The sequence below is a fragment of the Phocoena phocoena genome, chromosome 8 (genome assembly GCF_963924675.1).
Source record: "Phocoena phocoena chromosome 8, mPhoPho1.1, whole genome shotgun sequence".
NCBI lineage: Eukaryota > Metazoa > Chordata > Mammalia > Artiodactyla > Phocoenidae > Phocoena > Phocoena phocoena.
Genome location: NC_089226.1, coordinates 84,181,902 through 84,253,023, shown reverse-complemented (window position 1 = coordinate 84,253,023; position 71,122 = coordinate 84,181,902). Strand labels below are relative to the sequence as shown.

General features: G+C 46.2%; 1 protein-coding gene across 11 annotated transcripts; it reads left to right on the top strand.

Moving 5' to 3' along the window:
* Positions 1-15,786: 15,786 nt before the first annotated feature.
* On the top strand, positions 15,787-63,983 carry WT1 (WT1 transcription factor). Of its 11 annotated transcripts, none has more exons than XM_065881349.1 (10): positions 15,787-16,484; positions 22,169-22,291; positions 22,736-22,838; positions 32,734-32,811; positions 33,861-33,911; positions 53,670-53,766; positions 56,171-56,321; positions 60,012-60,101; positions 60,715-60,807; positions 63,370-63,983. In XM_065881349.1, exons 1-10 carry the CDS (start codon positions 16,040-16,042, stop codon positions 63,489-63,491), a joined length of 1,353 nt encoding a protein of 450 aa, XP_065737421.1. In that variant the 5' UTR covers positions 15,787-16,039; the 3' UTR covers positions 63,492-63,983. The 11 variants fall into 11 exon arrangements, with proteins under 11 accessions (XP_065737421.1, XP_065737422.1, XP_065737428.1 ...); XM_065881350.1 differs by having other exon boundaries at positions 15,827-16,484; positions 60,715-60,798; positions 63,370-63,491; XM_065881352.1 differs by lacking the exon at positions 15,787-16,484 and adding an exon at positions 20,386-20,395 and having other exon boundaries at positions 60,715-60,798; positions 63,370-63,491.
* The last annotated feature ends 7,139 nt before the right edge of the window (positions 63,984-71,122 follow it).

The window sequence follows — 71,122 nt, the reverse complement described above, 5'->3', positions numbered from 1 at the left end:
CCTGAATCGATTGCAGCCATGGGCTCTCTTATCTTCCACTTCCCGTAGGATTTGGCCAATGGGAAATACTGGCAGAACTTGGAGGGAGAAAGAAGGTGAGGTCAGGCTGTTTGTCCCCTGGCTCCCTCCCTGCCAAGTCAGCTCAGGTTGACTTCCTTACCCTAGGTCAGCATTCCTGAAAGGTGGGCCTCTCCACTCTCTCCAACAACTTCAGTTCCTCTCTCTGGGCTCTGGGAACTACTTCCTTTGCTTGCCTCTCTCTCAGTCCCAGGGAAGGTAACAGGATTCCTGCAGTGACTAGGGTCAGGGGTCTTCACCACCCCTTGTTGGTTTCCCTTAACCCTGCCCATAACTTTTTTTTTTTTTTTTTAATATTTATTTACTGGCTGCATCAGGTCTTAGTTGCGGCACATGGGCTGTTCGTTGCAGTGCGTGGGCTTCTCTCTAGTCGTGGTGTGCGGGCTCCAGAGCACGCAGGGTCAGTAGTTGCCGTGCGTGGGCTTAGTTGCCCTGGCACACGGGACCTTAGTTCCCTGACCAGGGATCAAACTGGCGTCCCCTGTATTGCAAGATGGATTCTTAACCATTGGACCACCAGGGAAGTCCCACCCATATCTCTTAATATAGACCCTTGACTAAACATTCCTCAATTACCCCATGTGAGTGTGTCACTCACTTGTTTCCTGCAGGACCCTGACCTACGCAGATGCCTGGATGACCAGTAGATGGTTTCCCTCACTCCTTGAAGGCAGTACAGTTATGATGAAAGGTTTCAGTATCATATCAACCTGGACATGTATTCCAGCTCTGCCACTTTGTACCTGTGGGACTTTGGACACATGACAAGCTCTTTTGTCCTCTCTTTCCTCACAGATAAAATGGGGATGTTTATGTGACTTTCCTCCCAGAGTTTCTGTGAGGATCAAAAGGAAATAATCCAGGAGAAAATGTATCGCAGTCCCAGTCATTTAACGAGCACTCAATAAAAGGTAGTTATTATTATTAATTATTATCCTTGTGCCGTTCTTAGCCTGCCAAGAGCTGCCCATTCTTCGAAGGGGCCAAATGACTCAAAGGGCAGGGATGCCACCCTCATAAGCCTCAAAGCCTCATTTGTGAATCCTGAAGGGATGCCCAAGGAAAATGAACTAAGTGGGGAAGCCTCGTGCCCAGCCCTGAAGCGTGGTTTGGGTTGAGAGGGCTGTTCTTGCTTTTAGGGGCGGACCCTGAAGGGGCAGGGTGGGGCATCCTCTGGCAGCTGGCTCCAAGTTCGGCCCACCATCCTTCTGTTGGTGATCACAGTGTTCTTTGCAAGAGATAAAGGGGAAACTGAAACCACGATGCATTTCTCAGAGGAGTTGTGATCCCAAATACCTGGCTGAGGATCCCTGGTTATCTTCCTAAGGTGTTCAGCCAGGCCGAGCTATGTTAGCTTTTGAGGGCTTGACTTCCTGCCTGGGATATTTAACCCCGCTCTCCTACCGACATATGAGAACCTCCGTAAAGTCAACTTTGACGGAGTTCTGTCTTTTAGTGTAATTGGAAGTTCCCAACTTGCCCCTAAGAAACCATCTTCCTTTCTAAATTTGCAATACTCCTTTAGCTCAAGACTTGCGGATTGTTTGTGTGAAGGGGGGTGTGGAAGGGAGAGGAGGTATGAATGGAAGCTGCTTTTTCAGTAGAGGTAAAAATGAGAAAGCCCAGGCCTGTAAATGTTAGAAATGTGCATATGTGCATGTGCGAGCTTGTGAATGCACCCTCACGGAAACAGCTATATGTACATATGAGCTTCTAGGTGTATAGAGGTGCACTTCCTTCTTCCTGTGACCACCAGAAATAGCCTAGCTCTGAGATCTTTTGAGAGCCACCTTGTTAAAAACCTGAGTGGATTCTTCAGTACAGCTGCCTCCTGCTTTATTTAGACACAATATGGGTGTGCTCCTACATTCCACCTCTGTTCCCCATCCCATCCTGGCATGTAAAAAGTCTGGAGAGAGGGAGAGAGAGAAGAATTATTCAGGGGAGAAAAAAAATCACCTTGGGATTCCTTGAAATAGCACATTCTTTTTGTAACTCCCCCACAGTACATTGACATGATATTCACGTATTTAACAAAAAAAGTAATTTCAGGGACACAGCCATTGTATGACGTAGGGTATGCCAGAATTTGATATAAACAGGAAGTGGGTGGGTTAGACTTTAGTTGACACTTTGTGGTGGAAGCAGATCCTGTGGCAGAAGCAGTTTGATTTTACTTTGGCCCGTGGATCTTGTCATAACTGGGCAGGACAATAAGTCTGATTCTGAGGATAAGCTCTCTGTCAAGGGCTGGGGCCGAAGTGGATCCCTGAGGTTTAACCCCGTCACTTCCTTCCAGAATTCAGAAGCTACATTGTACAGAAATGATGACTGTTGCTCCGGCTTCACCACCTTCTAGATGGCCAACAGTGGACAACCCAAACCTACTGGCATCTATTTTCTCATCTTGCACATGGTGATAATAACTGCTAATTAAAATGAGAAATAGAATGCATGAGAGCGCCTAGGCACTTAATAAATAATGGCTGATAATAATAACTATTATGCAAAGAAGAGAAGGAGGAGGGAAAAAGGAGGGAAGGAGGGGGAGTGCTGAATCTAATTACATAAAGAAGTCACCCACAGGGCCATCTGGGGAGCATAAGAGTGATTTTATAGTACCCTTTAAAGAAATCATATTCAACATTCTCTTAAATAAGCTTGCTAACTTCCCTGATGGGATTATTTCTTTGTTTCTAAGCTTCAGCATTTTATTCCGTTTTAATTATACAATATTTCAGGTCTGACATCAAAAAGTGCATCATCTGTTTTTATCTTTCTTAGCCTCATCCACATCCTTAGTTACTGTTGCCAGGTATCCTAGGGTCACCCAAAGTACTTTTGTTCCAGAGACCTTTCAAAGTAAGCCAGTGCAGCAGTTTAGAAAACTTCTCTCATTTGTGGACAAAAATACATTAAAACAACCAAGGGAGTGATCACTCTTTGGGATTTTTGATGCCTTACTGGACACGTTTGCAATGCTTTTCAGGTCCTTTGGGATTCAAATTAGGAGAAAATCTTTTTTTGTTTTATTTTGTTTTACATCTTGGAACTTGATCTTTGGTAAATGTCTGTGATGTTTGCACATTGTGTAACACTCCATCCTCCCACCCCCACCCGCGGTCCCCGTCCCAAATGCTATCAGGATTTCATCAGCTTAAAAAGGCAACAACAAAATATACCGTGGAGAGAATTAATGGTTTCTTTGTGGCTTTCTGGTTATCTCCCTTTGACCGCACTACTAAATGCAGCTCTGAAAGAGGCTTGTGCTTTTGGGTTTGATCATCCAGTCACTTCAATTCAGTTCCAAACCAGAAGAGCTCCCCCTTGGGGTATCCTTGTTGCTAAACCTCTATGAGGCATCATTGACTAATTCAAGCGAAAAGATGCTGTCAGCATCTTAGGTATCTTGTTGAGTCCTCTGTAAAGTACACTGATGCTTTCCTAATATTAACAATACTGTGGTTAGCTAATTATTTTGCAGAGCCACAAGAGGCCCTCTCTCTAAAACCTGATGAAGTGGCCTTTAGTTTCCCTGATCACCATACAGAACATTCTTGGACTGGGTCTAAGTGAGGGCTTAAGAAGACAAGGATACTTCTTATAGCACAAATTCCACATGCTGCTTCCATTGTGACCAAGTCCTACAGCACAGCCAGACTGTGAGCAAGTTGAGAGCAAGGACTATGTATCTCTAATTCAGTTGCTGGGTCTGTAACAGGTACACAGTAAGTGTAGAAGAGTGAGTGCTATTATACAAAGATGGTTCTCACCCTCCACCAGCCTTGCTTTAGGGACAGCTCTGCCACTACCTAGTTGTGTAATCTTGGGTAAATAATGTAATGTCTTGTCTGAAAAACAAGGGGTAGGACTAGAAGCTTTTTAAAGTCCCTTACAGCTGTAACCTGCTGCAAAACTGCTGCTTCGCCTCGGAGAGAATTTATCTTATGTATCTTGTGTGAAATGAGTGGTACCTGGGAAGGCACCATATTGAGTTAGGAAAAGGACATGGTGAAGAACTTCTTACTTAGTAAGTGATATTTGGATTCCTCTTGCCCCAAATGATTACTTAAAGCACATGCAACGTGAAAAAGTCCAGCTGTCTCAAATATTCTCATCTGTTGAAAGTGGTTCTGTTGATAGAATCCACAAGGTAACTGAAGTCTCTATGGGATTCTCCATGCAAGTGACCCATCTGAGATGAGCAGGTGAATTGTTTTCTTTTTTAAACCTGGTCTCAAACACAGAGATGATCAAGGAGCAGTTATGGCATTACAGAACCATTTTAGATCTATCTGTGACAGACATAATTAGAACTGTGTTCAGTGAATTCAATTGCCTTAAGGAAATGGGGCTAAATTGACCTAACAGATGTTCATGCTTCTCCAATAATAATAATAATGATACACTGTGTTTATTTGGAACACGATTAAATTGTTCCTGCCGACTTCAAGGTCCCAGTGCAAAATCCTGGATTCAGATCCTGTGGATTTATCACACCCACTGGAGGACACTGGCTTTCCAAACCTCTGAATGGATTATCCTCTTCCATTAGAGTGGGCTCATCCTTTACAAAAGATAACATCTTGTTTCTCTGGCCTGAATTTCCCTTGACTTCTTTCAAAACACAATTTGTGAAAACAATGTGTGAGAACACATGACAATGGGAAGTACTCAGCGGGAATACTTCAATAAACATGTCAGGTATATAAACTAGCTGATGCTATTTATTTGGTCCTTAAGAAGAAAGTATTGGGATACGATAAAGTGCAATCATCTTTCAACATCTCAGATTTCTCCAGTAACGCATATATGTTGGCAGACCTTAGTGGATCATGCTAATTTATCTGTAGATCATCAAAGGAAAGAATAAAATATATGACTTCAGGCAAGTGAATGGACTGGAAAACGAAATTGGGCAACAGCAATATTTTCTTACGCCAGAAATAAACATGTCAACACAGTGAGGAGGGTTTTGTCCCGCTCCTGGCTGAACTTTGAGGGGTGAGATGGCTAATATCGAGGGACCCAGCTTCGTGGTCTTTTCTCACAAATCGTTCCACGATTCAAGAAAAGGACAATCTGCAGCGTGACATGGCAAACTAGGTCAGAATAATATTTCTTAATGGCGATTCCTACAATGTTCTATCAAGTACAGCAGCGGTTCAGAATTTTCTGTGCTTTGATAGGTTGTATTTTTAAGCAGGCACCCATTTTTAAAAATTTAATGTGATATATAAAACTGAGTTCCAAGGAATCTCTAATATGGAAGTGGTGAAAATGATGTGGGGGAGAGGAAGCAAAACATGTGCCTATCCTTATACACACCCCAAGCCAGTATTCCGAAGATGAGCTTTGTGAACATAAAAGTTTATGCTGCCTTGATTTGTGTGGTTTTTAAGAAACGCTAGCAATATTTAGGGATCTTGGAACATAACATCAGAACAGAAACTCTTTGCCCTAAATTTGCGTGTATTCTCTGGCTTTCTCTCTTACTTGCTCCACATGGATTCTCCCTCTTTTCTAGCTAAGTTAGTTGACCCACAATTCCCTTTGTGGATGGCATCCCTACAACACGCCTTACCTCTTCTTACCTGCTTGTTTCTGTTCCCACCATTTCCTGAGCCTGGGGAGAGGCATCCTCCAGCTCCTCAGGGGTGGGGTGGGGGAATCTAGTTCAAGGGCCCCTCTACCATGAAACGTTTTCCTTTTTACCCCAGCTAGAAATAATGGTCTCTTCTACTGATAATACTCTAGAGAAGGGTTTCTCAACCTCAGCACGATTGATATTTTAGGCTAGATAATTCTTTGTTGTCGGGGGGCGGACTGCCCTGTGCTTTAAAGACTGTTCAGAAGCATCCCTGGCCTCCACCCACTAGATGCCAGTAGCACCCGCCTCCTACTCCCACAGAGTTGTGACAATCACAGATGTCTGTAGACATTGCCAGATGTACCCCCCGCCCCCAGGGGGGAGTGGGCACAAATCACTTCAGTTAACCGCTGCACTACAGTTCTCCCCAAATCAGATCACAGATTCTGAAGAACAACGGTCAGGTCTTTAGTAGTGTTTTGGTTCGTGTTCAAAGTTATCTGATGATTAACAAATAAAAGATGTTTTTCAAAATTATCAGTTGGGAGTTTTTGAAAATTAACACAGAAGGTTAATTTGAATCAGGTTAGATCCTCAGAAAACTTTAATAGGAGTATGTTATTGCCTCTCCCCTCTTAGAAAAAGCTTTATAGAACTATAATTTTAATACTACACCACTGAGTTGAAATGAGAAACCACCAGAGTGTCTCTGCAGCTTTTGAAACATTATTGTTGAAGTTACTAACCATTGCTGATGACCCTTACAGAAAAGCCAGTGAGGTAAGTTTCTCTTAAAGTTTAGTGCTAGAAAAGTTTGTCTCTTCTGAAACACTGGGTTTCTTCCTTCTATTGCATAAAGAGAGATATGTAACTACTTTTATTTTCCCTTTTTGACTTGGCCATCAGGAAGCTTAGAACTAAGATTTATGTTCAGTTACAGGAGCTATCCTCATCCTTTCATTTCTAATATTAAGCCAACCTTTCCTTCTCACTAGTTCCACTTAACTCTTGTCTTTCACCTTTGTTGTAACAGCTTTCTTAAATCTTTTTTATAAAATAAAAATTTAAGCAAATGGAATCCTTATCATTTACCATCAAAACTAGGATGCTTTTGGGAATAAAGGGAAAATAATAATTAAGCTGGGACAACAGCTTAAACTGAGGCTTTCCTGGGCAAAATCAAAATGTGGTGTCACTCTAGAAATAGATAAATATAGCAGATAACAACAGTTAACTCTATTCCCAGTTTGGGGATAATTAAAGATAAATGCGTGCCCTAAATAGTCAAAGTTATGTGCTTCTTATTTATCGTGTGTCAATCTGTTGATTAGAGTTAGATATTTATTATCTCTTGGAAAATTTTGTAATTAGCCTCTGTATCGGCAGAGAAAAAACCTTAGGCGTTCTTAAATGTATTTAATTTCTACCAAAGGGGAGACAGGGACCCTTTAGATCTGGAACAGTGATCACAATAGAAGTTTCGTTTGTCTGTGATTTATGGAGACTTGGAATAAATGCACTGTTGACCAGTATCAGATTTCTAATGACTCTATCTTGTTTTTCCTAAGCAACTTCTCCATAAACTTTTGTAATATGTTGAGCAGCCAGCTCATACTATGTTCAAGCCTGTTTACAGAGCTATTAATAAATGCTATGTGGCCACTCCAGGAAGACAGTCAAACTGCTTTTTCTCTCCATTGGCTGAAAACAGTTTCCTGCTTATTTTGAAAGGGCATGGGATTGCCAAAATCCTTGATATATGCAAGATATTCTGCAAAGAAACCAGTGGAAATAAATAGGATTCTAACTTCTATCCTAACAGGCTCACAGTCATAAAGGAAACCTTGTCAATGTCTTGATTGCAAAGCTGTTCATATATGAAAGAGTGAGATTTCAATGTGGCACGGGGTAGTTTAATAGAAGATGGTAATTCGTTTCTCTGCGTGCCCAGAATCATGCTGTAATTCACGTTCTTGATAGCCGATCTGTTGTTTGAAGTCAGCTAATATTCTCTGATTATACAAATTAAATTTTTAATTACTACCATTTACTGATTTCCGACTACATGCCAGGCGCCATGCAGGTACTTTACACCTGTTGTCTTAATTTGTTATCAAAACAACTCTGTGAGGTGAAGGTATTATTAGCCTCATTTTACAGTTATGAAAATTAAGACTCAGAATAAGGAAGTCACCCAAAGTCATACAGAAAATAAGTAGCTGAGGAGGATTTAAGCCCCAGCCGTCTTATCCATAAGCCAAATTATTTATACTAGTCTGTGCTTCCAGAAAAAGAAGTTGTTGGTGTGAAAACTTAAGGCCCACCTCTGAGCCCAGAAAAATGACCAGAGAAGGGTAACAATAAAAGCAACAGCAACACCCACGTAGCACACGCTCTATGCCAAGTATTGTTCATGTATCTCATTTAATTCTCACAAGCCCAAGAGGAAAGCCCTATGCCCACTTTACAAATGAAGAAGCATGAGAGCAAGCCACGTACCCCAGTGCTCCCAAGAGTATCCCTTTCCACTGTTAGTTCCCATGTTACAGATCATCCTGATGGTTCCGTGCATTGCCCAGCACTTTACAGTTTTCAGATCACTCTGCACACTTTACTTCATTGCTATCATCCTCCTCCTTTTCCAGATAAGGGTAATGAAAAACCAAGAGCTTAAGTTATTTCCCCAAGGCCATGGTCATTGGCAGAGACAGGACTTGAGCCCAGGTATTTTTGTAGCTAGCCCAGGATTCTTTAATTCTTTATTCTGGACCTGGCTGCACACCTGAAATGTGACTATGAGGAAGAAGGCAATCCTAAACTTTTCAAGCTGACGTTAGCCTAGAGCCTTCTGTACTGAAAGGAAAGAAGTTGATTTTGAAGCAAAAGCCACGTATTTCCCATTTCGGGGCCCGGCCGTAGGACAAAATGATTTCAATTTACTTTGAGGTGGCAACATCCTTGCTTGAGGTCAGACTCTTGTGCAAAGGGCTTCCCTTCCTGCCCTTCTCCCTGACACAAAAAGAGCAAAGATTGTTACCTTTTCTTTTTTTTTTTTTACTTTTTTTTTTAACCTTTTCTTAACTCACACCAATATCAACTCTAAGTCTAGAACTCATCAGTTAATTAGAAGCAAAAACCAAACCAAACCAAAACCAAACCAAAACCAGACTGTATGTTAATATAGATAACAGCCACCATTTATTAAGTGCTTTCCATGGGGTAAAAAATGTACATGCCTTACCTTATCTAGTTCTTGCAACTTGAATAGGCGCCATTATTGTTACCTTGAAGAGGAGAAAATCAAGTTTTTCAGAGTTTAAGTCACTTTCAGTCACTCAGCTCGTGCTGGTAATTTTAATCCAGCTTTACCTGAACAGCTGCCCCACTGAAAAGTTCAGCTGCCTTGTAGGCAGAGACTTATCTAGACCAAGCATTCCAAATCCTTCAAACTTTCCCTGCATCTCGACTGTAGGGTGGGATACTTACTAAACACATTAAAATGTGGCAGTGAGGGTTGAGGGCGGAATGAAGTGAGGGTAGTATGTTGTTCCCATCCCCATCTCGCCTTAAGCCATTCTCAGACCAGCAGACCTCCTTGTTCCTTCAGCAGTTAACAACTATCTGAAAGCACCTGACTTGTTTCTTGTAGTTTGTCTGTCATTCCTACTGGAATGTAAGATCCATGGGAGCATGGCAGAGCCTGTCCCCATGCTGCTGTATTCTCTGTCCCTGCCACAATGCCTGGCACATAGGACGTGCCAATGAATAGTTGCTGCATGGCCAATGAATGAATGGAAATGAAAGGGTAAAGATGATCCTGCTGGAAAAAAAAAGGGGGACTATTCCCTTTCTCTGGTTGACTCCTTGATTTAAAAAAAAAAAAGCTTCTGAGTAATCATTTCTAAAAGGTAAAAAAAAAAAAAGCCCTGATTTGCCAAGATTTACGGAGAGCTGCAGTTATGAGCTACGTGAGCCATTGCTCCTGAAACATTTTATCTGATTTTTGTCTTAGTAAACCTCTGCTAGGAATTCTGGCAATTCCCCTTCCTCACTCCCCCAACCCCTCTTCTCCCAGTCCACCTCCAGTGAATACACATCCTTCTCCTGTCGACCAGCTGCATATCCGGGTTACCAGATGAAGGCCCAGGTGGCTCTTCACTAATGGCTCATCCGTTATCTGTATGAAGAGCCAGTGCTTTTCTGAGCAGATTTTTTTTTTTTTTTGAAGCTAAATTGACCTTCGGAGGAAAAAAAAATGCATTCTATAGAAAGCAATGACTTTTGTTCTTTATTTATCTCTTCCTTCCTCATTCCTGTGCTTCCAGTCAAATATATCCTTAAAAAAACTGTTTACTGAATATTCCAAATGCAAACTGTTCAGATTTTTCCTTTCTGCCACACTTTCTGAGCACTACAATGCTAATAGACTGCGCTAAAGAATATTCCCTTCCTGCCCTGCCACTGCCCCCATATTCCTAACTTAACATTTGGATATTTTTACAACATATATTCAGTTTGAAAGATAATACTGATACCTTGTTTTATATGAACATTTATACACCAGGACCCTGGCAAGGGACTGACTTCATTGGGATACTTTATGGCTTAATACATCTGAATGATTTATATCTCGTTTTGTCTAAGCATTTATGCTAATAAATTTAACAGATTCCCCAGTACTGCCTGGTCCTTCGTTTTCTTCAGGGGGTCAAAGTGAGAGGAAAATAAAGCAGCATGCAACTAAAGAAAGAAGAAACTGGCACAACCGATTTAGAACACGAATAAAATTACAACATGCGTAACATCTCTGATTACAGTTAAGGTGGAGCAACAGTCAAAAAGAAAAAAAAAGTTCCTAGATCCAGATAGATTTCAGTAATTAAGCTGGTTCTCAAAGGCAGAATCACAAAAGGAACAATATTTAGCAAGCTAATTTACTGAGGAATGTTTTGGTCCTACATAATTAAATCCAACACTGAGGAAAAACTGACAACTATTAAGCTGAGTGCACTCGGGAGAGGGAAAGGGGATAAGATAAAATCCAATCTATAAAATATATTCCATTATCTTTTATAGGTTTAAAAAACACAAAAGAAATACTTGGAAAGAATCTTCTAAGATGGGAAGATTTTAAGGTTGTGCGAGGATTTTTTTTTTTTAACAGGTGCAGAATAAGTTCGTGGGTTTTTTTTGTTTTTTTTCCTCTTGGTTCTTTCTTTTCCCCATTTTTTTCTCCTGTTGTTTGCAAAGTTGAATCTGGGGTCAGTAGTTCTAATTGTAACCTCAGACTGGAATTCCAGATGGTGCGCTCAGGACTGGAAGCAACTCTCAGCTCATCAATTTCATGGGCCTGCGTATCTGCTCTGGCCACAGCCCGGCCTCCATCCCCACTGTGGCATTAATGCAGAACAAATTGAGACATATCCTCTATATAATTAGTTCCAGAATTTAAAAAGATTTACGGTATAATAATAGAGGCAGCGCTGCGCAATCCTTTCTTTGGGGACTCTCTCGGAGCTCGGGGACCATCTCGCGGTGGCATCAGAACAGGCGGGTAACCCTGACCGCTCTAGGCACTGCGAGCTGGGGGAAAGGGGGAGTTTTGCTCTGCGCACCTGCTAGTGCGCACCGGTCCTGGCCCCCAAACCAACTGAGTTTGAACCGTAGATGGGGGATTGGCCAAAAAGTAGAGTTAATTTTCAAACGAACAGAGGAAGCCGGGGGTAGACTATACCAAAAGCCCTTCTCTTACTTTTTTTTTTTTAATTTAGGTAAATGAAACTGGGATTTCTACCACCTGCACGGGGATGGAAACCAGCCTAAGCGGCTGCCCAGCGGCCCGAGGTAGGCAGAATGCTAAGAGCTGGAGGCGGCGGGGAGGAGAGGAGCAGCGGTCGGGAGCGTGGAGCTCGGACACTGGCCTCTGCGCGAGGCGCTAATCGAGCGCAGGTTTCTCCCGGGCGGCCCAGCACTCCTTTTTGCTGTCTACGGCCCCGGGCGCGGGCAGGCGGCCCCAGCCCTTGACAGATCGCAGCGCTACGGTGTGTTTATTCAGTTGTCGGCGCCCGCGGGGTGACGCCCGGAGCGCGGCTCGGGAGTACGCGCTGGTCCCTGGGGCCGCGGCTGCAGGGCCGGCCTGGGCTCTCGGTCAGATGCAGTTGACGGCGCCGGGGTCAAAGTGGGGGGCGGGGGATAGAGGACCTCACTGCCCCCTCCCACTCAGCATCCATTTTTAAAGCTTGCAATAATTAAGCCCCTTCCAGGCCAGGATGAACTTTACCAGTGATACAAAGCTACATGGGTTTCCAGCGCCTCTCCTCCTCCTTTCCTTTACTCTCCATTCCATTAGCTCTAAAGAAGCAGAGGTGTGGTGGGTTAAGCCCAGAGAGACCAGGGTTCAGCTCGGTTTTGCCACTAATTAGTTACGTGTCCTTGAAAAATAGTAACAAAAATTGTAACTTACATTGAGGGCATAGGCCAACACTCTCTTCCGTCTAATCCTCAGGACCCCTTGAGGTGGGTACTAATATCCCATTATTCCATGTGACCAATAAGGAAACTGAGACTCGCAGCGGCTGCGGAGCTCGTCCATCGTTGCACAGCTGCTGGTTACCTAGTGGAGCTGAGATTCCTTTCTCTGGCCACCAATCTCTGGCTCTTAACCAGTGCACTCCACAGCTGCCTTTCCTCCCTCTGCCTGGGCCTCAGTTTCCTTTTCTGTAGAACAAGGAGTTTAATTTCCAGCTCTGCCAATCGGTGATTCAGACCACATCCTCTGCCACAGGTCTCAGTGCTATCGGGGGTGGGAAGGTGATTGAGAGAAAGGAGCGGCCAGTTCTCCTCAGCCCTCAGATCCCTGGGACCTTGGGCCGGTCTCGAGCCACAGGAGGTACAGCAGAGCGCGCTCTACCTGCTGGGGCGGGCGGAGGTTGGACCTTCTTCCCGGCCAGACTGTCTCCCCCTCTGCCCAGCTCAGGGCACCGAGGCCAGCAGAGCGGGCGCGTCCGCCTGGGTAACTGCAGAGCTCCCGCAGAGAACGTCACCTAGTGGAGGAACAAGTGGGGAGCGTAGGGCACCCCGTGAGCGCAGCAGTGTGCGGGTTCCCCAGGGTTGGCCCCGGGGCACCAGGGCTCCCGGGCATAGGCACGGGCTAGGGGCGTTCAAAGACCTCGTCTCGGGTGAGGCCCTCTGGCTTCGGCTTCGGGCGCGCAGCATTTACTTCTCTGCCCTGAGGGTTGCAGAGAACTCCTCCCACCGCTTCGGACTACAAGGTCTGGGAGAGGGGGTACCCCAGGGTTGAAATGGGGATCGCACCACTGCTCTTCCCTCCCTCAAGAGTTCTCAGGCGGGGGCTTCCCTGGTGGCGCAGTGGTTGAGGATCTGCCTGCTAATGCAGGGGACACGGGTTCGAGCCCTGGTCTGGGAGGATCCCACATGCCGCGGAGCAACTAGGCCCGTGAGCTACAACTACTGAGCCTGCGCATCTGGAGCCTGTGCTCCGCAACAAGAGAGGCCGCGACAGTGAGAGGCCCGCGCACCGCGATGAAGAGTGGCCCCCTGCTTGCCACAACTAGAGAAAGCCCTCGCACAGAAACTCAGACCCAACACAGCAAAAATAAATAAATTAATTAATAAACTCCTACCCCCAACATCTAAAAAAAAAAAAAAGAGTTCTCAGGCAACAAATGGCGGGTGAGAGAGGAGTGCTAAATTTGCTAGCCCCCTCCTTTCCTCTCACCCCACCCCCAGGCAAAAAAAAAAACAAAAACATTTTTTTTTAACTCAGAGAGTTAAGAGCCCTTGCCCTATCTGGGATTCAAAACCGCAAAAGCTCACAATCAAGCCACCTTCCTCCAAATACCCTCCCCCCCAAAATTGCAAAGAAGGATTAAAAAAGAAACAATCTCGACCTTTTTCACTTAGAAGTGGAAATCCCGGGCTTTCATAAAGGGCTCGCCTTTCCTCGTAGCGCTTGAGTGAGTCCTAGTTAAGAAAAACGACTTCGAAGTAGAAATAAAAGTGAAGGGTGTGAGACAGTGGTCTGGGACGTCCTAGGGACAACTTGGCCTGAGAAGTTTTATCTCGCTGGGCTTTTCTCCACCCAAAATACGAAAAGCGCCTGTCCTCTGCCCAGCCCTGGAGCCCCGCGCAGGTTTAGAGATGGGACATGCGGGCGAGGAGTGGGCGGCCCACAGGGAGTGTAGGGGAGAAGCAGCTGGCCTCGAGTGCCTTTTCACTTCTTTTTTTAAAAAGAAAAAGAAAGAAAAAGTTTCTGAGTGAAGACTTCGCAAAGTCAGGCACCAAAGTAGCGCAGAGAAGTGTCCACCACCGTGAAAGCGGTCCGGCGATCAAACGGGTAGAGCCTGCCTGTTCCTGACCTTTGCCCTCACGGTTTCCTGCGCCTCCAAGACAAGCGACCCCAAGAGGAGGGAAATGCACTTAGCGTGTAGGTTTTGAGCTGGCACACGCTTCTGGTCCGCAGCGAGAACTCCTGGCTACCGTTTACTTAGTGGAAATTAACTAAAACCAACGCGTAAGAAATTGTGAGTAAATCCGGCTTCTTTATAAAACTGCAACTACTTTGTTGCTTCACATGGGCTTGGCTGAAAAGCTTCGGGCCCCATCCCCGGCCAGCCTCGTGTCAGAGGCCAGGCGGCAACAGGCCGCTTCCCGCCCGGCGCTCCTGGCAGTCCCAGGCTGCGCCGTCGCCGCTGCCTCCTGGGCGTTTCCACGCGCCCCTGAAGCGCACTCCCATTCAGGTTCACGGCTCTTCTAGCCTAGGGTCTGTTTCCCGATAGAAGCCGACTCTTTTGGAAGAACCAAAAGAAACAAAACAAAACCTCAAGCACCTGCTCTGGGACGCGGGGCTCCCAAAGAATGAATGGGTGGAGGGAGGAATCTGATTTGGCGATGCCAGGCGCTGGGAGCTCTGAACAGTAAGAACCCTGCCTTGGACCTTGGGCCGCTGGAGGCTCTCTTCCGTCCGCGTACCCTGGCTTGCGCCTCCTGATCTGTCACTACGCATGCAGAATGGTACTCCCGACTGGAGTGAGTGGAGGCAGAGCTCAGCAGGAGCGGCTCCAAGAGCCAACCTCGCCCCAAGGACTTCGTATCTTAAACCTTCCCCACCCGCTAACCTCCAAACTCGGCGCCTGGATTCTACGACCGGAATCTGGGCATTTCCCTAAGGGTTTTCTTTCCTCCCAAACTAGCCGCCGTTTTGTTTTCCCGGTTTCCCCGTAGAAGAGTTAGGTACTCCTCACGAGTAAGGAAGATTAAGTGCCGCTGACACCGATTTTAGGTAGGCGGCAACCGCCCTTCTCTGGGCGCAAACCTCACCGTGTCGCCAACTACCTGACGGTGGATATACGCCCCGTTTATCACAAATGGTGCAACCTCCAGATGACCCACGTTCGCCTGAGTCTGGCCTCTGGAATCCACAAAAAGCCACCCCGCTCCCCAGTGACCCCAAGATTATGACCACCAGTCCAGTCTGACGGCTCTAGAAGCAAGAGCCGCCGCCTCTTTGAAGTCCGGTAAAGTTCTCTGCGTTATCCTGAAGTTCCCGCCCTCGTGGAGCCCCCTGCCCCTCCCTCCAACCCGCCCTCCCTGATTAACAACCTCTTCCCTACCCCCATCACACAAGGATGCAGAGGGGACATTCAGTGCTCACCTGGAGAGGCTCGCCAGTGCCCCAAGGCGCCCACACTCGCGAAGGCCGAGAAGGGGAGGTGGGGGGAGGATTGTGTCCTACAGGCCTGCGGAGAGCGCGTGGTGGGTAGGAGAGGAGGGTGTCTCCGAGAGGGACGCTCCCTCGGGCCCGCCCCCCACCCCCACTGCGAGGACGCCCCCAAGGAGTCGAGCGCCCTGCCTAATCTGCTAGGGCTGCGGTGTGAATGGAGCCGCCGAGACTCCTGACTCCTCCTCCTCCCCCGCCGCCGGCCCCTCTTATTTGAGCTTTGGGAAGCTGGGGGTAGCCAGGCAGCTGGGGTAAGGAGTTCAAGGCAGCGCCCACACCCGGGGGCTCTCGCAACTCGACCGCCTATCCGCTCCCCCCTTCCCGCCCTCCCTCCCACTCATTCACCCACCCACCCACCCATAGCCGGGACTGCAGCCCAGGAGCCGGGGCCCCGCCGCCTCCTCGCCGCGATCCTGGACTTCCCCCTGCCGCAAGAGCCGGCATCCACGTGTGCCCCGGAGCCAGCGTCTAAGCACACGCTCCGCTCCGGGTCTGGGTGCCTTCAGCAGACCGAGCAGCCGGGGATCCAGGGTCCGGAAAGCATCTGGGCCAAGTTAGGCGCGGCGGAATCGAGCGCCGAGCGTCTGCAAAGCCGGTGGGGCCGCGGAGCGTCCGGGGTTGAGCCACAGCAAATGGGCTCCGACGTGCGGGACCTGAACGCGCTGCTGCCGGCGGTACCCTCGCTGGGTGGTGGCGGCGGTTGCGCCCTGCCCGTGAGCGGCGCGGCGCAGTGGGCGCCGGTGCTGGACTTTGCGCCCCCGGGCGCCTCGGCTTACGGTTCCTTGGGCGGTCCTGCGCCGCCGCCTGCTCCGCCGCCACCACCCCCGCCGCCGCCGCCTCACTCGTTCATCAAACAGGAGCCGAGCTGGGGTGGCGCGGAGCCGCACGAGGAGCAGTGCTTGAGCGCCTTCACCGTCCACTTTTCGGGCCAGTTCACCGGCACGGCTGGAGCCTGTCGCTACGGACCCTTCGGTCCTCCTCCGCCCAGCCAGGCGTCGTCCGGCCAGGCCAGGATGTTCCCCAACGCGCCCTACCTGCCCAGCTGCCTCGAGAGCCAGCCCGCTATTCGCAACCAGGGTAAGCAGACTGGGGAGCGCCCCCTACATGCGGGGCGGTGGCGACGGGGCTGTGGCTGCGCGCGGGCACTCCCCTGTCCTACCCCTTACCTGGCCACAGCTCTTACTCGGCTGCCTCCCCAAGGACTGTGAGGGTAGAAGAAGCAGCAGCTGGGGGAGAGGAGGGCAAGGAGAGGGAGTCCAGGGCATGGGTCCCTGACATCCTCCAGAGCGGGGAACCGGACTCTTCGCATGAGCCGGGAGGTCATCTGGGGCCCCTCGGACCTCGGGAGATTCTAAAACTATTCCCCGTGGGAGTGGGAAGCGGGAACCGGTGCAATGCCTGGCTCTGCCTCGGGAAGAGGTTTTGTCGCTCAAGGCACCACCAAACTGTCGCCAGGCATTGGACTTTTTAGACCCTGGATTCAGAGTGGGACCAGCGCAGGGTGAGCAGCCTTTGCTGCCTCTGCCACGCCAAAATGTCCAGGAGCCACTCTAGACCTAAGGGGGGCACAGTAAGCACCTTGGAGCACTAGAATGAGTAAATGAATGAGCTAGAGACAATAGTGGCTTTCCTGGACCCGTGTCCGTGTTCGCCTGTGGCTCCAGCGCATGGTAGTGTATAAGTGGATCTCTCCTGGGTTTCAGCTCAGGTGGCGGCCACGCGGGCTCCAGGGCTGGAAGAGAACCCCGTTTATCTGATTCCAATCTCTGCGGGACCGGGTCCTACCACAGGCAGTGGAATGAGGCCCGAGCGTCGGCCTTCCTTCCAGCCCGCCTCTGGCGCATCCTCGTCGTTGAACACGGGACTTAGCTGGAGAAAAATTTTTGCAAGACTCGGAGGTTAGAACAAGGACAGGTTTATTTTCCCTTTTCAGTCATTGTACATCGAGGGACACAGCCGGTGGTTTTCTCATCCCGCGCCGGCGCCCTCTCACTTCTCTTTCTCAGGGACCAGCACGGAACCAATCATGCCAAACCTTTGTATTTTCGTTTCTAAGTTTATTCTAATTAGACTTGTGCGCTGTTGGGAACCTAAACCAGTTCGGGTTGATTTGATATTTTAGGAAATGCTTTTAAAAAAGGCGTGGATGCTTTTCCTAGAGCAAAAATTCCCTCGGGCCTAGGGACTGGGATGTTTCTAGAATGCGTGGGCTAGGAGGAGCAGAGTGTGTACTGTTTGCAGGAGGTGCTGCGGCTCCCGAGGCTCAGAAGAAGGGCCCTGTTCTTCCTGCCTTCTAACGCACATTCTAAAGCCGTATTTCTAGGCTGTTCGTATCTTACCCCAGCCCTGAGCACCTAGCCCACCCGAAGCCCTGGCGAAACCGAAACCACCCTCCTCTTTTCGTTCGGGGAACCTGGGATCCATGTTCTGTGGAAGAACCTCAAGCCCATCCATGGGGTCCCTCCATTCTAGGTCTTTCCTAAAGGAAATTAGTGTTTCGAACTCAGGGAGTATTGGAACAGCTCAGTGACTATTACAGATTCTTTTCCTCTGATCGTACCACCTCTAATTAGCAGGCTGGTGTTACCGCTGGCAAATCTCCAGGTCTCAGTTTCCCCATCTGTAAGAGGAGAGCCAACATGGGCAACCTGGTGTTTGGCTCAGGTTTGAAGTTCTATGCCACAGAAGCAGAACCCCGACCCTCCCCCCGCAGGGGTTCTAAACACAGAAGGCAGCAGCCATGTAAACTTGGTTGGACCAGAAACGGCAAGACTGGCAGGCAGGTGTGTGACATGAGTGAGTCTCTGTGTGGATGCTTGCTATCTGAAGACACCTGAGAAGCTATTTGATCTAAGTACCCCCTGTGCAAAATACTACCGTTATCATTTATTTGAAACCATCTAGGTTCTGTTGGGGGTTTTGGAACCTGGACTCTGTGGCTTTGATTGGATCCCTGGGTCCATCCTTCTACAGGGTGCTGGTGCCAAGAATTTCATCAACTCAGCCTCAGGAGTGAGACTGTGGGCATCCTAGCCAGTGGGCAATATGCTTAAAGGAAAAATCCCAGTTCTTTTCTAGAGGATAGGCCCAGGATGTTAAAGAGAAAAGGGGCTTGGGAGCTGGAGACCGACTAGCAGGTAAAGGAGTCCCCCCTCCCCATCCTGGGAAATAGCCCAGTAGAGAGGCGACCCCAGATCCAGGCCACAGCCTGTAAGCGGGTTCCTGTCTTCTTCGGGCTTAGGTTCTCTCTTGTAATCAAAACATAAAGGGATCACACTTGACCAGTCCTTGGGACTCAGTCAGCAGCTGGGAGCTGGGGTCGGATGTCAGAAGCCACTTGTGCCTCAACCCTGGCATTGGCAACCAGAGTGGGCCCTGGGGCCCTGAGATTTCAGATTTATTCTCTCGATTTCTGGGCTTCCTGCAGCTCTCCCAGCAATGTAGAGTCTTGGCAGGAGGCTTAACCAGGGGAAAGCAAGGGCATCAATTCCTTCCCCAAAGTGTGGCAATGGCCATCAGTAGGCCGAGGCGGAGAGGAATCAAGCTTCGAGATCCCTGTCCCCAGGCAGGGCAACCTAGCAGTGGCCCAGGGGTGGGGACAATTGCTGGCACTCTTGAACCTCCCCCCACCCCAAGGTATCACACCTCGTTTTTTTCCAATTGCTTAAATATTATAGCTGGTATTCTAATCTTGCTTCTAAATATCAATTCAGGAAACATTTATTGAGCACCTACTCTGTGCCAGGCACTGGGGATCGAATGTTAAGACAATTAAAGTGCCTCAGCCTTTGCAGGAAGCTCACAGCGTGACACTGGAGGAGCCCCTTATTTTTGGTTGAGGAAATCTAGGCTCTAAGAGATAATGTGTGCAGGAGATCTCTCTGTGGCAGAACTTGGACTCAAACCCAGACCATTCTAGGTTATTTCTACCTCCTTTCCCAGGGATCTAGGCCCCGCTGTTGAGATGGATTTTCTCTTCCCTGCTGGATGGGCACCCAACCCACTGTAGTCTGTGTGAGGGGTGGGGTATTTGCCGGGGCACAAGAAGGGCGAGGACTTCGATAGCCCTAGGCTAAGTGCAGGGTTTGGGAAGGGAAGACAAAGACTGCTTGACAGTCTGCCCGATTCCCCCAGACGGGCTGGCGCGCAGCACCCTATACCTACAGGAGGCCTTGTTATCACCGGGCCACCCTAGTGTCACGTGGGGACACCAGCTCAGCCCTAGGGCCAAGGGCGCCCCCCTTGGGTCGCATTGGAGAGGGTATTTCGTTGCGGGACAAATTTCCCCGTATGCTGCGGCAGCTGCGGAGTCATGATTTTCAGCCTTGGGACCACCTTCCTGACTGAGCCTGCTGTCCACTTCATCCCTCAGCTCCCGCGGGGCCTGGCCCGGCCAGGCGGTTCCCGGGCTCCTCCGCTGCGTCGGGCGGGGGAGAGAGGCGCACAGCGTGTCTCGCCTCTCCCCGCGGTCAAGGTTGCATTCCCTTCCCCGGCCGAGACTAATCGTGGGAAAGGCGCTACCTTGGCCCCTCGAGCCTCTCCCTCTAAGGCCTGTACAAGGAGCCTTTGAACACGCTGCCCCTTTCTGCCGGCAGCTGTCCCTCCCCCGGCCTACGCCCCCGCGCCCTCCGCGCCTGGCTCAGCGCTAGGCCCCGGGACAGCACGCTCTGATCAGTTCCGCATCCGATAAGTTTCTAATTTAAAGAGCTCTCCCTCCTCTCTGAGGGCCCTTTCACTGAAGCCCATCCCCTCTCCGGGGAGGGGGACTGCGAGAGGGGGTTGGAGGCCAGCCTCTGCCCAGCGGTCCGGTGTCCGGTCTGGGACGGGTCCTTGGGAGCCTCGCGGGGCGCGGAGGCGACGCGGCCGGCGCAGGGGCTGCAGCCCGCAACCCGTGGCCCTAGCCGCGCACCGAAGGTTGCGGAGCCCGCCTCCGAGGACAGCACGGTGCCCGGGCCACTGCCTTCTCATCGGCTCAGGAATGGAGAAGGGTTCGTCTAGAGACAACTTCTTTATTGCTTCTGTTTCTCCTCTTTATTTAAAAAATGGTCTTTGAAAATTCGGCCTTCCCTCTGCAAAACTGGGTGCTTGGAGCCAAATTTCGTTTGTCAGCAGACTGGTAGGCCTTAAACACAGCCTGGCCTCCGCTCCCAAAATGAAGTGCCTGGAAGCCCAAGCGTGCTCACCCACTCCTGACAGCTAACGGGGCGGGGGTTATCTTTGCCCACTTAGCAGGCCAGAAATGGAGGCCTCTGGGGTCATGTAAATTATAAAAGCTGGTGGCTTCTCAAGTTGTCAACCTGTGGCGCCTATTGGTGCGTGAGACTTGGACTGCCCTGTACAATCCGGTAATGAAGACCTGTTCAAACCCTCCCTCCCACACTGACACACCACATTCCCCGAAGTGGACTGTAGAAGGTCGGGTTTTGTTCTTTTGGGGGGGAGATGTGTATTTGAAAGATGTGGGTAATGGCCACCTTTCACTGTTCAATCTGAGTCTTCACTGGACACCTGTTGTAGAGTCTTGACCATGTCTGGGGCAAGAGTGGGGGAATGGGGTTCATTTGACTTATCCCACTCCCAAGAATTGAGCGGGGGTTTGGAGACTCAGCTCAGTGCCCAGAGGCGGGGCTGAGGGTGGGGGGACTGGGTCCGGCCCAGTGGCCCTGCAGGGAGCCGATGTGAGCGTCTGGACCAATCTGATTAGTCACTTGGTCAGGACCTCAGGCCAGAGACTACTGAGCCTGCGCATAGTCAGGGACCCCACCATCGGGTTCAGGCCTCAGAACTGATCTTTATCTTAGCTGGAGGATACTTTTTCCCCAGAGGCAGCTACAGTTTTGCGGAAGCTAGTGGGGTAAATGTTTAAAGTAATTTAGTGACAATAGTCACAGAAGGAGACTACGTTTCTCAACTAACACGTTTTTGGGTTTTTTTTCCCCCTCACTTTCGGAGAGCTGGGGAAGAATACGGGCGGTATTGCCCTCGGTTTCTCGGCAGGGAAACTGAGGCAGAAGACCAGTGCATACCATGGAGGGAAAGGGAGGTAGAGTCTCAGGCACACTGAAACAAACAGGCTTCCTGGACTGGTGCGCGAGGAAGTCCGCCCCGGCAATGGTGGTCACAGTCCGACCCGCTGGGCGCGAGGTGGGTCCGAGGTAGGAAGGAGGAGGGCGCAGGGTCGAGGCCCGTGGGCCCAACTTGAAAGGCCCCTTCTTTTTCCCCCTCACCAGCTTTCCCGAGGGCCTTGGGTGTCAATGGTGTCGGGTCGCACAGCCTCAGACAGATAACATTACTCTGTAATTACTCTCCCCATTTAAAGCCCATGCCGTTTAACTGGCCCCGAGTAATAAATGAAAGTTGGTGCGCGGGCCTCTGATTTACGGCTGCGAGTCAGCGCCGGGTCAGGCGAGCAGATTCATTTCGGTCGCCCGCGCTGCCCAGTTTTGGGGAGAGAACAACTTTCTCCGCCGAGCGGTTGTCGGCTTTCATACTTGCGAGGTGTTCGGTGCAGAAGCGGCGGACACCGTGAAAGACAAGGGCGTAAATAAATTGGGAAATGGTGGGGAGGCCTGGGTTTTACTCGGGAAAGGACGGGGAGCCTGTCGCGAGGTCACATTGGGCCTGGCTTCTCGCTGCAAGCCTTGGGGGCTGAGGCAGCGGGATCCAAATGAGGGGCTGGGCGCTCCTCGCCCGGGTTCTGGTTCAGACACACGGTCCCTGACTCCCCGCCGACGCTCTTTCTCTCTTGGCCGCGCCCGCAGGATACAGTACGGTCACCTTCGACGGGACGCCCAGCTACGGTCACACGCCCTCGCATCACGCGGCACAGTTCCCCAATCACTCCTTCAAGCACGAGGATCCCATGGGCCAGCAGGGCTCGCTGGGTAAGAGGAGGGAATGATGTGGGGTCTTTCTCCCCTTCTTCCATGCTACCCCTCACTCCCCAGGAATTTCCAGCCCACAGCAAATTGGGGAAGGGAGGAGAGGATAGCTAAAAGAATTTTAGAAATAATTAGCCTAATCTCACTCAAAAGAAAAGATTGTTTCCCCCCACCCCAAGTATGTTAACTCCGCTCAGCCGAGACCGCGAATGTCCAGAGGGTCTTTTCGGTGCTCTGTGCCGTGACTGCTAAGGGAATGTGAAGTGAGAGGCTTAGCTCGCTGTGACCTGTAGGCCGTCTCCCTGCACGCCCCGGCATCCAGGCCCCAGTGTCCCCAGCGCAGCCTGGGAGCCCAGCTCAGGACGCTCTGCCCCAGCCCTTGACCGCGGCCTCGCACCCCCAGCCCTTGGTGTGCTGCTCTCACCCCGCTCTCCTGGCTCTCTGCAGGTGAACAGCAGTACTCCGTGCCGCCCCCAGTCTACGGCTGCCACACGCCCACCGACAGCTGCACAGGCAGCCAGGCCCTGCTGCTGAGGACGCCCTACAGCAGGTAGGAAGGCGCTCGGCACCTCATCTAGGTCCTCGCGACCTCGGAGGGGGCGCTCGAGCCAGCGGGCACGGGAACGTCCGACGCGGGGCAGCCCGGATGCGGCCGTGCAGGGTCCTGGAGGCAAAGTACACCTTTAGCCCACTCGTCTCCAAAAAGCATGTGAAAGCCCCTCTCCTGGCTTCTATTTGAAAGAAATAGCTTTCCCCGTCTCCCGGCGTTCTTACTTTGTGTGTGTACGTTGGTTTTTTGCGTTTGGTCGCGCCGCCCGGTATGCGGGATCTTAGCTCCGCGACTAGGGCTCGAACCCGCGCCCCCTGCAGTGGAAGCGCGGAGTCTTAATCACTGGACCGCCAGGGAAGTCCCCCCTACACACCGTGTTCTTACTTGGAATATAAATGAGGGCGATTACTGTTTGGCGATGAAGAAGAAAGAGCGGCGCTTTGAGGAGTATTTTTTTTTAACATCTTTATTGGGGTATAATTGCTTTACAATGGTGTGTTAGTTTCTGCTTTATAGCAAAGTGAATCAGTTACACATATACATATGTTCCCGTATCTCTTCCCTCTTGCGTCTCCCTCCCTCCCACCCTCCCTATCCCACCCCTCCAGGCGGTCACAAAGCACCGAGCCGATATTGAGGAGTATTTTTTAAAAGGGCTCTTTGCTGGGAGGACTTCAGCTTCCTCGGGATCAAAGATTAAACACGGGGTCCACTCCCACTCGTTTCTTCTCACTCCTCGCGCACTGGCCACATCCGCCAGCCTTCTCTGGGACGAATTCGAGGGCGCGTACACTCGGGCCACAGCCTTCTCCCCACCCCTGTCCCTCAGAGTCTCGGGCTGCAGCACCACTCTGTGGGCGTCGTCCCCAGCGCCCAGCTACCCCGGACTGTGTGCGGGACTGTGGTCGGGCGGCAGCGGTACCTGCGGGGAGACCGCTCCAGCCCGCGCCCGCCCTTCTTCATGTTCCCGTGAGGCCGAAGACCAGCTTCTTTTCCTTGCAGACTCTTTTCCAGCTCCTCGTGCCTTCTCTAGGTTCTTGCTCCACCCTCCACCTTCTCTCCCCCAAATTTACTCTTCAACTTTGGGTGAACTTGGCCGGCATCCCGCGTCACCGATAGGGTTGCCTAGTAACTATACCGGCTGGAGCTGGGCGGGATGGTGGGGCGGAGGGAGGGAAGTGGCAGATCGCGGCCTTGGATGCCGGGGATTGGGCGCGCATTACCTCATATTCCATCCCTACCCCCCACCCGGTGCTGCGGGGATCCTGATACCGACTGCCCCAGACTCATCTCCATCCTCCCTCCCCTCTGTTGGAAGACCCGGGGCTGACGTCAAGGGAAGGAGGTAGTGAGGTAATAAAGGAAGGAAAAGCGTCTGCTCTGGGAGATTGGTGGAAGGAATGGCCGCGCCTGGGGGACCTGCAGCCCCACAGGTGGAGGAGGGGAAGGAATGTTCGCTCCTGAGCCCGCAGGCGGCTCATGCCAATGTTCCGACGTGTTTATGAAACCGAGCCTAGGACTGGTCTGATTCTCCCATACCGGGGAGGGACAGGGTGGAGCCCGTCTACTTCTGTACGCCTACAGTACACAGATTTTGGAAACCTTTCTTTTTGATCGGGAAATCCGGCATATCTAATCTGATCTTGGATTCAGGATAAATTTTTTTCCTCCCTACTCCCCCTGCCTTTTTTTTTTTTAATTTTAGAGGTCGGGGGGGGGGGGGGAAGACATGCATTTTGCCCAGATAGAGGTATTGAATGGTCACACCTTCTCACCCTCCTTTTCTCCCTCTCTAGTTAGAACCCAGTTCTGTTCTTTGGCACCTCAGGCCCAGTGATCTGTCCCGAGCAGCCATCTTTGCACCTTCCCTTGGTGGGTCAACTCACTGGAATAGGTACAGGATCTGAAATCTCTGTTGTGAACCCCCTCTCCAAGCAAAACTGAGGTGGTAGGGTCATTGCCATCCTTTTTAAGGAGCTGCTCCTGCCTATTGCCAGAGTAGCATTGCTCTTATTCTAGCCATTGGGGGAAGAGATGGAATGGCTCCCAGTGAGATGACCTTGACCCAGTCATTCTCCCTTGGCTCCTGGCTGATGCCTCACCCCAAGCAGAGAGGAAGACCTTGATGCTGGAATGGGTGCTATTTAGATGGGTCCGGTTACCTGCTTGGAGGTTGGGGACTGCGAGGCTTTGGAGTCTGGTTCAGTAGTGACACAGTTACACACATTTCTTACTCTCCCCTCTTCAAGCCTAGATCCACCCTGTGGGTCCCTAAGAAGGGACTGAACAGCCTAAAAATGAGTAGGGGATAAAGTGATCACGACTTCTGTCTTAGCAGCAGTTCTCCAAACTGAGTCCCTGTGGTGGATTTTGACTTAGGACTGAATTAGTGGTTACTATGGAAGCAGGAAAAATCACTTGGATTGCATTTTATACATAAAAATTTCACATTTTCTAATCCATCTTCTAACTGGCCACTGTATAAATCAATTTTGTCAGGTTCATCTTTCAGAGATATTTGCTTATCCCTTTCTTCTTTCTACATAATTGGAACTTCTTTGCTCATTTTTATATGAATGTCATAAAAATACCATTTTCTCTTGTTACAGGAAAATCTCTTAAGTAATATCTCCTGAAAAAAAATTTGTGACCCCATAGGAAAAGTTTGCTTCCTTGAAGTTTGTGCTGAGTCTTTGAAGCTCCATCCACTCTAAATTGACAGCATTTCTAATCACTTTTCAAAGATCAGGTACTTGCCCTGCAGTAATGATGGATGGACATTTGTAGGGATGTTTTAAAACTGGATCTGTGCATCAACATTACTACCATTACGGTTATGTCATTTCCTTCTTCCCTACTCCTAAAAATGTTTGAAGGATATTTAAATGCTTTTGTGAACACAGTGTTTGAAAAAGCATAGGAAGTACAACTAAACTTTAACCACTTAACGGCTAAACTTTTAGATATTCAGTGGTTCTTCTGATCCCTGGCTCTGTTCCCTTTTCTGTCTAAACCTGGGACCTCCTGTGAAAGGCTTGCCTGTATTTTGTTTGACTTGTTGCACTTGACCCCCTAAGGCAGCCTGCCCAGCTTCTTTGCCCTGCCTTTCCAAAGCTTCTGTCTCCCCATTCTTGGATTTAGTCTCCCTTCCCACATGACCTAAAGGTAATGGTACATACACTGACATTAAATAAGCACTGCACAATGTGAATTTGCTTTGAGGAAATTCTCAAAATTCTCTCCCTATTCTGAGAGAACTGTAAAGTGATTCTCTCCTCTCTTTCAGGTTACAGATCGGAGGAGTTACAGCTTTACACAGATGTGATTAGTAGTGAATAGAAAATGACACCCCAATCAACTTACGGGAAGTGTTAGGAGATAGTTTTCTCCATACTCTCTCCCCACCGTATTGAGAGTGGGTAGGATTTTGTCTAAAGAATTCTGGAACAGATTTCAGCCCTTCTGGAGCCCAGCAATCATGGCCCTTATTACGTAATCACTAGGCTTCACTGCATATTGTGTGCTGCTGGGCACTGCGCTGCGTGCTTCACTCAGTTTACTCACTTAGTTCTTCTGATTACCTACGAGGTTGGTATGGTAATCCGCACTCTACTGAAGAGGTGATAGGTTCAGAGACTCCAAGTAACTTGCTCAAGTTACACAGCGAGTGAGAATCAGAACCAAGATTTGATTCTTAGTCTCTCTGCCTTCAAAGCTCATGTGTGCTCTGAATCGCTGAGGGATTCCAAGTCACTTAGTGTCCTCCACCTGGAATATTCCCCTTATACAGTCTGTGCCAGCACCTTTGCTAATAAATGGTAAGAACAAATGCTTATATAAACTTACTACTTCCAGAAACCATTTTGAGCGCTTCACAAGTATTGACTTATTTACATTTAATCTGAAACTCTTTGAGGTAGGCAATAGGTTATCACCCCCATTTTACAGAGGAGGAAACTGAAGCCCTGGAGGTGAATTTGCCCAGTGTGACACAGTAAGGGACAGAGCAAGTGTGAGGCTCCAGAATCCATCTTCCCACCCTCTGCACCCTGCTGCCTCTCCTGATGGTTAAGTGCCATTCCTTTCCAAACGTGGCATCTGCCTTAGGTCTTGCTAGAGGAAGGTCTTTATTCCTCACATTTGTGAAAGAAACCCCGTTATCCATTAGTTTTACCCATAGTTTTCAATTGAAATCACTCAGTGGATCAGAGGCGGTATTTTCGTTGGTGAGTATTGTAGGAGCCAACTTGAACTTAATCCTGAAGTCTTAACTCACAAAGCAGCTGTCTGTCAAGCTCCAGACTCCTCCAGCTTTCCCTTTACCACTCACTGGGCGTGAACTACTGAAGTTCAGTCCAGGCTCCTAAAGAAACAGGCAGAAGTGGCAGAGACCTTTCTCCCTTCCATCCAGACCCAGGGGGAGCGACAGCTTCCAGGGCCACCCTGGTCTGTGCTTGCTCAGAGGCAAGGTCCCAGGGAAGGAGGGACCCCATGCTACCCTGAGGGGAAAAAGTAGTGAAGTCCGACCACACTAAGCACAGTTTTCCCCTGATTTTGACCTAGAACAGGCAGCTAGCTGGGCCTTCCCTGCTCACTTCCCTTGGATCCTCTTCCACAAGTCCCCCTCTCTCCGTCAGCCTGCTGAGCTCCTTGGAGCCCACAGTCCCTGACCATGCCCATTTCACAGGTTGATTCTCACAGCTACTTTGAAAAGGAGTTCTGTGCCCTGTGTTTGAAAAATATTCCCCCATACACTTTTTTTAGACATTCTAGTTTCCTTTTCTTTTTTCCACTCTTACTAGGTTTACATATTCATTTTTAGCAACTGTGCTACTAATTTAAATGAGAATGCATGTTTCCTTTGGCCCCCTAGCAGGTAAAACTATTCCAATTCAGAAGCAGTCATTGCTAATTTGAATATTTTTAATTGAATGTTGACAATTCAATCCAATGATGAAGTTGACAGTGGAGCCTGTTACCGGTAGACTGTCTTCCATGTGAGAGAAGCTTCCTTAGCAGCCATAGAGCTTCTGGGGAATCCGGTCAGTGGGAAGTACATGATCTACCATTTAGGTTAGCCTTCAATGTAGAATTAAATCAGAGGACATCTGTCACCGAAGAAATAAAATCATAATTAATAATGCCTCTTCCTACGTGTCGTCTACAAACATTGTACATGGTGTCCAAGTTTCATTTAAGACAATACTGATATTTGTTTCCCATATAGGTAGGCGTGAAGGCAGAAAGTCTGAAATGGTTTCCAGGGTGGTGGACAGTGTTATCAAAGCCAAAGAAAGGCTTGAATTGGACTTGTCTCCAGGGAGCGGGAAAAATCTAGTTTCAATTATTCCTGCAACATTTGTGCTGACCAAGTGTTTATTAATAGAAGTGGAATCCCCTGTGGGTTTTTCTTTGGTTAACTGGTGAGCTAGAGAGAAATTACAATACCAAGAGATTGACTGTAAAATGATTATTCACCATGGCCTGCTGAGCAGAAATTTCTGAACAGGCAGCCTCCGTGGCGCCTTGGAGGGAAGAACGCAGGAGTCTGCGTGGAAGTTTGGCTGCAGCCTCTGTGCATGAGCGTTGGGTCGTCAGGTAGAGGCGTGGGGCAGAGCTATTACAGCAAACCCTGGAAACGTCATGAATTCTGTTCACAGATGCCAGTTACATGTGCCTTTTTCTTATTAGGAATTTTTTCCCTTGATCTCGGGAAATACTTTTCTTCTAGCAAGTTGCTGGTTTGCCAGCCAGCAACCATCTGGCAGAGGTAGCTCCAGTCTTAATCAGGTTCAACAGTTCCATTCCAGTGGTAATAAGGACTTTTCTACTTTGTTCTGCTGGATATACTTAAACACACTTAAAGATGAAAATGTACTTGAATTACACATGCATTTGAAGAGTGGGGGAGTTCTGGTCCAGATAATAGCCGAGAGCTTTTCTCTTCCTTTCTTTTTGTGCAGAGGTCAAGAACTCAGTAATACTGCAGTCCAGGCCAAAGCAAACTCTATATGATCTACTACTGATTTCCTTTTAAGTTCCCCTTTTTGCTAGGACTGACTTCCTTTTATTTCACTCCAACTTGCATTAATCCCAGTTATAGAAGTTTCTTTCCTCTCTCCCTTGCTTCCAACTTCAAACATTTCTTACATAGGAAACCAGTGACTTTTTCTGTTTAAAGATCTACTTAAAAATATAAAAGACACCATGACTTTTGGAATATATTTTGGCAGCCAGCAATTTCAGAGTTCACTTCCAAACAGACAGAGTTAGATGGGGAGCTGAAATGCCTGCATGACCACTGCGGCTTATCTGATCTCCTCTGGGAATGAGGTGGTCGACACCTACAGTGGTTATTTAGTAATTAGATGCTTTATTTGCCAGGGGTCACATTTTCCTCTACTGGTGCTGCCTCTTTTCGTGGGTTTTCATGATGAGAGCTGGGTGTTGACCAACTGCCCAGAGAGATCATATTTTGAGCATGCTTGGGACCAGTATTTTTAGTTCAAATTTGCATTTTATCCTCTCCCAGCAGCAGCTATTGTCATTACTGTCACTGTCATCCAGCTGAAAGATGGTGCCAGCCAAGCCGACTGACTGAGCCGCTGAGGAGTTGCTGCCAACAGAAGGCAGGATGTGGTTAAGATTGTGCTCTGATCCTATGGCCAGCCTCAGGAAACCTACTTGGTGGTGGTTGTTATTTGTTTGGTTTTTGCTTGGGGATTTTCTGAAAGTCCTTCCCCATTGGCCCTTTCCACCTTCTCTCCCCTTATGAGGATTTGCAAGCTGAGCTATCAGGACCACTGAAACCGAAGTGAGGGTCCTACTGGGATCTTGGCACACTGTTCTTAATCAGGTGAAGAGGATGCGGTTGGGCACCACATCTTGGAGACAGAGAAGGTCACGATGCTCCCTTGAGTATGTGCTGTTTCGCCTCCAGACTCCTGTTTGTATTACTATATTATTTTTACTATCATTTAAATGGTAGTGAGAGGACAAGGTTCAGAGGTCAAATAATGCCAGGAAGCCTTTAAAGGGGCCTAGCAGGGTAGAGGTGGGGGCATCAGGCAAGTCAGCACTACTTCTCTGAGCCCCCGTCCTCCTCCGATAAATGGGGATCATAATTACACCTGCCTCACAGTTGTTGTGAGGAGTGTTGGTGATGTGTGAATGTACTATACAAAATTTGATGGATTAGAAAAAGTTAAAATATATTATCTGTGTAGTCTTGAAAGAGCCAGTATTAGAGCCTCACAACATCCTGGTAAAGTTAGACTGATTGAGATTAATATTCCCATTTAACAGATGAGAAAACTGAGGTGCAGAGAGCTGAACTGATATGCTCAAGGTCTTAACATTTACCGAGTAGCACTGTTCGATAGAAACATAATGCAAGTCATCTATGTAATTTGAAATTTTCTAATAGCCACATTAAAAAAAATAAGAAACAGGAAATTAATTTTTAAAATATTCTATTTAACCTCAAAAGCCCAAATCTTATTTCAACGTGTGGTACTCTCCATATTTCAAGTGCTCAATAGCCATGTCTGACTAGTGGCTACCATACTGGGCAGTGTGGTAGAGAGTATTTATCAAGCACCCACTAGGAAGATACATATATAGGACATAGATTCTGTATTTTAGAAGGTTTTCTTTCTGGGGGCCAAGAAAATGTCCTTAAAATTATTTTCTCTTTAGGAATCTGCTGGACTATTCTTTAAGTCTGTGAGAAAACTCCTAAATCATAAAGTTAGATATTTGGGACTCATTGACCCATGTGTGTAAACTTCTGTCACTCATCTTGCTTCTCAGACCTCTTGAAAATTACAGTGTTCTTAGTCTTGGGCAAGGAGGAAATAATTTCAGAAAGATCCCACATCCCAATAGGACCTAGGAAAATTGTCAACTGGGGCTGAGTGATTTTAGTTGGTGAACAATTTTTTAAAAATCAGTGACAAAAATAGAGAGCTGCCTGGGGAATACAATGCCTGTTGGCTGAGATTAATGGCAAGATTAATAAATGGATTGCCTGATGAAAAGGCGCAGGAGAACAAAAACCAGTAGAGATTGTGGAGGAGGCCGCTTATTAATGAACTGTCAGCCCAAAGAAAGTTCAAGAAACTCTCCCATGTTAAATGCAGCAGGCTGGCACTTCTAATAAAAATTGGGGTCCTTCAGGAATTAATTACACTGGCCTTACAGCAAGAATTCGTGGAATTGCGAAATGTAGTGGCACAGACCAGCACCGGCCACTGCTGTGAACAGGGAAGCTGCAGGAGAAACTAATCATTTTTTTTTTCATTGATATGTAGGATATTGTGGTAGCATAATAGCCAGTCAGACACAGGGATGAATGATGGGGTCCAGATATGCACTGACTAATGAAACTACATGTACTTCGAGTTTGAAGTCACTTCACATTTCATACGTAAAATTCCCTCCTGGAATCTGATTTCCTCCTTATCCTGTGTACCCACCACTGAGGAATTCCAAATAATTTTCAGTGATTATATGAGAGGCAGATGGACTCCACCATGATTTATCAAGCTATGCTGAGAGAGAGCATGGTGTTCATTTATTCCAAGGGATAAATACTGTAATTTCCCTCACCCCTCCACAAGTCCCCAGTTTGGCTGGCCTTACAAAACCTCTTAATTAAACTTTGGTGTTACCTCTGCCCGATGGATGAAGCGGTCCAAAGGAATGCCGTGACAAGGTGGATATTGTCCAGAATTTGCAATCTGGTATCATACATTACATACTGAAAGCTTCTTACCTTCTTTCCCTTCTGCCATGAAGGTGGAGTGGAAATGTTCTTCTGTAATGTGTTTAGACCAAGCGTTCCCAGACAAACCATTAATCTCTTGGGTCTCAAATTTCATAATTAACCATTTCGGTTCAGAACTACATTTATTCCTAGTTGAGCTTGGTTACTCAGGAGATTTCTGGTAATTGAGTTATGTGCTAGTTTTTTAGGAAGGAGATAAATATAAAATTAATAAATTAATAAACATAAAAGCATATAATAAAGATGTTCATGAGTTGTGCATGCGGGATACTTTGAGAAGGGTGTTGTTTTGGGAAATAGATGTGATAGCTCTTCTATAATGCATTTAGAGATGTGTTTTAAAGCATATGTAATAATGATATTTTTAAGAGTTGTATGTGCAAAAAAAAAGGGAGAGAAAAACTTTTGGTTGGTTTATATGGTGGGATATTTTTCCTTTGGGGTATTAATGTAAATGATCAGCCATTGTTTTCCCTCATATAATCTAGAACTGAGTTGGGGGCTTTAAAAAAAACACTCTGTGACTCTACAATTTATAGAGAATGATTCCTTCAGTTGTATCTAGAGTTTATCATCCTCTTTCTGTCGCTTGTCACATCCTTGAGTATTAGACCATCCGTCACCCATCACTCTTTGGCTTTTCAGGCCCTTATAATCCACACGATACTTATCCTTTTGATTAAAACAACTTAACGGCCTTTTCACGAATAATTAATCTGCTGTCTTTTTACTTTCAGCTCCAGGCTTTTAACTTTAATGTTGAGCTATCCAGCCTGTGTTGCCTTTCAAAGTTTCACTTCCTTCAGCCTCTTCCCTTCAGAGGTTTAATACCTCTTTAGAAACTTCAGTGTGTGCTCTACTAAGGTTTTTTAAAGGCTTCCAAATTATTCTCACATCCTTTCCGCTGTGTGTGGAGTGAACGACGTGCAGAGATCAGTGGGATGAAATGAAAATCATTTCAGACTCCTGTATTCTGTCATTCTGGAAAATGTGGAGGCTTTCATTGTAAAGGAAAGTTAAAAGTGGATTGCTTTTTGGAGAAACAGTTGCATGTGTATGTGTCTTTTGTATTATGCATTTCTAACTCTGGATGCTTTTCTCTAACAGTGACAATTTATACCAAATGACCTCCCAACTTGAATGCATGACCTGGAATCAGATGAACTTAGGAGCCACATTAAAGGGGTAAGGTCTTCTCTACTCCATTTCCCTTCAACAGTAACTTACACTTGTTTGAACCATTTTAAAGGTCCCTATACCATATGAAGAGAGTACAGTTTTAGAAGAATAGGCATGGCCGTCTGTAGAATTAAGATGCTTTCCTCCCTCTCCCAGGTGGTCAGTGGTGTTCAGTATTAAATTTTTAGGAATATAAACAGGGGATGTTCTTGTCTAGAACAAGGGGGTTGAGAATACCGGGGAAATTTAATATGGCCTTTCCTTATTGAATGTTTTAGAGTTCTTCGAACTTCTGTCCATTCAAACTTGTTTAATGTTTGTGTTTTGCTAGTGATATCACAGAGGTTAATCATTACATTCTCTTATCAAGAAATGCTTAGAGTTTACAAAGTCCAGGATCCAAACTTCTATTTGAGTGAAGACGATTTGGACCATCCAAAGTCAGATGTGTTCACACCTGGTTGCCTGAACAGGCTTTTATCACACTTGATACACAACCAGAATAGGGAGAACATAGCAATCAAACGTAGGTAGGGGCAATGCTTTGCACCTGGAACTGAAAAAACAAAGCAGGTGGGACTTGCTTTAAACGGTAAAAGAACTCACTTCTAGTTTCAAATCTGAGTTGGTGGGCAGTAGGATGTGACAGTCATGAAGCGCCTGTGGTGTGTCAGGTACTCGTCTAGGTCACCTCATCTAATCTTCCTGATGGCATTGATGCCTAGGTACTGTTATCCTGTTTCCCAAATAAGTCAGTCAAGCTCAGAGAATTAAGTAACTTTCCAAGTTCACATCATACTATGTGGTAGAGCTGGGATTCCAAATCCAGATCTGATTCCAAAGCAAAGGCTCTTTCCAGCCTCCCTGTGATGCCTTCCACACCCCGACTCTATCAGCCCCAGTGGGATCGAATCCTCAGTTCAGCACTCTTGACTAGACAGCTGGCTTTACATCTCTGTGTATTTAGTGGCTTCTCATTGGACTGTGGGATCTGGGGGGCTTGCTAGAGCCACGCATGCTCCAGTCCCCATTCCCCACCTCTTCTTCTCTTCTAGAGTTGCTGCTGGGAGCTCCAGCTCAGTGAAATGGACAGAAGGGCAGAGCAAGTGAGTGGACAATGCGATGATGGCAAAGCAAATGACATAGGCCTTGTTGACTGGCACCTGGGGTGATGCAGGAGTTAGGATGGGTAATCAGGGTAGCAGTTGGTGCACAGGGATGGGAAGAATCTATTCATTTTTTCCCTCTGTCTCTCTCTGCCTGCTCTTATTTATTGTAGATATACTGTGGGTAAAAATGGAGGTGGTGACATTTCTCATCAACATACCCCTGAAAACAAATTTTTTAAATGATGCTGTAGAAACCCTGCTCATTTCCTGGTGGACGTTTCAAAAAAATATTAAATTTGTGGCATTACACATATTCCTGTTAGATCGGTCAAATCTTTCAGCCATACTTAACTTGCCTTTTCTCGATTTACCTTTAAATCTCTCAGGGAGAACTTAATTTTTACCCCAAGTCTATGGCCAGACTTTCTGCAAAAACTTTTAAAAATTCCTAAACATCTGTGTTTTCCCCAGCCTTAGAGCCTGCACCCTAGGACATTTCTGTAACTGTTTCTTTTGATTTTATTTTCTCTGCTTAAACACCAAAACCAGCCTTCCTCTTCTCATCTTTCTTTTGTTGGTTCAGTCCTGTTTGTTGGATCATCCTTCAGTGATTAGTGAAGTTGTTTTTCATCTTCTAAGACTCACTATTAGATCCTTCTTTCCACCCCCAGCCCCCAATTTTTCTATTTTAACCAAATCTCCACTTCGTCTCTCTAGACCCAAAAGTAAAAAAGCCTGCTATGGACTTGGATTTTTTTCTCTCCCCACTTCCATCCAAGGGGCTGCTGACAGTTTTAGGACTGTATCTTTACACCTACTCAAAACTTGTCCTATGTTTCGTGGTCTCAGCCTTTCTTTCTGGATCCCTTGCTTTTCTTCTCTCTACTGTAATCAGAATTCAGTAACTCTCCCCAAACTACATGCCAAGAATAGATAGAACATGATTGTGGAGTGAGTGGTGTGTTTTCAGTTTTTTAAATTTCTTCATGCTGGAGTACAGGGTTAGTTTATTTGCTTAATTACGAAAATTACATATAAGGAATCTTGGCATGTATTTGACTCTGGGTCTTTCCACAGGAGAGATAATTTTGGTACCTTTTAAGATCTTTAGACACGTGATATTAGTCACCTGCTAGGGAGTCAGAAGCTATGTTATAAAGATGAAGCACAAAATGCAAATAATTTGTTTTGTTCAATCCTGTGTAAGAAACAAAAACTAGAAGTGTTTTCATTGATCTGGTGCTTACATTTTGGAAAAGGATTCCTGAAATTAAAATGTATTTCTTGAATTCTCTATCCAGAGAGTTGTATAAAAAGCATCAAGGACTCCTCCAGTAGACAGTCCTATAGAAGAGTAACTCTTTGGAGAGCAAAACATTACAATTGTCTACTTTCCTAATATCTTCTCTCACACTGTGTTTTTCTCTCTTTTGTAAGTCAACTAAATGTTTGCTTCTGAGTGTGAGCTGAACATTTACCTGAAGATGGATGTTAACATTACTGGGCAGGGTGTGAAGGGCTTTATATACCTCTCCTCTTTTGATCTCATGACAATCCTAGGGTATTATGTTCACACCCATCTTCCACATGAGGAAGCTTGAGAGGTTAAGCCACCTAACCAAGTTCACTTAGCAAGTAAGGGTCAGAGCCACGTTGGAACCCACTTCTGTCTGACTCCAGTATCTGGGCCCTAGATTAGAGTTTCTTAAACTTTCTAGACTGCGACCACGGTTAGAAATACCTTTTCACACTGAGATCAGATGTACCCACACACATAGAAGTTTTCACAAAACAATACTTATTACATGCTGTGCATACTGATGCTTTCTACTTTATTCCATATCATTTAAAAAAATGCTGGTTGAGATGTGTAGATTGATTTTACAGCTCATAATACATCATGACCCACGCGGTTTGCCTCTCTTAGCCCTAAAAATAGCAACTCCTTAGCTCTTTCCTCCAAGGCCATGAACAGCTGAGAACTGGATTCAGTTGAAGCTGATATCCCAGTAGAAAGTGGTTTTTCCCCAGGGGGTACATAATCTGGGTAGGTATCTTTATTCTCTGTACCATATTTGCTTTCCTTTGCCATGGTATGAAAATGCTGTTAATACGGAAAATACATTTGCGAAAAGATATTCCATGAAGAAAGACAAAGAGAAATAACTGTGTTTTTGCATGTATCTGTTACTAGTGTCTGGACACTATCTGAAATCAGTAGTAAGAAAAATCATGGTGACAAGGTAGATCTGTAACATGAATACTGGAGGTTTGAGTCATGTTTTGGAGAAAAAGGATATAGTTTCTAAATCACTCATAAAAAAGAGGCATTATAACGTTTTTATTAAAAGATCATGTGCCTCCCACTAACGCCCACTAAATATTTGTTCACATCGTCTTTCCTTGAGAATTTTACTTTTTAAAAAAAGAGTGAGCTTGTTTCCTTGCTTAAGCAAGTCCACAGAGACATCTTTCGTTAGATGTTGGGGAGCAGTGTTATTATACTGGTTGGGGATAGGATTGTAGGGGGGACATGGGCAAGACGAGATGAAAACATGAAACGGGGTGGCGAGGAGGGAATCTTACCAGTGATTTACTCCTCTCTCCTCCTCCCTTTACTCATTTTCTAATCTCTGCGTGCCCATAGGGATCAGAGCTACTTTTATGACCTCAAATGGGAGAATATTGTGTTTCAGTTTAAGTCAAAGAGAAGGTACTTTATGAAGCCACTTTCTTAACTCTGACCCTTTTCCTTACCAACAAATGAAATTATATTTTCTAAGTGGGTCATCTTTCTAAGCACTAGTCCACCTTTATGAATAATTCTGTGTACGGTGCCTCGCATTGCTGTCTGCTTTGTATTTCTTTAGAATCATTTTCTGTGTGTTCCTAACGCCTGCTGATTTCCTAACGCTGCTCCCAAGCCCTGCTACTCTGTCAGCCTCTGTTTTGTCTCTTCTGAAGAAAATATCCTGCAAAATGGAGAAACACATCAACCTTGACTGCGGTCCAGGTTATTAAAACAAGGAAGAAGTTATTCTCTGGGGACTTGGGTAGGGGGAGTGGGAAATCGAACACAATAGAAATGTGAAAGGAGTGCTGAGCAAAATGAATGTCCCTTTGCTGGTCCAAGAAGTTCAGACCATTGGGAACACACAGTATTTGACCTGTGGATGCTTGAAAGGAAAAACGAAAGACTCAGGTTGAGTGATGTATGGTGAAAACAAAGCTGCGTGTTTTGGTAGGGCCAAGGCTGTCGAATCTGGAGAAAATCCTCACTAGACATGGTCTCATCCCTGAGAACCTGTGCCAGAAGAGATAGCTGGAGTTCCAATACACAGCCCAGCACCTTTCCTCTCCAGCCAGTGAACAGAAGGTATTCGTCCAAGAGATTTACTTCTTGAAAATGGATAGCTTGCTTTTCAGGGGCTCCTGGAACTTGTGATGCAAACACAAAGGTGGAGAGAAGCAGCTCAGGGAATACCAGCATTCCTGAGGGTACTCCTCCACTCCCAGGATGAAGCTGTTAATTTCTTCTTCTATATGGTTACATTTATGCATTTCAACTGTGTTGGACTTGGCTAGAGTCTGTTAGTCATACTTACCAGAACAAAGCAGGGGACTCTCCTGGGTTTGCAGGATAAAGATGAGGACTGTGATTTACAGCTGTCTGCCCTGTACCTCTCAACGTGGACTAATTCAGTGGTTTCTCTGCCACTTCCCTGCTGCTACTTTCCCCTCCCTAGCTTTTTGTCTTTCCCCTTCTTTTCTCTTTGGGCTTATGTTCAATTCATGTATTTAATTTTTTTATTATGTAAGTAATATGTATAAATTATAGAACAGTTAGAAACTACAACTTTATAGGAAAGGAAATTAACACTCCCCCCAGTGGCCCAGATGAAACTACTATTACTATTATGTTGCATACGCTTTCAGACCTTTTTCCACGCATAGGTATACATTTGTGTCCTTTTCTTTTTTATAACAAATGATTGGCTTCGGCTTAGATCTAATTCAGCAAATGCACTTCTATAGGCCATTGCAGAGTTCTGTGTTTCGACCTTCATGGGAGTGTTTTTGAAAATATTCTCAACCTCTTAAAAATACTTCACTTTAAAAAGTATTTTGGGCTTTATAGACTTACCATCTCCACACTGTGTTTCTAACTGTTCTGTTTTAAAGCAAGGAATTAGTTTTATCTCATAAACGGGAGGATGAATAACAGGTTTGTTCAGGTCAGGAGAAGAAAGAAGCCAAGCAGGAAAGATAGCAAAGGAAGGTGGTGATGAAGGGGGTCAAGCTGGGAAGGAGGATCATGGTGGACTCGGTGCAGGGAGGGGTTAATGAGGGCTCCAGTCTGTTGATAAAGGGGTGTGTGTGTGTGTGTGTGTGTGTGTGTGTGTGTGTGTGTGTTGGAGGGCGAGAAGGTATATCAGATGAGTGGAGAATCTCTTTCATGACTTCAAGGTGCCTTTTGGACCTCTCATTCTGTGATCCCATCCTAGGCCCTTCTGAGACCCTCTGCTCACCATTTATCCTTCTCCGTCATCTATCCAAGGAAAAAAATCATAACCTCTAGCTAGAAAGACATCAATATAGAAGCTGCACTCATAAAAAGTCATCCAAATAAATACATCTCTGGAATGAGGGGTTACTGCTTATTTTTAGTAGGGTTTTTTTCCCTCTTAAAAGTGAACAATTTCATTTATTCTAGTTTTATTTCTAACTCTTCATTTTAAAAGCAAAGCCACAGATGTAGTGTTCTTAAGGCTAAGATAGTGACTTTATCAAAATGAAAACAACTTTTTTCCCCTTGATTATAAAAGTAACACAGGCTTATATATTGAAAAAATTCAGACAGTACCAAAACTTTATAAAGGAAAAAAAGAAAAGTCATCTGTTATCTCACCATACAGAGATAACTAGTTTTTAAACGTATTGGGGTATATTTGTATCTGCAGAGAAGAAATTCTGGAAACATTTACTGAACTATTAACTGTAGTTGCCTCTGAAAAGATTAGAGGGAAAGGGCAAAAGCCTAGTAGAGATGGGTTTAAGAGATCATAGGAGGAGATAAGCTGGAGACATTGTATTAAGTTAACACACTTCCGTGGAGTTTTGCAGCAAAAGGGAGCAAAGAAATGGGGTTCTAGCTCAACGGGGAAAGAGGGTCAGGAGAAGGTGGTTTTTTATTGCTTTGATTTATTTATATTTAGATGGAAATACCTGCATGTTTGCTGTTGAGAATGTTCAAGAAGAGGGAAAAAAATTAATGATGGGAGGGGATAGAATTGCTGGAACAGGGTCCTTGAGAGAGAAGAGGCTCCGTGGGCAACTGGGGTTGGTTAGCTAGGAGCTGGGATAGTTCATCTATTAGTAAGTTGGTTTACAAGAGATCTTTGTTTCTAAGGATATTAACCCTTTGCTTGTCATATGTACTGCAAATGTTTTATCTGGTTTGTATTTTAACTAGTAATGGGTTTTTTTCTGTCAGAAATTTTTATTTTCATAGTAAAAATTATCAGTTTATGTTTCATAGTTACAAGTTTTTGGCTTTTATATAGAAAAGATTTCTCCAATCCCATTTTTAAAAAAAATTTTATTTTTGGCTGCGTTGGGTCTTCGTTAGTGCGTGCATGCTTTCTCTAGTTGCAGCGAGCGAGGGCTACTCTTCGTTGTGGTGCGTGGTCTTCTCATTGCGGTGGCTTCTCTTGTTGTGGAGCACAGGCTCTACGCACGCGGGCTTCGGTAGTTGTGGCACACAGGCTCAGTAGTTGTGGCTCGCGGGCTCAGTAGTTGTGGCTCAGGGGCTCTAGAGGGCAGGCTTAGTAGTTGTGGTGCATGGCCTTCGTTGCTCCGCGGCATGTGGGATCTTCCTGGACCAGGGATGGAATCCATGTCCCCTGCATTGGCAGGCGGATTCTTAACCACTGCACCACCAGGGGAGTCCCCTCATTTAAAAAAAATTTACTTATTGTATTTTGGTATATTTTTTGATTGACTTCTTAACACTTAAACATTTAATTTATTCTGAATTTATTTTGCAATTGGATTCCACCTTGATTTGTTTCTAGATGACTAGCCAGGATCCCCAAACTGCTTTGAATAATCCATCCTTTTCTCATTAACTTCGTATATTACCTTTATCAATTCTTGAATCCTATCAGATTCCTTGGATCCATTTCTAGACTCGTTATTCTCTTCTTTTGATCAGTCCGGCTCTTTTTGTCAAGCATCAGACTGTTTTCTTTGCTATAATTTTATAGTCTGTTTAAATACCTGATAGGAAATTTTCCTAGCATTGTATTTCTTTTTTCAACCTATTTCTGGCTATTATCTCTTGTTTATTCTTCAAGATGAACTTTAGATTCATTTTGTTAATTTCAAAGAAAGTCTTTATCAATATTGGTTCATTAATTGTGACAAATACACCGTACTAATGTGAGATGTTAAGAAGAGAGGAAACAGGGCTTCCCTGGTGACAGCAGTGGTTGAGAGTCCGCCTGCTGATGCAGGGAACACGGGTTCGTGCCCCGGTCTGGGAGGATCCCACATGTCGCGGAGCAGCTGGGCCCGTGAGCCATGGCCGCTGAGTCTGCGCGTCTGGAGCCTGTGCTCCGCAACTGGAGAGGCCACAGCAGTGAGAGGCCCGCATACCGCAAAAAAAAAAAAAAAAGAATAGAGGAAACAGTGCAGAGTACATTGACAACTGTCTATATTATCTTTAGAAATAAAGACCCATTCTAAAGTAACAAGTTTATTTTTTAAAACTCTTAATTGGAATTTTGAATGAAATGCATCAGGTTTAAAAATTAATTTTGGAGAATTTTGACCTTTGAAAAATTGCTAGTCCTTTCTTCAAGAACATGAATGGCATTTCTCAACTCTTTTTCAAGTCTTGTATGTCAGATGTCTCTATTTTGAATTTCTCCTTTTCAGGAATTTTAACAGTAATGCCTCTGGCTTCATAAATCACTTTGAGAGTGCCTGTGATTCCTGTGAATGTATTACAAGGTATTTCTTTTGTTTCTTCACGTTGAAATACTTTGTCGTGTTACTAATGTCAGCCGAAAGGTTGTGCCTTTGGTAGAGATGATTATGCATGTGCCCTTCACATGTACAAACCTCCATTTCAACTGGAGAAGCAGAAAAGGGCTTAGTCTTAAGAGCACTGTGCTTGATTCTGGGGTTTTAGGGAGGACTTTTTTTTTTTTTTTAAGTAATTGAGAATGGTTGAGTAAAATTTTTCAGATTTAGGAGAGTGTGAGCAAGCTGGGTGGGAGCCTTTGAGACCAGGCTGAAAATATCCTGCTCATTTTCCCTGTGTAGAATTTGTCTATCGTGAATTTGGGACAGCTGTTCCTGGGGTGAATCTAGCAGCGCCTCTGGCCATAGAGCCAAAGCATTGATATTATAGAACCCAGTGAGTTAGATGAAACTGGGATTCTGATGAAGTAGCACTTCAATACCAGATGCATGTAAGGGGAGATCCAGATATTTCATATGGTCTGATGAGGTGATCTAGGAGGACATGCGTTCCTATGTTTGTATGTGTTGAAGTAGGAAGGAAAGTCATGCCTAAAAATATTCTTCCCAGCAGTAGGAGCCAGTAAATAGCGTGGAGTTTTATTTTTGGAGGGGAGCTGTATTCTCCCCAAACTGTTATGGGAAACTAGATTTAAAATAGCTTCCAGCTCTGCTCTGAGTGTGAAATAAGAGAAAAAAGTCAGCTGGAGGAGGTTTGTGTACCATTTCAAGTCGTGAGGAAAGCTTGATGGTTCATAATGGCTGATTTATACAAGCGTTGTTATCATCAGGCTATTAACCACTAAGCCTGTATTCCCTAATAAATAGTAGCTAATGACTAGGCTGCGTGGAAGTGAAAACATATGAGCTGTGACTATAAAGAAACTTTCTAAAGAGGAATACAAACAAGTTTTAGCAATAATAGCTAGCATGGTTGGAACAAGTGAGCATCTTCCAAAAGGTAATATATATTTTTAAATAAATACATTAATTTTAATTTTTTACCTTTTTCTTGATGTCATTTCTCTGAGTTTTGTGTCTATCATGAAATGTGGATGGAGGGCTATTTTTATTTATTTACTTTTTTAACTTTTAATTTTTATTATAGTATAGCCAATTAACAATGTTGTGATAGTTTCAGGTGCACAGCCAAGGGACTCAGCCATACGTATGTATGTATCCATTCTTCCCCAAACTCCCCTCCCATCCAGGCTGCCACCTAACATTGAGCAGAGTACCCAAAAGGTAATACTTTGAAGGGACCTTTTGCAGTACTCACTTATAGGTATCGTGTTTTGATATATTTGCTGAAAAATAAATCCAATTACTTCTAGATAACTGTTAGATTATGTATTATCAGGACTTTTTCTACAGCAAGTGGCAGAACCCTAGTTGTAACTGGCATAGGTCAAAGAGGGAATTTAAATTTAGTGGCTTATTGTATTGTGTTTTAAAACCCCATGTGTGGATTCAGGGGCTGAGACAGTGTCTTTAGAACACTATTTCATTGTCCCTTGTCTTTGCTCTCCTCTGTGCTGGCTGTCCTCTCAGACAGGCTCTCTTCACTGTGGCAAAAATAGCTATTTTTTGGCACCTGCAGCTTCACAAGAAGACTGCCTCCCTATTGGTTCTTCTCCACCAAAAGACCCAGGGAAGCCTCTGATTGGCCTGGATTGGGTAGCTAGAGAATGCAGTGGTCTGATTGGCCAGGCCATAGGCATGTACTCACCCCTGGAGCCTGAGGGTGGGATTAGAGAGAGGTGGTTCCCTGAAAGGAGAAGAGGCTGTGTTACCAGAGGATGGTGAGCAAAAAGAAAAAAAGATACTCAGTAGAGAATTTAAAAAGTCAGAGTTAGTGAAAGTGGGGTGAGTCCTCTTCCCCTCCAGATATGATGTGGAGCTGGATGCTGCAGGGATGTACAAGACCTGGATAGAAAATAAATGAAGGATGGAGTGGGCGGGAGGAGCCTTCTTTCTAATGCTCATGGGAAAAGTGTTCATTAAAAAGTACAATAGTTAGAATTATTAACATAGTATAATTTTTAATGAAAAGTGACATAAAATATATTTAAATTAAAAGTAAAAAACTTGTCTTTTTCTTGAGGTCTGAACTGAAATGAAACACCTGAGGACAGGAGGAGAGTAAATATTTCAAGTAAAAATATGGCTGATTGTTTTCTGTAGACTACTGAGGAAATTTTATACTCATAAGTTATCAGATTACAGATATTGTGTTTTTTTTAAACTCAGTCAAATTTATCTTGGTCGTTTCATTTTTAGATTCTACTTTCTATGCTGGATTAGTAAAAGAAACTGCATCTTTCAGCCTTTCCCTTTATGTTCTCAGTAGCAGAGTAATCCTTTGTTGTTTGTATTGATATATACTTTATATGTATTATCTTATGTATTTATGTGTTGTATTATGCATCCATGTATGTATACATTATACATCACATATATTTATATACACTGATTTGTTGTGCTTCCACTATAAACGATTAAATCACACAAAGAAAAGAGGATGGCTCGATGGCATTGCTGATAATATTTGTGCAGAATTTTATTTAAATATTGCCTGTAAACCATAACACTCAGGCAAGAGAATAACATAGCATTTGTATTGAACTAGAGGTAGTTGTGCTAGGTTGACACCAGCTCTGAATATGTACAAAAAGATAATTCTATATCTGTTCATTTTCCCAAGCCAGATTTTATAAATGGATATGAAAGTGAGTTTTGAAATTACTCTGGCTGTAGGGAAATTACGTTTGCTTTAAAGTAAAGCTTTAAACCCAAGCATTCTGATGTGACCACTGAGGCTTCCGCGGGGACTTCTTGACTCTAAGGCCTCTAGAACTGAACGGTTCAAGTCCGGCTGTCTCTGGCTCATCCTTGCGCACGGTGAGCATTTGCGCAGGGGCTTATTGTTTTGTTGGTTTTTATTTTGTTGATTGTCCTCTCTTAAGTCTCTTTTATGCTGTAACTGCCCTCCCCGCCCCCACTTCCTCTTTTTTTCTCATGTTATGATTTGTTGAAGATGGCAGGTCAATTGGTCAGTAGAATATCTCACAGTCAGGATTTGGCAGATCCCTTCCTCTTATAGTCTTTTGACTTTGGATGTCCATGCCCTGTATTTCCTATAAGTAAGTAGTTAGATCTGGAGGCTTGATTAGATTTGGGTTCTTTTTTTTTTTTTTGGCAAGAATAATTGAGGAGTGGTGGTGTGTTCAGTCTCATCTCTTGTGTTTAAACTTTAAGGAAGCACACTTTTTAAACATGGTTCCATTGATCTTTTCCCTCAAAACTGACACCCTAGACAGGGATGATGGTTCTCAAGGCAGGCAGCAAAGTGTATTTTCAACACCAAAAGGAATCAGGCACCTAAGCATCTCATATATAAGCCTGAGTAGCAAAGGTGGAGAGAGAAGAAGGGTTGATGGGTAAATTCCATTTTCTGGATACACAAGAGTATGAAGTTTTCCCATGTGCTTCTGTTTAAATCTGATTAATTCTGCAGAGGTGAGAAGACAGAGGTGAAGAAGGGGGGATGCCCACCTGGCCAAGGGTTAGAGGTGGGAGAGAGAAATCACAGGTGGTAGTTTCCCCTTTTTGAATATTCTTATCAAATGCTAGTTGCCCTCAAAAGTCTCTTTTTTAAAAAAAAAAAAAAAAAAAAAACTCTTCTGTTGATAAGGGATTTCAGGGCAGCTCTGGTTTTCCTCATGTGTAAAACCTCAATTCCTTTTTATTAATCTTCTCGTGCCTGTGAAATCTCAAAATTAATCATTTCTAAAGAAGCTACTCTTTAAACATTAAGTTTTTTCTGGGCCGAACCTCAATGTACAAGTTTTTAGCATGAATAGGGCTCATAATTTGTGTTAGATGAGGGACATTTTTCTCTTTTTACAAACTTTCTAAGGTCACATGTTTATGTATTTTAAAGCTGTCTAGGAAGAGCACACTTTCTCAAGATACATTTTAATGCATTTTCAAGCTGTTTAGGAAAATGTACCGTCCATGCCACCGCCAGAAATGATGTGGCGAGATGTACGCTTTGCTGATAACTGCTTCTGCTTAGTTTATTTTCCCAGTTAGGTAGAAAGAAATTTTCTTGTAAAAATTGTCCTCAGTTTCAACTGCTCTATCGCACACAAGCAGGCCACTTCCTGCAGTTTACCTGGCGCTCTCTTATACCAAATAAATATTGTGCCTCTGAGCAGAAGCTGAAGTATGCTGAGTGCATATTTTGAACTTGCTCCTCCTCCCGGCCCCCATCCTCCTGTCCTACCCACTCCTACTGCATTTTTCAAACCTCCACATGTAGCTAATTTCATTCACACCCCTGGGGAAAAGAGCTGGGAATTATTCAAGTATCATGCTGATAGAAGTGAACCCAGGATGGGCTTGCACCACCAGAATTGTCTAGCTGGTTTCAAAGGAAGAAGAGCTACGCTGACCTGGACGCAAACCCCATTTCTGCCACTTGCCATCTATCTGACTTTAGGCAAATAACTCAATCTCTCCTTAAACCTCAGTATTCTTTGCTGTAAAATGGGGATAATACTATTAACATTTATTGAGGGCATACCATGTAACAAGCATTGTGCTTTACTTACCTAACCTCATTTGACCTTATAACAGTCTAATGGCGAGGGTACTGTTTTTCTCATATTACGTGAAGCTGAGGCCAGGGAGGCTAAGTCATTTGCCTAGAGTGATATCCTTAATGACTTCTAGTGTTGTGTTAAGGATAAAAGTATATGTTTTATAGATCTCAATCACCAGGCTTATAAGAAGCATACAAGAAATAATTTCTGTGGTTGTTAGTCACCTAATGCGTATAACCATAGACCTGAACTTTCTTTGTTTTTTGCGGTACGCGGGCCTCTCGCTGTTGTGGCCTCTCCCGTTGTGGAGCACAGGCTCCGGACGCGCAGGCTCAGCGGCCACGGCTCACAGGACCAGCCGCTCCACGGCATGTGGGATCTTCCCAGACCGGGGCACGAACCCGCGTCCCCTGCATCAGCAGGCGGACTCTCAACCACTGCGCCACCAGGGAAGCCCAACCTGAACATTTTGTTAGGGTAAAGTTACTGAGTGATATTTAACTTTTGCTCCCCATATAGCTTAGCTCTTTGGTTTTCAAACAAATGTATAAAATAGGTCATTGCTTCATTTTGTAGAGGATGAATCTCAGTCACAGAGGGTTTAGATGACTCACCCATGACCACAGAGCAAATAAATGATGGAAGTGGGCCTGGAACACACGCCTTCAGATGCAGAACCCATGTTCTTTCAGACTAGTTTTGCAGATTAATCTGGAGATAAAGGATCCAGGTTAATTTCGCTCTGGCAAGTGTATCTGGAAGAAACCAAATAAATCCAGTTCCTTTGGTGGCTGAATAATGACCCCCAAGGATATCCAAGTCCTCATCCTTGGAACCTGCGAATGTTGCCTTATATGGCAAAAAGGGACTTTGCAAATGTGACTAAGGTAAGGACCTTGAGATGGGGAGACATACTAAATATCTGAGTGGGTCCTAAGTATAATAAGGGTCCTTGTAAAAGGAAGGCAGCGCTTCCCTGGTGGCGCAGTGGTTGAGAGTCCGCCTGCCGATGCAGGGGACACGGGTTCGTGCCCCGGTCTGGGAAGATCCCACGTGCCGCGGAGCGGCTGGGCCCGTGAACCATGGCCGCTGAGCCTGCGCGTCCGGAGCCTGTGCTCCGCAACGGGAGAGGCCACAACAGTGAGAGGCCTGCGTACCGCAAAAAAAAAAGGAAGGCAGAGGGAGATTTTGACTCTAGAAGACAAGTAGGAGATGTGATGCAGGGAGCAAGAGGTCAGAGTGATGTAGTGAAGTGAGGAAGGGGCCAAGGAATGCAGGTTAGTTCTAGAAACTGAAAAAGGCAATGAAAGAGATTCTCCCCTCGGCCTCCAGAAGAAAATAGCCCCGCCAACACCTGGACTTTAGAGCAGTGAGGCTGATTTTAGACTTCTGGTCTCCAGAATTGTAAGAGCATAAATTTGTGTCCTATTAAGCCACCAGATTTGTGGTAATTTGTTACAGTAACTGTAGAAAATAGATACACTTCAACTTACTGCACAGCAACTGCATTTTTCTATCTGTAGCCTCAGTGCTTAAGCCTACTTTCAAATGGACCAGTGACATTTTAGAGGTAAACCGCTGACCCCTGTAGATGGTAACTTACGGATTTTGCTCTAGCAACGCTGACCATTCCTGCTGTTCAAGTACAGCATCCTTTCAAGCTTTCAAGGGTTTGGAAGATTCTAATACTCAGTTCTCAAAGAATCAGGCACATCCCCACCTCCACTTTGTTGCCATGTAGGAGGAAGCAACAGAATCCAGGTGGAATTTTCCAGTTTGCGGCTTAAACTTCACTGCTCAACCTTTAAAGCAGAGGTTGCAAATTGGTGGCCCTTAGGCCAGGGGTATGTTTTGTTTGACCTGACAGTGATTCTTTAAAATTTCAATAATTTGCCAGAATTTAAAACTCAGGTGATCTCATATAAAAGTCCTGATTTCTGACTTTTCTGGAGACTGGAAAGATCTGACAACACTGAGTTTATATGATCGACAGCACTTGGCTGGTAGAGTGGGGTCCTGGCTGCCTCCTTTGAGCAGGGGGTGGGGTGGCTGTCCCTGCCAGTTCGGTGCCATCTTTCTCTCCAGGGCCTTTGTCATTTATTTTTCTCACTTACTTGGTCCCTGTAGGTACCTGAGTTTGTGACTTTGCTTTAAGGAAAAAAACCCAAATCTGTATTCTGACCAGTTTAGCAAAATTATTGACCCTTGGCCAATAATCTGGAAATTCACGGAGAATTAGACTTTTGTCTTAGTTTTAGTCTTAAATGAGGCAAATATCTTAAAGTAGGGAAAAAAAAAAAACCCAGTAGATTCTGGAACCCATAGAGCAGTGAGAGTAGCATGAGTTGTTGGTAAAGCTATTAAGCTGGATTTTGGAAAGCACATGGGGAAGAAAAGAGAGATTAAGAACGTATAAAAGAAACGAAATTGAGCTATTTGTAATGAGGTGGATAGACCTAGAGTCTGTCATACAGAGTGAAGTAAGTCAGAAAGAGAAAGACAAATACCGTATGCTAACACATATATATGGAATTTAAGAAAAAAAAATGTCATGAAGAACCTAGGGGTAAGACAGGAATAAAGACACAGACCTACTAGAGAATGGACTTGAGGATATGGGGAGGGGGAAGGGTAAGCTGTGACAAAGCGAGAGAGAGAGACATGGACATATATACACTACCAAACGTAAGGTAGATAGCTAGTGGGAAGCAGCTGCATAGCACAGGGAGATCAGCTCGGTGCCTTGTGACCACCTAGAAGGGTGGGATAGGGAGGGTGGGAGGGAGGGAGACGCCAGAGGGAAGAGATATGGGAACATATGTATATGTATAACTGATTCACTTTGTTATAAAGCAGAAACTAACACACCATTGTAAAGCAATTATACTCCAATAAAGATGTAAAAAAAAAAGAACGAAGGTATGTTAATCATATGCAAGGCAGTGCTCAAGTCTATTCTAGAATTACTAGTCTCAGTGGAAGGTCACTAATGTAATGGATCTTTATTGCAAAAAGACATCTGAAAGTTAACTTTTGCTCCCCATATAGCTTAGTTATTTTTTTAAGTCCTTGTGGATAAGATCATTAAGAGCCAAGTGCTTAAATGAACGCTTTGTGCCTAGTTGAACAATAAAACCAAAGGATCTGTCTTAAGTATCTTTATCGAGCTGGTGAGTGGCTTCTCACGCAGTGCTCCGGGCCACGAAGGAAGAAGCAGTTGCATTACTCAGCCTCCTCATGTTACCACTGGCTCTTCTCCCCACCTGCTGGACCCATGGCTGCCCTCATTACACCTAACTGTACCCCATTGTGCTCTCCCTGATTATCTTGGCCGAAGAGTCAACAAATCCATTTCCCCTGTCATTCAGCCAAGTCCATTATCTTATCTGTCAAAGAGAAATTTATGAGGCAACAGAACAGAAAAACATGAAAACTTTTTATAAAGTACCAATTTTTTTCCCTAAGAAATTCCAGCCTCACTCAGGCTTGGTGCATGTGCCTTTCTGTGTGTAGTGCCAAGGTTCCTTTACTTTCCCCTCATTACCTGGTTTGGAAGGTAGACCCAGTCACTGCATGCATTTCTACCCTAAGGGAGATACGGGGTCTCTCAACTGCTTGGTCTGGTGGGATTCATGCTGTCCTCTAGAATCTGCTTTCTGATATCAGCTTCATGAATGATAACACCCTTGTCTCTGGGTCATGACCAATTTTTACCCCACAACTATCCGGGGCTCTGTGATTCCTTTATTTGAAGGGTGTATCATTGGCCCCAGAAGTCTCTTCTCTAGGCTGATAGCTCCTTGCCCTTTAATGGTTTCAGACCTCTAGGAATCCTACCTTCACTCCTATTTGGTTCATCCACAGCATACTTATTGGAACTTTTAAAGTCTGATCTCTTTGGGGGTAAAGCTTTGTTTCACTTCACCATTTAAGCTCGCAGCTGGGTCTTAACAATAGCTATTGACCCAACGGCAGCTGCCATCTTCCTGAGCTTTTCTGTCTCAGATTAATTCCTGCTTATGCTCTGTTGGACTGGACCCCATCTAAATGACCAGATTCTTTATGATGGCTTCCCTCAGGTTGCCCTATGGCGAGACCTTCTAGGATCTTATCACTGCCTTGGATACCAGAGAATAACTATACATACTGTTAATATAATAGTTCCCAACAACAGCAAGGAAGAGTTTTTCCTCTTATGAAAACAGAAAAGATGCTTTTCAAATGTTGAGATAACATGAAATGGGATGGAAAGCAAATGCTTTGGAAGCCAAATCAAAGAGATTTCAATAGTTGAGGATAGCTTGCTAAAAGAAATAGAATGGGATTTGAAGGATAAATGTGTAGTCCTGAATTGCAGTTAAAAAACAAAAATCACGCCTTCAAGTTCAAGGTTGGAATACCTGCCTTAATTGTGGTTTGTGCTAGGGTGGGAGTTGGAGATTTTATTTGACTAAGGAAGACCACTCTGACCTGAGTGCTAAGACGGCGTGTGCTCTTAGATGTGTTAGCAGTACTCTGTCCAGGTTGAGAAGGGAAGCCCCAGACCCTCTGCCCAGGGATTGAGCTCTGGCAGCCTGTGGGCACAACACATTGTATTGACTAGCATACTGATTTTGAAAAATTCGGAATGGAATCTCTTTGGGTAAGGCATATACTCTCCAGTGTTAGGTATTTATGTTATTTCTCTGTTTCTAAAGACTTTTTAAAAAATTTTATTTTTGGCTGCTTTGGGTCTTTGTTGCTGCGTGTGGGCTTTCTTTAGTTGCAGCGAGCAGGGGCTGCTCGTCGTTGCAGTGCGTGGGCTTCTCATTGTGGTGGCTTCTCTTGTTGCAGAGCACGGGCTCTAGGGCGCTCGGGCTTCAGTAGTTGTGGCCCACGGGCTTTAGAGTGCGGGCTCAGTAGTTGTGGCTCATGGGCTTAGTTGCTCCGTGACATGTGGGATCTTCCTGGACCAGGGATGGAACCCGTGTCCCCTGCATTGGCGGGTGGGTTCTTAACCACTGCGCCACTGGCGAAGTCCCTCTAAAGACTCTTGTGATCCTCCTTTCTCAGTCCCTTATTTAAATACTGTTCACGGGTACCGGGGTCCATCCTAAGCCTACACTTTGAGAGGGACTTCATAAAATGAAGGGGATGAAGAAGAGGATGACCTGGAAAGCACGGAAATTAGATGCCGGTTCACACTGTAGTTGTGAGAGCCACCGCTCTGTAGTCTGGAGAGCTGTCTTCAGGTACCTGAAGGATTGTCATGTGGAAGAGGAGTTAGATTCAGTCCATCTCTGGGAATTTTTCAGGACTACGCACCTTACTTCAGTCACAAAGTTGAGAGGATACAGAGGGGAGCAAGTCAGTCTGTCTGTCTTCAAGGCCAAGTTTACCATACAGTGGAGGAGATACACAGAGACGGCTGTAAATTAGTAATACTCTCTGGTTCTCCAGAAGACAGAAATGAGGAGGCAGATTTCTGCTCAGTTTAGAAAGCCCTTTCCTAACAATTAGAGCTCTCCCCAAGTGGAGTGGGCTGCCTTCAAAACTAGTCACCAGTCCTGTTGTCCAGCTCATGAGGATGAGCTGGAGAAGCGTTGAATGGGGGTCAGGGTAGATGATTTTTCTGCCTTTATTAATCTATGGTTCCGAGTCCCCTGACTTGCTTTCCTTTACTTACCCAAAGAGAGTTATTACCATACTGAATGCCCACGGGTTGTACTCAGTGTTTTAGGCAGACCACGCTGGGAAGAGTGTGCTGTTGCAGGGTTTCTACTGGGTGGAATTGCACTGGTGAGTTTGTCTTATGGAGACACAAGAGCCGATAAGCAGGGACCTGGCTGGTTTTCTTGTTCACGGACCTGGTAGAAGAATCTAGTGGCGTATTTGGTAGGTACAGTCTTGTTGCTTCTTTTGTTTGTTGGTTGCATCTGGCTGTGAGGATTATGACATCCCCTTTGAGCGGTGCAACACCTCATTTACTGGGACAAGTATCCTGAGAGAAGTCTATTTCCTATGTCCTGTCCCCACCCCGCTCCAGGAATCCAGATAACATCCAGAGATTAGCTCCCAATACAGGAGATTCCAAGTTCTTCCTCTTTGATGGTGGAACTTTAAATAAGTCAGACTTCTATCGTCGGGTGCCTAAAAATCCCTCAGCCCTACAAAACATGTGAGTCACGTTTTGGCTCCATGCAGAAGGCTAAACCAAGCAAAGGCAGCATCTCTTCACAGCCTCTGAGGCAAAATCTGGCAGCACCATTCTTTATTTTTTTTGCAGTTCACGGGCCTCCCACTGTTGCGGCCTCTCCCGTTGCGGAGCACAGGCTCTGGACGCGCAGGCTCAGCGGCCATGGCTCACGGGCCCAGCCGCTCCGCGGCATGTGGGATCCTCCCGGACCGGGGCACGAACCCGCGTCCCCTGCATCGGCAGGCGGACTCTCAACCACTGCTCCCCAGGGAAGCCCTAGAGTATAGTTGATTTACAACGTTGCGTTACTTTCTGCTGTACAGCAAAGTGTATCAGTTATGCATATACGTATATAATCTTTTTTAGATTCTTTTCCCATACAGGTCATTACAGAGAACTGGGAAGAGTTCGCTGTGTTACACTGTAGGTCCTTATCAGTTATCTGTTTTATATATAGTAGTGTGTATATGTCAGTCTCAGTCTCTCAATTTATCCCTCCCCCACCCCCAAGGTAATTTTTTAAGCGGCTTTATATATTTCACATACTATACCATTCACCCATTTGCAGTGTACAGTTCAATGGTTTTAGTATATTCACACAGTTGTATGACCAGTACCACAATTTGAGGACATTTTTACCAGTCACTCTCCATTTCCCCTCAAAATCCTCAGTCCTAGGCAACCAACCACCCATCTACTTTCTGTCTCTATAAATTTGCCTATTCTGTACGCTTCTTATAAAGAGAGTCACACAACAGGTGGTCCTTTGTGACGGACTTCTTCCTCTTAGCATAATGTTTTCAAGGTTTGTCCTTGTCGTGTACCAGTACTTCATTCCTTTTATTGTCAAATAATATTCCATTTTAGGAATATACTATAATTTCTTTATCCACCGTCAGCCAATGGACGTTTGGGTTGATTCCACTTTTTGGCTGTTGTGAATAATGCCGCCAATAAACAATGTATACAAGTTTTTGTGGAGAAATATATCTTCATTTCTTCTGGGAATATACCTAGAAGTAGAATTTCTGGGCCATATGATAACTTTATGTCTAACCTTTTGAGGAACTTCCAGACATTGTCCAAGCAGCTGTACCATTTTACAGAGGCGTTTCATAAAAGCTCCCCGTGGTGAGTCTAGATACGATTATACTGTGCTGCTCATGTGGGCTGGAACCCTCTCTCTGCCTCATCTGGAAGTAAGATAACTGCAGAACAAAGATCAGCTTGTACCCGAAGGGGAGAATACTTTTAGAGCAGAACATCCGCCCCTTCCAAGGTGTTCTTTTCAACCTTCTCCATCCCTCAGCTCTTGATAGTAGTCCAAGGTCAACTGAGCTCTGACTAGAGGACTGGTCAGAGGAAGGAAGGAGGAAGATAACCTATGCACTGTCCACCTAGGTACGGGTTGGCTGCAAAGAGTTAAGCTGATCTGGAAAACTGATCTGTGGGTTAAGTGGAGCAGAGCCACAGATGTGTAATCCCCACTTCTGAGGATGTGACATCTCTTCTTGTAAGTGTCATCACTTAGTTGGTGCTATCTGGTAAAAACTGAGTCATGAGGTGCCGACAAAAATTCCTTGCACTCAATGTGAAACTTGAGGCATCTGCTCATTCCTGAGATATTCACAGCTGTCAGCCCCGTTTTGATGGTAAACAATTTGCTGCGGATGAAATCCTGCACTGTGACTTTCCCCCGCTTGTTTGAGAGAGGCATAGACCCAGGTGGTGTGCCCTTGAGAATCTGAGTGTGAGGGTGACCCGAGGATTGAGCAACCCCGCCTTTCACAGAGCCCTGTTGCCAAAGCAGCCCCAGTGGAGGAAGACAGAAACCAACCATATCGTCCCAGGAGCTTTTAAAGAACATTCCTTCCGCTGCAGATGTGCGTTTCCAAAGGGTGCCTGTGAACCAGCCTGAGTCTTGTTCTCCCTTCTTTGTGTTTGCAGCCACGGCACGGGGTACGATAGTGATAACCACACCACTCCCATCCTCTGTGGTGCCCAGTACAGGATACACACCCACGGCGTCTTCAGGGGCATTCAGGTGAGTATGCAGGGGCCCCAGATGCCTCTTTCCTTCCCAACAGTCTTTCACTTCCTTGCTGAAGGCCGTTTGGCCCTGGTAAGTCTGTTCCTAATTGTAGGCTCCTGTGACAGCAGGGACCCCCTCCTCTTCCACTGGGGCAGGTTAGGGGCCTCCTCCTCTCCAGAGGCCAGTTTGGACGTGGCCGCCTCCCTGACTCAGACCAGGATGCTTCCTGCAGAACCCCTTACCTTCCTCCTTCACTGCCTTAACTCACCTTCTCCCGGGTGGGCCGCGCACATCTTGTATCGGGGGGTAAATGAGCTTGAATTAATGACCTGGACTCTTGACTTGTAAGGAGACTTGGTCTGCAACGTAAAGTGCCCAAAGTTAGAGTCTATCATTGCTAATAATAACAATAATAACAGCACCATGTATGGCTGGACACTTTCTATATGCCAGGCATTGTGCTAAGTTTTATACATGGGCTTTCTTTTAAAGATAGGATTCATTTTTTTCGAGCAGTTTTTAGGTTTAAGGAAAAACAGAAAGTACAGAGAGTTCCCATATCCACCCCTCACCCCATCCCTTGGTCTCCCCTGTTATTAACATCTTGTATTGGTGGTACATTTGTTACAATGATGAGCCAATATTGATCCATTATTAACTGAAGTCCATAGTTTACGTTAGGGTTCACTTTGTGTGTTGTGTGGTTCTAAGGGAGAGTAAAGAAAGTAAAGTAAAAAGGCTGACGTTTTCTGAGAATTCAGGAAACTCGAGGGAAGGCCACCTCCAGGGAGCCTCTTTTCGTTGCTCAGAACCACGCGCAGCTACCAAGGGTCTGTGTTTGTGACTGTGGCATGTGACTCCGTGTCTGCAACATGAGGAACGGCTGAGATACTTTCACCGGCCTAGTCAGCACACTAGAAACAAATTGTGTGTGGGCCAAGTCCTCACGTGATGTGTGGGGCAAGCGCTCTGAGATGTCCTGATTAATGTTTCCAGAAGCATCATGGTGATAGAACAGCGTGCTCCCTCATCTCAGGCCTTCCAATGGTGGGAATAAAGGCAAGGGTTACAGAAATATGATGGAAATCAGATGGAAATTAGACAAGTACCGTCAGACTCTCTTCCACCAGGACTGACATTGACAACTCAGATTTATAGCCTATTGCCGTGTGTGCTGCCTTCAGGATGAATTAAAGGAAATGTAAAAAGCTCCTTTTGCCTTCCTTTCCACCAAGCGCAGTTTGTCAGACTCGCTGTCATGGCCTCTGATACACTCCAGACCAGTCGGGTGTTCATTTTCTGCTAGAGTAGACCAGTCGGACACAGCTGGCTCACCGTTTAAACTTAGGCCACATTTTGCCTTTAGGCACTGTGTCGCCCATCAATAGCAGAGCTATATGAGACTACTGTACGTTTTCTTCAAAAAGATCTCACGGTGCAAGGCAGTGTGAAATAGGAACGCAGACAGGAGCTTGGGGGTGGTGTGGGGAGTGCACAGGGCAGGAGTGCGTTAAGCTCCCAAGTGTTTCCAGGTCTTAACACAAACTATGGCCGTGCTCTTGGACCTCGACTGTACATCTGTGAGAGCACAAGGGATACAGTGATCCCTCAGGCACTTAACACTGTTCCTGTCTATGACTCATTGGTCCCAGGAGCCTAAGGGGCTTTTGCCTCACTGTTTCCCTGTAGCTCCTTTTCATGGAGGACCGGCCATGCACACACTCACTCACACAAGGTAAGGGGGATCAGAAGAATGCCCTGAGATGGACACGTGGAGTGGATGGAAGGCGGACACAGGGTTTCTGAGTGTCTCTAGTAAAGGATTGCCCTGGCTACACCATGGCCCTCCTGGAGTTTCAGCTCCCCTCGCAGACAGAACCTCCATATCCCAGGAGCTCCTTCTTCCTTGTCATTTACTCATATGTGGAAGGTCTGCTTAGTTGGGGGTTCATTTAACATCCTTTGTTTTTCTCTACTAAGGACTTCCCAACCCATTGCAGATTGGACCCAAGGTCATGTGGCCAGGGAGGGAATAGAATAGAACCTGGAGCTTTGGACTTCCAGACCTCACTGCCTCAAGAGGAGAAGCTGAGAGACAGGATGGATTGGGAGCTCTTCCAGTCACCAGCGTTTCTTTTCCAGATGCTCCAGATCAGCAGCACCAAACAGACTTTATTTCAAGTTCCCGTTCTGGTTGATAGCCATGATGATGTTAGAGCACTGCATTGTAGAATATACTGCTCTCTCACCCATTAGTGACATCTGCTGCGGGCGCCTCGGGTGTGGCGGGGAGTGGCTTAGGCCTCACATCCGCCATCCCTTCTTTGGGAATACTTCAACGCTCACTTTCCTTGGGACCAACGTGAATGTTCACATGTGCCTTAAAACCTCCGTTTCTCTTACACTCTGCTTGCAGGACGTGCGGCGAGTGCCCGGAGTAGCCCCGACTCTTGTTCGGTCGGCATCTGAGACCAGTGAGAAACGCCCCTTCATGTGTGCTTACCCGGGCTGCAATAAGAGATATTTTAAGCTGTCTCACTTACAGATGCACAGCCGGAAGCACACTGGTAAGTGCGTCCACTGTCCAGCCTTGGCTCTGGTGGCCTTTGGGCAGCGGTGGCCCAGGAGCCCCTGCTCCTGGCTCCTGCGCTGCTGGGACACAGGTGATTTCTGGGATGGAAAGTAGGTGCTGCTTTCAAAGATCTGGCCCAGGTGATGGGAAAAGGATGCCAGGTCATTTTGTATCCTGATTGTCCATCCTTTATTAAAGAAGGGTAGAGCAGAGTAGGTGGAGAGAGAATCCCACAGAATTAAAGAGACCTGTGTTTGAATTCTGGCTTCACCACCAGGTGGTGTGACCTTGAGCAAGTTACCTAACTGTTCTTCAAATTTCACTTACCTCACCTACCTTATACAATGGTTGAGACTAGATTAACTTCTAAAATCAAATTGAATTATAGGAGTTAGAGATGTGAAACATACAGTTCCTATGTTAATAGGTCTGAATAGATGATAGTGTTACTTTTATAATTCTATTAGTATCTTTTAAGGGAGAGGAGCTAGCCTGGGAGCTTGGTAATCAGATGATTCTGAGAACTTGATATGCAAGGTCATCACGAGACTTAGGAAAAGATAGTCCAAAGAAGAACTTAACTGCTTGGGTTAGTAATAACCAACCAGATAGGAATGGGAAAATGGCTTGTAGGTTTAATTTTTGTTTTTAATCTTTAAAAAAAGGGATGATGATTTTTGATGATGTTTTAAAGAAAACTGGATTTTCCCACAGGTCAAGGGGTCTGCCTCTGGGAAAGAGAGAATTGGCCATGTGCTGTTGTTGGCTGCCTTGAATGTGAACAGCCATTTCACAAATGTCTGCTCCTGGCCTTGTGGGCACTAGGTAGGAGTGTGGCTAGGTCTCCCCTACAGAAAAGCCGGGCAAAGCACAGGCTTTCCTGCTGGGGAGTTGCTACCATTCTTTCCACGACAGAAGGGAAGCTACATTGTTATGATTACCATTATTATTTTATTGTTACTGTGGACTTTGCTTTGGAGAAGCTGGAGAAGAAAGTGAGCTGCATTCAGATCTCTTTAGACCATTGGTCTTTGCTAAGCCATTGCGTCTGGAGGATGCAATTCTGGCATAGACCTGAGTTTGCCCTCAGTAAACCACTTGCTTTGGAGCTGAAGATGAGAGAACTAGTTGCATGTTATATTTTTACATACTTCCCCAAATGGGATCATTTGAAAACTATCTGTTAAGATTATAAGGCAAATGATAAGGTAAAGTTCTGCCTAGACGGATGTAATACATTGAAGTTAATGTGGTTGTAGAAATTTTAATGGGAAAGAGGCACTTAGAAAACAGTGAGGGTTAGATGTCTGTGGGAAGGGAAGGCAGTGGGCAAGATAGTCATGACCCAGACCCGCTGGAACCTTTAAGAAACGCTTCCTTGGGCTTCCCTGGTGGCACAGTGGTTGAGAGTCCGCCTGCCGTTGCAGGGGATGCGGGTTCGTGCCCCGGTCCGGGAAGATTCCCACATGCCGCGGAGCAGCTGGGCCCGTGAGCCATGGCCGCTGAGCCTGCGCGTCTGGAGCCTGTGCTCTGCAACGGGAGAGGCCACAACAGTGAGAGGCCCACGTACCGCAAAAAGGGCGGGGTATTTAACAACGCTGAAGTCCCCTTCTTAAAAGAGTGCCATCTTTTTGTATTTATTTATAATAATAGTACAGACTATTATGTTAAGTATTTTTATATTAAATACTTTCTATGTGCCAAATTCTCTACATGCATTATTTCATTTAATCCTCACGCACAATTATCCGGTGGTAGGATATAGGGAAGCGGGACTTAAACTCATGACTTTCAACTCCAAGTCACAGGCCCTCTTCTCAAAGAGTCTGTGGTCTGTTTTGGAGCCAAGACATACACAAATGAAAAGGGACACAGAGTGTGTGAATCTGGAGGTGCTGAGAAGACTTGCTCGAGTGAGCGTCGTTCGTTTCTTGGAGGAGGAAGGGCTTGGGTTAACCATCAAAGGGTTGGCAAGGTTGGGCAGAGGAAGTAAAGGATGAGCAGAAGCAGAAAGGCAGAGAAAAGACATGAGACTGAACAGGAGTGTTGCTTTTCCCAGGTTGAAGAGGTGAAGCTTAAGTTGCTGGGCTGGATATCAATAGAAAGTTAAGGAAAGGCTCCTGCCCTCAGGATTTTCCAGCTCGCGGCAGAACTCGACCTGGACACGGCCCCATGTTAGACATTCTGTAATAAGTTCTGTGATGAGGGAAGGAAGGGCTTTCTGTGTGAACATGAAGTTTCCAAGAAGGCATCGCAGAGAAAGCGGCGTTTGTGAGGGACGTGCAGTAGAGTTTTTGATGGGTTAGGAATCCGGAGATAGGGATGGAGGATGTTTAGTGTGAGCAAAGTACAAGACAGTTTTTGGGAATGGTGAGCTCTGTATAGCAGGAATATAGATTAATCAGGGAAACAGAGGGGGTCATGAGGCCGGAAGGGTAACCAGGCACTGCCCAGCAACAGAAAGAGCCGGCTGATCCTGGGAGGGCTTGCTCTCCATCCCAGAATGCTGGTGACTCAGAATTCTCATAAGAAGGTGGGATGGCCCAGGGTCACTCAGTGCATTCAGAGGGCGCAGTCCCCAGGATTTGGCTGAACTTTCTCCAGTGACGACAGGGGTGAGGCTTCTCCATTCTGAGGCAGGAGGTTGTGTAATCCCACTCCTGACTTCTCTTGGGTAAAGGGATACCGAAAACTCTAAAGGCTCTGGCTCCTGGTTTAACTTGAGCACCTCACAACCATGCAGCTGTTTATGCCTGACTCAGGAATGGGAAGTCAGTAGCAGAGAACACCACATCTTCAGGCCATAAAACATAAAACACTTACTTCACGGGGCTGGCTCCGAGGCACATCTATCCCAGAATTCTGCCTCAGACTCAGCCTAGGACTTAAGACTGCTTTGGTCTATTATTTGTTGAAATATTCTCTACCAGTACTTTCTGAGCACTGTCTCTGTGCTAGGCACTGGCCTAAGACCCTTATGTGGAGGGTCTGCTGTAATCTGCTTATAAATCCTTGGAAGTTGTCGGATTATTGGCTCCACTTCACAGTGAGGAAATGGTACTTCAACCAGCACTTTAAGTGGAAGAGCTGGATGTGACCCTAGTGTCAGACTCCAGAACCTGAATTCCCTTCACTTCTTTTTTTAAATTTATTTATTTTTGGCTGCGTTGGGTCTTGTGTTGCCGTGCGCAGGCTTTCTCTAGCTGCAGTGAGTGGGGGCTACTCTTTGTTGCGGTACGCGGGCTTCTCACTGCCGTGGCTTCTCTTGTTGCGGAGCATGGGCTCTAGGTGCTCAGGCTTCAGTAGTTGTAGCACGCGAACTCAGTAGTTATGGCACCCGGGCTTAGTTGCTCCGCGGCATGTGGGATTTTCCCGAACCAGGGATCGAACCCGTGTCCCCTGCATTGGCAGGTGGATTCTTAACCACTGCGCCACCAGGGAAGTCCCCCTCCGTTCACTTCTAACGCATCCTTATTCACGCAACCCCCTTCTATGCCTCCTGCCCATGAGTGTATGTGTAGGCGGGCCTTTAACCTCACACTGCGGTTGGCAGCCCATCCCTGAAACCTTCCACCCAAGTGCCTTCAGCATTTTGGGATCCCTTCAGTCCCAGTAAGAGAAGTTGCCTCTAATGAGATCTTCATTTCCAGTATCATTTTCAAACGGAATATGTGTCTTCCCCAAGGTGAGAAGCCATACCAGTGTGACTTCAAGGACTGTGAGCGAAGGTTTTCTCGTTCAGACCAGCTCAAAAGACACCAAAGGAGACACACAGGTTTGTAGGCTCCCTTCTCGTTGCTGGCAGTGTGTTCCCTCGGGTCATGGTTGATTTTGTGATTCTCTTTATTGTTCAATATGGATGTGAGAGGGTCAGCCATTTGTTTGTTTAGTTTCTCCAATAATTTTTCCCCCCCTAATCTCTGGGGATTTACCTTCCCTTAAAGGGCGGGGGAAAGAAGAAGAAGAAAGGAAAGAAAAAGAAACATCCCATATTTCCCCTGAAAACCACAGAGCCATGATATTCCCATTAGCAATTTGCTGTTGATACACTGAGTGTCAGTAAAGAACATGGGTGGTGGAGAGCAAAATCCCATTTGTAGTGTGTGATTCACTTTTTCAGTCTCAGACACAGCTGAGAACTTGGTGAGAAGCTGGACGTTTGTGGTTAAACCGTAGTTGTTCCCAAGACCACAGGTCTTCAAAGATTACTGTGTAGAATCAGGTGGTTCCTGCTGGGCCTGGGGTACTGGGGAAACCTGAGGGCGAGGCAGATACTGTAGGCGTGGCTGGAGATGCCTGGCTCCTCGGGCCGCCGGGAAGCAGGACTCGTGGGCCTTGCTTTGCCCCACATGGTTAGGGCCACGGCTAGACCTTCTCTGTCCGTTTAGGTGTGAAACCATTCCAGTGTAAAACTTGTCAGCGAAAGTTCTCCCGGTCTGACCATCTGAAGACCCACACCAGGACTCATACAGGTAAAACAAGTGCGTAAACTTTTCTTCACATTTATTTTTCATTATTTTTTTAAACTACTGTTGAATGGAGTTGCTTGTGATGAGAGAGACTGGAGAAAACAAGTGTAAAAGTTCTAAGCAGGTTTAGATTCAGTGGAGAGAAAGCACAGTGCATGGCTATCTTTAAATAGCAACATTGTTTAAGAAGGAATGAGGGTGGGGGACACAGAGCATAAGAGATGTGAAAAGAACTCTTTTCTTGAGTGTCCAGAATGAAGTGAAGAGATAAGCTAGGTCCCTGCTGTTCCCAATTTGTTGCATCACATTTTTATCAACTCAGTTTGATAGGATAATCAACCTTACAGAAAAACAGCAAAAATTCTAGCAAGCCAAACACTTATTTTCCTGAAAGTTTGCGTTTCACAGCACTATTTTCAGAGGACTGAATCTTTGCTCTGCTAAAAGTTAGTGTTGCAGGAGCAGTCATGGTTTCTGCCAGACCCATATCAGCGTGTGGGTATTATTTCCTTTGTACTAGAATAGAGAGGGGAATAGGACATTAATTCACTGGCTGCTGGAAGTTTTTGCTTCTCCACAAGGCTGGTGTGATTCGTAATGAAAATAACACCATCTTTGTTGTGTGTTTTCTAGCTTTGGAGGGAGGGCCAATGCTTAGGTTATCTCATTTTATCTTCGCAACATCCTTGGAAGAAGAGGAGGGTAGGCACGTTTTATCCCCATTTTACAGATGAGGAGGCTGAAGCACATGATAAAATGACTTTGTCTAAAGTCCCAAAGCTAGTAAGTAGCAAACCCAGTTCTGTTTTCTCCCAGCCCACCTACCCACTGCCTTCTTTGTTGGGGAAAGAGCCTGGGTTCACCTTGCAGCCCAGGGAGGATAGAGAATAAAGAAGAGACCCAAGGTCAGCAGAGTTGAATTCCATTGAGAGACTGAGGAGAATGATGACTGGCAGGAGGAGAGGTTGGGATTTGTCCATCAGGAGGTGTTCTTTGACAGCATGGCTGGCAGTTGGAGGTGGGGGGGCGGACAGGAACCAGATCAGAAAGAGCAGAGGAACAGTGAGTAGGAGGTGAGGGAAATGGGAGGTCATGAGCCCCTGTGGAGTCCTGGATTCTCAGCCCCAACAGGCTGTACGTACTGACAGTCAAGGCTACCTGTGCCCCAGAGTTGGTGGGATGGGCATCTCATTCCGTTACTCACGTGCCTTTGGTGTCACTTCTTTGCCTTCGTCCTGAGCTCATAACTTGGTGGGAAAGAGTTATCATCGCTTGTACCCTGCCCCCTACCCGGTGCATATCTGTATATGTACAAAGTGATCTATGTCACCAGCAGATTGTTTAATGCTCTATTTGACTGGCTTCCAGTTCTGACCCTGGAACAGCGCCTCTCCTGGGACATTTCTCAGTGCTTGCCCCATCCACTAGTTCTCAGAGAAAGCAACGTGGGACTAGCCATATCCTGAGAACATCCCCAGGTGGTACGGGAATAGGCTCCTGCAACGTTTTTACTTAGGATAAAGCTATGGCTGTATTTCCATTATGTCGAGGTCCAATGCATTGAGGTATGTTGCAGCAACATGTGTGGGCTTTGGAATCAGACAGACCTGGATTTAAGTCTTGCCTGGGTCTGCCCTCACCAGAGGTCCAGCTTCATCTGTAGAGTGGGGATAATAATGCCGGCCTTACAGGCTGCTGTAAGGAGTACATGAAATTATATATATGTGTGTGTGTGTGTGTATATATGTATGTATATATATATATTTGAATATATATGTATGTATATATGTGTGTGTGTGATATCCCAGCACAAGGCTTGGCACGTATTAGGCATTCATAAATGCTGGTTATCTTCCCTATCCAAAATGAGGCTTGGAAGGATCTTCTGAGGCCTCCTTAGGTGGAGAAGCCTCAATTTTTTGGCAAGCTTGTTAAAAATCTCAAAACCGTACCTCAGTTAGAATCTTCTGTATAATGGGTGATGTGCTGAGTAACCCTTTAAGGTGAAAGAAGCAAATACCGTGTGCACTGATGTCAGTGATTTATTTAAAAAACACCCAGCCCATCCAGAATATCTCTACAGACAGAGATATTAAAGCTACAGTCACAGCTCTGCTACTGGGTGGCCGTCAATCAACAATATCCAGGGTGATGATCCTGAGGCCCTTGCCTCCCAATTAAGCTCAATTCCCTCCTTAAACAGCAAAGGGGAAACATTTACACAGTTCACAAAACAGTCTAATGGCAGGGGTTTTACCAAATGTTTTTCCCCCTTAATTAAATATGAATTGCCCAGACATTTCCATTAACTAGACTCCTTCTTTCTCTCCCATTTCCCAAGTCTTCTGACTCAATGACACTTTATAATTGTCACAGTATTTTAATCCTTAAGGCCCCAGAGGTGCTGCCACTTCAAGGCTGCCTGTGAGATGGGCCCGATTTGTTAGCTTAGGGAAAGAGTTAGAGAGAATCTGGAGTGGGTGTCTCGTGATGATTTAATTTGGGCCTTTGATGCTTGAACTTGCGCCCCATCTCTCCACCGCAAGTGTCTCTGACTGGCCATTGTGTCAACAGGTGAAAAGCCCTTCAGCTGTCGGTGGCCCAGTTGTCAGAAAAAGTTTGCCCGGTCAGACGAATTAGTCCGCCATCACAACATGCACCAGAGAAACATAAGCAAACTCCAGCTGGCGCTTTGAGGGGTCCACGCCAGGCACCGCTCTGTGTCTCGGGCAGGACAGTGTGTGAACTACTTTCAAAGCTGACTTTAGCAGTCCTCCTCACTCGCCTCTCTAAGAAGGAAATGGAGGCTGATCTTCTTCATCCAGCCTCTGAGAAAGATGCCTGTACTACTGGATCCTACCAGGTTTGCCCAGAGGAGTTGGTCTCTACTTAGCCGACTTTTAGTTGACTCATAAGGCTCTGGAGAAGTGGCTGTCAGCGTCCAGTTAGTGAAAAGCCCATTGCCATTTGGTCTGGATTTTCCACTGTTAAGAAGAGCCGTTGATGGTAATGTTCCCCCCTGCCCCTTCTCCCTTTATGCTCATTTTCATGGGGAATGGCGTCGTTGTACCTTTTTCCATCATAGAGTATTTATAGGCCAGGGCATGTGGATGTGTCTGCTAATGTAAACTTTGTCATGGTTTCCATTTACTAACAGCAACAGCAAGAAATAAATCAGAGGGCGAGGCACTGGGGGTGAGTCCCGTCCGACATTCCGGAGCTTAGGCAGGCCGCTAACCTGGAAAGCAGGATGTAGCGCCACCAGGCAACTTTTAAAACTCAAGCATTTCAAGCCGCTGAAAAAAGAATCAGAGCTAACCAGTACCTCTGCAGAGATATCTAAAAGAATCTTTTATCATTCAGTTAATTCAGTGTAACATTAGCACAATGCTCTTAAGAAACCGTGCTTGAGGATCTGAGATTTTGTTTTCGTGTTTCTTTTTGACTTTTCTGAGTTGTAATCGTATGCATCTTCAGAGATGTACTTATCTCCTCACACAAAGGAAGTGGAATTCGTTTTTATCATTTGGGGTGTCCTTAAGAGTATACAGACCACACTGGTTATGTGGCTTCAAGTTGTAAAAAATTAAAGTGACTCTAAAAGAAAATAAGGGCTGGTCCGGGATCTCCACTGATAAGACTGTTCTTTAGTAACTTAAGTAACTTTGGGTCTACACGTATATGTGAAAAAAAATGAGACTTACTAGTGTGAGGAAATCCATTGTTTAAAGGTGGTTGGGTGTATGTGTGTGTTTTGTTTCTGTTTTTTAAGGGAGGGAGTTTATTATTTACTGTTGCTTGAAATTATTGTGTAAATATATATATCTGATAATGATTTGCTCTTTGACAACTAAAGTTAGGAAATGTATAAATGTTAGATGCATCACTGTTTTGGTGTTGATCTTCCAACATATAACACTAAGTAACACTAAAAATGTAACCTGCATTTTTCACTTCGCTCTCAATTAAAGTCTATTCAAAAGGAAAGTGGTAAGATTCTATCAGCTGTATTGCGTACAAATCTTGAGGACAGTTGAGCCTCTTTTAAACAGGTAAGATGCTGACGCTGACATCAATGACCGCTTAAGTCTGTCCAGGTCCTGACCACTCGTTCTTTCTCTCCGTTGAACCTCAGGTGGTAATTACTGGTCATAGAAGCAGCCAGGGAGCACCGCCTTCACCTGTCATCATGCCATGTGGATGGCACGGGGGGAATTGTATTTTCAGAGTCATTTTCATCGGGCTCTCATTGCATCACTGCTTACTCCAGGTCAGCAAAAGAGAGCGGAGAGATGCAAATGATAACTGGTCTTTTTTGAAAAGTTCACTGCTATACACTGCAATCAGGAGAGTATAAACTGAACACCTAGGACAACCCAATTTACAATCGTCGTTGCTATCAATTAGCTCAGCAGGTTGGAAACTGCTTAAGACTTTCCAGGGCAGCCGAGTGTGAAAGGCAAAGATCTACGTTATCTATAAACTATAAACTCTCTTTCTGGTTCTGGTGGATGGTTTTTCAGTTGTAAATAAGGAGATTAATTTGGTGCCGCCCCTCTCAACTCCGTTATCTGGGAGCTTGCGTGCATTCCAGGCTTCATTTCTTCATTTAAAATGTATCTTCAGCAGACAGCAGCTCACAACGGAGACTTTTCTGCGTTGAAGTGCAGATCAAAGTTTGGGCTGCCTAAAAGTCAGGTCCTGAGGCCCCTCTTGGTTAGCATCTGGCTCTTGCATCACTGTTAATTATAGCCAGTGTAGTGACTCATTTGTATCAGCAGTTTTTATCTTTTCCTGCCAGAAGACGGCATTTCTCTGGAGAAGCTCAGGACGAGCATGGCAAACGTCAGCGAGTCAGAGCGAGCCAGGTTTCACAACAAAAGCAGTCACATTGTTTCATCTGCGCTAGGAAGCCCAGAGATTCTCACGCTACTTTAGCAGGTTAGCTTGCAGTTAAGGTCATGGGCTTTGGAAAGCAGACCAACCTGGATTCAGATCCTAAGTCCTCAGTTTCCTTATCTGTGAAGTGGGGACTTTTTGTCCCTATCTGTCTGATAGGGTCGTAGTGAGGATTAAATGGTGGGGGGAAAAGCATGAAAGCATCTAATACATCGCCAAGGCTTCATAGGCATCATCTAGGAAAATGATTACCTGAGAACTCATGCTAATTTCCTTTACCTCCCCCCTCCCCCCCGCATCCTCTTGCAGTGTCCAGACATCTTCATGCAAAATGACAAACAAATCCGTTTCCATATACTACAAACCAGGGTTAAGGTTTGCAGCAATAGGGCTCTTGTCAGCCTCCCCACAGAGACCACATCTATTTGCTTTGTGCCTTTTGTAACACACCCAGTGGCATTGAGTGTGTGTTTTGAGACCCGTGGAGTTGACCACGAGCAGATTGTCAGGACGAAAGCTGGTCAGAGGGAGCTCTCTGTAGCTCAGGCTAGAGTCTATATGAGGTGCAAAGGTCAAAATGTACATTTTTTTCCATCTTGCTTTAGTAAAGTGTATGGTCCAATATCTTTAAAAGGCCACCTTCAGCCCCCCAGTGGGTCTTCCCAGGCTGTCTCACCCCGGCACCTCTGTAGCACTTAGAGTACATAACATTCAATAGTATTTTTTATGGGTATCATGCTTTCCCACCTAGGACCATCTACCTATAAGGTAGACAGGACAAGTATTATTCCCACTGTACAGATGAGGAAGCTGAGGCTCAGTGAAAGTAGTGGCTGAGGCAGGACTTGGTCTAGGTGTTCTGTATCCAAGTTTTCTTCCAAAACGTGCTCGGTGATATAGACATGCGCTCTGCTCCATGGTTTCATATCTACAAGTCGTATCTTCCTAACCATGTGTGAGCTTCTAGAGGAGTGGATCGTCTCCTTTCCTGTGTTACTTCCTTGAGGACTTCTCAACCTTTAATATCGATAGACATTCCCTGAGGAATTTGTTGAATCACAGACTCCTATTCCGAAGTTCTGGGGTGGGGCCTGAGACTGCATTCCTAACAAGCTCCCAGGTGATGCCCACCCTGCTGGTCTGTGGATGACACTTTACAAAGACCTAACGGCTGAGCTCGAGAAATACTTGCTATAAGGTGACTGATGAGTTTTGCACCTAACACTCCTGAGACTGTCCTGAACCTTTTTAGCCTGTAGAGAGCGGCCGTGAAGATGGCCCGGGGCCCACTGCGATGAGCCCCGGGGCTGTGGGACAGGACATTGGCGCTGAACGCAGTCAGAAGAGCTGTATGCAGGAGAGTCCATCCATGAGGAGCTTTGTTTCCAAAACAGCCTGACCGTCCTCTGTCAGTGACTTTCCCCAAGCAAGGGAGACCCCCTCCCCCAGGTAAGGAGAAGGTGGTACACGGTCCCACCTGCATATCCAGTCCTCACACCTCACTCAGGTCACATCTCCACAGCAGGCCTCTCCCTCCCTGAGGCGTGCTTTCCAGCACCCACAAACTGAAACCTCGTGGCTTTGGAGCGGATGTACTCCCTGTGAGCCAGGCAGGAATTCCCCACGTCTCATCCCTACGAGGAGCCACTTGCTTAGCTCTTTGGGTACCAAAGGGAAAAGGGAAAAGGAAAAAGGCAATGTCTTCCAGAGCCCTGTCCTCCCTGCAGGGTGTTTGCATCGCTGATTTTGGACTAACAGATATGTCAGGAACAGGTGTAGTGGTGTGTGTGTGTGTGTGTGTGTGTGTGTGTGTGTGTGTGTAAATGGAACAGTAGTTCCCAGCTAGGGGCACTTTTCTTCAAAAGCTTGCAGCAGGCAGAGTGGCTCATAGAAACTTCTCACGGGTGAATGTATAAGAACTACAGTAAGGGAAACAAATCCCCAAGAAAATATGAAGGTCTTGGCCGTTTTTATTCAGATCTTTGCTTCTAGTGACTATTTTATTGTATTTCAAATGATTGAAATCCGCACAAAACTTAATAAATAAATGTAAATGATACAATGTTGATGACCACATGGTCTGATTTCTTACACTGAGAAAGTAGCTGCTTCAGTGGAGGGCTCTGGGCTTTTCTCCATCTTTCAAGCAGCCTTGAGAAGGAAAGAGTGAGCCAGGCAGCATCGGAAGGGTCATCTCTCAGAGGGCTGGAGATCCACCCGACCAGCCAGCAGACAGCCATATGCAGTCAGGACCTCCTGAATAAAGTTTTGTTTCAGAGACTCGTGAGGGGATGAGGACAAACTCTTGAGGTTGTAGATGCAGGAAAGTCAGTGCCTTTAAGCACACTGTGAAAATCAGCTAGCTATGGGTGGGAGTCTCAGACAGATCTCAGATACAAGCAGCTAAGGCAGACCAAATTAGCAAATGTGAGTTTAGGAGTTAACAAGATATTTTTATGGAGCAGGGAGGATTGAGAGATGGTCCAGGAGGAGGGGCTAAGATTAGTGTAGAAGGTGGGTTGGCTGAAGCAGGTGGCTTCTCCCCTTCTCGGCATCCTGGGAGCACTGACGTTGACAGTGGGCGAGAAGGATTGCCTGACACGGCAGGGATTCTGAGGGCCACTGAGGAGGCAGTTGGACTCCAGGAGACAGAAAGGAGGGTTAGAAAGAGGGGGACAACTCGGCGAAGAAAGATGAGACAGATGAGGGATGGAGTGCGGATATCAGGGAGGTCTGTCAGGAAGAGGGGGCTTCTGTCTGACAGGGCCCGGCGCCCCATGTGAACCCACCCCAGCTCTGTTAACACGCACCCAGGGCCTTCCCAAATGGGAGATGCTCAAGGGCTAACATGCAAATGATAATAATGGGGCCATTTATCGGACCTTTATGTACAGACCAGTGCCATTGTACATGCATTCTCTTATTGAGAATGTTCCCAGTTTACAGATAAAGAAACTGAGGCCCTACACAGTAGCTCACACAGGGTCTCACAGCTCACGTATGGCAGAGATTCAAACCCAGCTCTGACTCAGAGCCCACACTCTCAACCCCTTCATTTTACAGTATTTATCCTCCTCGTCTCAGGGCATGTTGGTCTGGAGGAGGAACAGGAATGCCGAGAGAAGGCAACAGTGGCGCCTTCTTGCCCACCAGCTTGTTCGGATACTAGGAGTGTTTGCCAGGTGTCCAGAGGAAGAATAGGCATGATTGGCAAAATGTTCCCTCCTCCCGTTTCCAGTTGCAGAGCCTGTTCGTAAAGTATGGTTTTTCTTTCTTTTTGCGGTATGCGGGCCTCTCACTGTTGCAGCCCCTCCCGTTGCGGAGCACAGGCTCCGGACGTGCAGGCTCAGCGGCCATGGCTCACGGGCCCAGCTGCTCTGCGGCACGTGGGATCTTCCCGGACCAGGGCACGAACCCGTGTCCCCTGCATCGGCAGGCGGACTCCCAACCACTGCGCCACCAGGGAAGCCCGTAAAGTATGTTTTCATTCAATATTTTATATTAAACACCAGAACTTAAATGACCTAGTATAATGTTAGCTGGACAGTGATAAAAGGGGAAAATTGAGAAACACATCTAAAAGTTCAAGGTCAACAAATACTTTTTAAAAGCAGCATCCTGCTTTCCCAGGAGCTCGGTGTCAGAGGGAGCGGGTGCAGGAGAAAGCTACTGGTGTCTAGTGACGGTGGAGGTGAGGGAAGCTCCCGACGGGTCCCATGGGTAGGATTATCCCCTTGTCTCCGCGGGCAGCCTCCATTTTTCTAAGATGTCTCTGGGCCCTCACCATCCAAAGGAAGAAGGCCAGGGAGCCTGTCACAGATGTCTCTTGTCCTAATTTTTCTGAGGTCTAAAAATATAATGATCCATCTCAGTGGCCTTTATCACTCACCATGGGCACAGCCTCCCTTCCAGTCCCCACTGCGGCAGACCTTCTCCCCTGGCAGGGGAGAAGGGGCACAGTGATCCTTGGTAAGGGTTACAAAGGTCTCGTGGGGGAAGAAATCCAGGGAGGCCGCACCTGCCCTCCTCCTAGCAGCAGGCCGAGTGAGGCAGAGTTCATCCCTTCTCGTAGACTCCTGATGAAGACACCTTTGAGTTCGCTGGGTGCACAGCACAAAGCACGTTCTGAGGAAGATTCCTGATGCTGTCACATGGAGACAAGCTGCCACTTTTTTAGACAGAGACTCCTGGGCCCTGGGAGAAGCAGCTGAGGAGCTGTGAATCTTGGAAGATCCTCCCCCCACCTGTAAGTGTCTAGTAAATTTCGACCGCTAGTGGCAAGATACAATGGTTCAGCTTGCTGATCCTGCCCCTGGCGAGTCCCTCCATTCACCTCTAACAGGAGCGGTCTAGAAGGGCCCAAAGCAAAGCATGAGGATTGTTGAAAGAGGCCTTGGGGTGGGCATGCCCTCCAGGAGGCGAGAGCATCCCAGCAACGGAATACAGGCTGACCATGAGGCCTGAAACACTTGGACCTCAGCTTTTGCTCAGATTAACACCACTGTTCACCTCCACGGAAGGGGATGCCGCAGGGGCTTAGTCCACACGCTCAGGCAGGGTAGCCAGTTGTGCATCGAGCAGGGCAAAGCCATTCAAGGAGGACTGAGGCAGAGCCTGTCCCTGGGTTCTCGCCCGCACTGGCCCTGGGCCACCCCACCAGCAAGCCGTGGCCCGCTGCACTGCAGAGAGGAGACATGGGCCGCGCTGGGCAAAGCCAGGAGGGGCAGGTAGTCAGCAACTGCCCAGCTGCACTTGCCCCACAGTTGTCTCTGTGATCCTCCAGGAGACTGAAGGGACTGGGACACGAGGTCACCTCGCCACCTGTCGGTCACCCTGGCCAGCTGGCGGCTATCAAACAGGGATAGCTGGGACCCCCCCTCATCAGACGTCAGGCTCATGCCCAGGTGTCGTGAGGCATCTTTCGTATAAAGGTCCTCTCTGAACCCATCAAAATGCCTGCTGCTGGTTTCAACTTCCCAAGTGAGAGGAGAGGAAGAAAGTATTCAGAGGCCTTGGCTCAGGTACGAAACATGGAGTGTGTCAGCAAGAGGTACAGTATCGAGGAACTGGGAGAGCTGTGGGTCTCAGTCTGGGGGCGGGACTGAGGGTCTTCGGAAACACCTTGCTGGCTCCGCACTCCTTGGTTGGTATACTGAATGAGAAGGACAATAGCTCAAATAACCAAAAGCAGCGGCAATTAAAAACTCCTGGTTCTGGGTTCTGAGACGAATTTATAGTGTGTGGGTTTTTTCAAACCCCAATGATAGATTCATATTTTATCAATATTTTACTACGGTCATCACGGTGCTACTAAACCTGGATGAAAAAGGACAGGTTTATCTGACCTGCTATTGCAGAATCTCCAGGTATTTGTTTCATTTTGCCTATTTTCCTCCACACTAGTCCTTTTAGGACTACAGGCTGTGTG

Excerpts from the sequence above, each read along its gene's own strand:
- WT1 (XM_065881349.1), top strand. The coding sequence starts at position 16,040 with ATGGGCTCCGACGTGCGGGACCTGAACGCGCTGCTGCCGGCGGTACCC. Across the intron at positions 32,812-33,860 it reads TTAGGAGCCACATTAAAGGG|AGTTGCTGCTGGGAGCTCCA; the intron begins GTAAGGTCTTCT and ends CTTCTCTTCTAG. Across the intron at positions 60,808-63,369 it reads GACTCATACAGGTAAAACAA|GTGAAAAGCCCTTCAGCTGT; the intron begins GTGCGTAAACTT and ends TTGTGTCAACAG.